Here is a 72,089-nt window from a genome sequence, read left to right as displayed (position 1 = left end):
TCTGCACAATGTGGAATCCATGTTTTCTTGTATTGGTAGTTGGTAGAGATTTACTAACTTTCCATTCAATAATAAAGAAGTAGGAACATAGCTTGAAATGAGAGGGGAAATTGATATTTCAGATCCTAGAGTGCATTCTTCTTTATGTTCCTGTAACTAAGCCTATATATCACTTCCCTTCTATTAGCTTAGTTTCTTTTTTATTCCTTATAGTTGAGCGTGGCCTTCAAAGAGTTTTTTCTGTCATGGACTTTGTATTAAAGAAGATTCACATTTCTTTCCTAATTCTCTCCTCCCTAAGAAGTTAGGCTCCATGATTCATTAAAGGCAAAATTTTCTATGTTCAGTTCCCTGACCCAAGCAGTCTTGTTCTGTAACTTTGGAGCCTTGATCAACTGATGGGATTTTAAAAGTGTCTATTATAAAAAAAAAAAAAAAAAAAAAAAAAAAAAAAAAAAAAACTGTGCCAGAGTTGAATTAGTTGGTGTGGTTGCATCCTGTGAGCAGGTGGCCATAATGAAATAATACAATATTTGATCAGAATGCCTTAAAGATTAAAAACTTTCATCCTATGCAATAGTAACTAGCATAAGATTTCTCTGAATAATAAATAATAAGACCTTGAACATAGTACAAGGATCATAACTGTCATTCTAAAAAAGGTTACTATGAGAATTTTAAAAATTCTCATACCTGTTTATTAGCGTTATAGCCATGACATTGCTGAATTATCACAAAAATTTCAAATTATATTTTCATTTGACAACTTTCCCATATTCATAACATTTATACCACATACATGGGGGAAGAGACTTAAAAGTGTATATGTGTTGGATCTAATTATAAAACATACAGACAGATGTTTCTGTCCCACTGGGTTCTGCAACCACTTAGTCCCAAATAAACACAGAGAGGCTTATATTAATTATAAACTGTTTTACCTATTGCTCAGGCTTATTGTTTATTACTACCAAACTCTTAACAACTTTAATTAACCTATAATTTTATCTATATTTAGCCACTTGTCTTGGTATTTTTTCTCAGTAAGGCATTCTCATATTGTTTCCTCTGTGTCCAGCTGAAGACTATATTTCTTCCTTTCCTCTTCTAAGACTACTCCTAGACTGCTAGCCAGTCCTCTACTTCCTTCCTGGCTACTTGACAATCAACATTTTATTAAGCCAATATGAGTGGCATATTTTTACAGTGAACAAGAATGTATCCCACATCATTAATGTTACTAAAGAGGGTGTTTGGACACAAAAGGACTTTGCAAACATATCCCCCATGGAGGGATAACTGCCTTATTCTAGAGATAGGAGAGAAGCCCTAGTCCCTACTTCACAGGACCTGTCAGATCTACATGACCCCAACTGGATGGCATTCCCCTACATATGGTATTGTGGTGGGGGTTTGGGAGGGGAGGGTGTTTAGAGTGCATGCGAGAGGGTAGAGAGGGCAAAAGGGAGGGAAGGAGGGAGGGAGGGCTGGAGGGGAGGGAGGGAGGGAGTGAGAGGGAACTGGGATTGACATGTAAAATAATAAATTAAAAAAAAAAAAAAAAAAAAAAAAAAAACGCTTTGACTCCAAAATTTAAGTTGAAGAACAAGTTACTGGGGAAAAGTATTTCTATTTTTGTTTCCACAGAAAATGAAAAGATGTGGATTCCTTCCAGACTAATGTGGTTTGATCACACCAGACCGCCTGAAACAGAGTACAAGCTGATCCTACATTCCAAACAGCTGGACAAAACAGCCCTACAGACTACAGCTAGGATATCTGAATCTTCTTCAAATCCCCCAAGACAGCGCCCCTTACCAGCAGGAAGTAGTTTGGAAAGAACGACGCCCAAATTCCCAAATATTGTGTATAAATGTTTGTTTTCATTTAATTGGACTTTGTTATATAAAATTAAATAAAAAAATAAAGAAAAAAAAAGAGGGTGTTTGGATTATTACCTTAGGTAGTCATATCCAATTATACAAAAGGAAAAAAACTCCTTGGCAATAAACCACCCCTGCTTAAAAGACACTGAAAATAAAGGTGGTCTCTTTGGGATATTTTCTTCTAGACACTTTACTTACAAATGAAAGATATGGACATTCTTTGATATGGGCTCTTTGCATCAAACTGTTTTCATTACATTGTCCCATCACCTGAAATTTCATGAAATTGATATTCTTCATAGGTTTCTAGTATCTCTATATTAACATCTGATTTACTTACTCCTGATGCTCTGATACCCCACCTCAAGAACCTGCCCTCCCCAAACCCTGTGCCATATCTGCCCACTGTACCACTGCTCTGGTAGAGTACTGTGACGCAGAGCAGATTCCACAATGCTGCCGCCTTCCTGGAACTTCCTGGAGCTACTCAGAGCACACTAGACATGCCTGATCTCTGACCCCCACTCAGACACCTCCCAGAGATCCCATAATCCCCGCCGAACAATCATGAGTCCCTCCCTGCTGGAACGTTGACTCTCTGCTGGAGCCGGAACTTTGACCCCCAAGGTGGGCCCCTGCCTGATGAGAAACTTCCAAGAGAGCTTGGCTCAACCAAGCTCAACTTCTGACTCACCTAAGCCCACCAGGGGAGTACCGTAGAGACACCACGTGCACCTACTGGAAGAAGTGATGGGAAGAAAGCAATAAAAGAAAACACCTAACATTAGAAAGACAAGCATGACACCAACAGAATCTAGGGACTCTACAACAACTAGACCTGTACACCTCAAAGCAGATGAAGCAGAAGAGAACAACTTAATAAATGTTGCCATAAAAATTCAACACACTTTCATGATAAAGGTCTTGGAGAGATCATGGATAACAGGAACATACCAAAACATAATAAGAGCAATATACAGCAAACCAACTGCCAACATCAAACTGAATGGAGAGAAACTTAAGGTGATTCCTCAAAAATCAGGAACAAGAAAAGGCTGCCCTCTCTCTATATATCTCTTCAATATTGTACTTGAAGTTTAGCTAAAGCTATAAGACAACAAAAGGAGACCAAGGGGATCCAAATTGGAAAGGGAGAAGTCAAACTGTCTCTACTTGCAGATGATATGATAATTTACATAAGCAACCCAATAAACTCTACCAGGAATTGCCTACAGCTGATAAACACCTTCAGGAAACTAGCAGGATACAAGATAAACTCAAAAAAAATCAGTAGCCCTACTTTTTTCAGACAACAAAGAGACAGAGAAAGAAATCAGAGAAACATCACCCTTTACAATAGCCACAAGCAACATAAAGTAACTTGGGATAACACCAAACAAGTGAAAGACCTATATAATAAGAACATTGAGGTTCTAAAGAAAGAAATTAAAGAAGATAACAGAAAATTGAAAGATCTCCCATGTTTTTGGCTAGGTAGGATAAACATAATAAAAATTGCAGTCTTGCCAAAAGCAATCTACACATTGAATGCAATTCGCATTAAAATCCCAGCACAATTTTTCACATACCTTGAAAGGATAATAATCAACATTATATGGAAAAACAAAAGACCCAGGATCGCCAAAACAGCCCTATACAATAAAAGAACTTCAGGAGGCATCACCATTCCTGACTTTAAGCTCTACTACAGAGCTATAGTCCTGAAAACAGCCTGGTATTGGCACACAAGTAGACAGGTATACCAATGGAATCGAATTGAAAATCCTGATATTAACCCATATACCTATGAATACCTAATTTCCCTTAAAACAGCTAAAATAATGTAATAGGTCAAAGGCAGCATCTTCAACAAATAGTGCTGGCACAAATGCATGATGGCATGTAGGAGAGAGCAGACAGACCCATGTCTGTTACCATGCACAAAACTCAAGTCCAAATGGATTAAAGACCTAAACATCAATCCAGCCACACTGGAACTCTTAGAAGAGAAAGTAGGAGGTACCCTTGAACAAATTGGTACAGGAGACCACTTCCTGAACATAAATCCAGTAGCACAGACACTGAGAGTAACAATTAATAAATGGGACCTCTTCAAACTTAGAAGCTTCTGTAAGTCAAAGGAGACAGTGGACAAGACCAAACGAAAGCTCATAAACACGGAAAAGATTTCCCCCAATCCTATATCTGACAAAGTGCTGATTTCCAAAATATACAAAGAACTCAAGAAACTAGTCAAAAAAACACCAAACAACCCTATTGAAAAATGGGGTACAGAACTAAAGAAGGAAATCTCAATAGAGGAAATCAAAAAGGCTAAAAGACACTTAAGAAAGTGTTCCACATCCTTAGCTATCAGGGAAATGCTAATCAAAACAACTTTGAGATACCATCTTACTCCTGCCAGAATGGCTAAAATTAGAAACAGCAATGATGACTCATGTTGGAGAGGATGTGGAGAAAGGGGAACACTCCACTGCTGGTGGGAGTGCAAAATCGTACAGGAATTTTGGAGATCAGTATGGCGGTTCCTCTGGAAATGGAAATTAGTTTACCACATGACCCCGCAATCCCTATCTTAGGCATATACCCAAACGATCCATCCATGTAACAAAGACATCTGTTCAACTATGATCATAGCAGCATTATTTGTAATAGCAAGAACCTGGAAGTAACCTAGATGCTCCTCAATTGAAGAATGGATAAAGAAGATGTGTCACATTTACACAATGGAATACTACTCTGCAGAAAAAAATAATGGAAACTTGAAATTCGCAGGTAAGTTGATGGCACTTGAAGAAACCATCCTGAATGAGGTAACCCAGTCACAAAAAGAGGAACATGATATGTACTAGCTCATATATGGATTTTAGACCTAGATCAAAGGATCACCAGCCTATAATTCACACCACCAGAGGAACTAGGATCCAAGGTGTATTCTAAGAGATTCATATAAAGTCCCTCCCAGAAGGGGAAGGCACAAGTACCCCAGGGCACAGGGGAAGTAAGGTGGCAGTGAGTGGAGAGTAAACAAGTGCGACTAGGAAGATAGAATCAGGGTAGGAATGGAAGACAGAAAAGAGAGAGAGAGACAGAGAAAGAGACAGAGATAGTAACCATAAAAGGGGAGCCATTTTATGTTTGAAGAAAAAACTGAACCAAGAGAAATGTCCAGATATTTACTAGACTGACCTCAACTAACAATTTGAGCAACACTGGCTGTAAAGGCTACCATTAATGCCCTTCACTGATAATGAGATTGATGACTAACTTATCTACCATCATGGAGCCCTCATCTAGTAGCTGATGGTAACAGAAGAAATCACCCACAACTAAACACTGAGCCAATCTGGAATCCAGATGCAGGGAGGGAGAACAAATCCAGGCTGCAGAAACACATAGAGAAAGCTGACCTGAACAAGGAGGAGTTAATGGGCCCTTGGAGTGATAGCTGGGAATCCAGCATTGGCTGACTCAGATTCCCTGAACATGGTGCTCAGCTAGAAGGCCTGAGCTGTCTACGGGACCTCTGTCAGTGGAACCATGTGCAAAAAAGGCACAACCCCCATGGAGGAATACTCCCTTAATCTGGACATAGGAGAAAAGGCCTAGTCCCTATTCCATATGACTTGACAGATATAGATGACCCCTCCTGTAGGGCATCACCCTACATGTGGAGTGGGGGAGTGTGGGAGGGGATGGTGGTAGGGGGGGATGATAGAGTGGGAGAGAGGGAAAGAGGAAGGAGGGAGAGAGGGAGGGAGAGGGAACTAGAATTGATATGTAAAATGGAAATAAAAATATGTTACATATAAAATATTTCCTTATTACAAAAATTTTTTGAGAATCCATATATATGTGTGCATATATACATATATGAATATATACATATATGAATATACATGTGTGTATACATGTGTGTGTGTGCTCTTTGTTTAAACAAAACCTCATGGGTCCTCAACCCTCTACTAACAACCAGGTACAATTGATAATGGCTGAGAATAAGATAAATGGTCTTTCCCAGAAAATAGCTTCCCTATTTGATATCCTTTACAAGTGGTCAGCTTTGATATCATATTTATTTGCTGTGGTTTCCCTTGAGAAAAAACCCAATATCTTATTCAATAAAATTTCTAAAAGATTGAAGCTGTGTTGTGAAAAGTTGACCCTTACCTTATGTTATGATTACCATAGTCCAATTTCCTAATATATCACTTGAAAAAAATAGTTGTTTCATTGAATAACTGTCAATAGGTCTGCAGATATGGCACAGTTAGTAAAGTTTCTGTCACCAAACATGAGTTCAGATACCAAGCTCCATCCTTAAAAGCATACATGGTGGCACACTCCTGAACAACTAATGACAGAACTTCAGAGGGTGAAATTCATGTCAGCTATTCAAATGAGCACCAGATTCAATGACAATGTTTCTCCAAATGCAAGGTGGAAAGTAACAGAAGAAAGCGCAGAAAAGATGTTGACCTCTGGTGTCCATGTGTACACATATACACACAATTGTTTGTGCCAAATGTGCACACATGAACATGTGAACATATAAACATGAACACACACACATGCACACTCACACAATATGATGTGTCAAGAGATAATGAGAACATACTTCCCAAACTTCAGGTCATGTTTGGTGACCCTATGTAGAATGCTTGTGATAGGTTAGGACTGATAACAATGTTCTACTTCTTTTTAAAATTATTTTCCAGTATTTATTACATTCACTTATACACAGATATTTTATGCATCCAAATATGGCACCTAATTTTATAAGAATTATAGGTAAAATGTTGTAATTGATTATATCTTTCAGAGTTTATTGAAACATATACCTTAAACATGTGTTTGTGGTTATCTAATTATTTAGTGGAAATGTGGAATCTGAAAAGCTTGAGAAATGTAGCTTCCAAACAAAATTAAGTATTGCCATTTTGAAAAAAAAATTTGGGGCAATAGGATTAACATCATATTTAAACTTGCCAATTCAGTTTGCATGTGGTGTTTTACAACCATTCCCTTTATAAAATTGATTGTTAAATATTTCTATATTTAATTTTTATTTCTTTTAGATATCAAACCTTTTCCTTTGTGCTATCAGGAACAATTTTATATCACGGGATTTTTGTGTTCCCTTCAAGTGCCATTTGTTTGGCTTTGTTTGTGCTATTCCATGGGGTGTCAGAGCAATCTGAAGACTAGCGAGTAGTGAAGTCTACTGTGTGCAGTTATGATTTCTTCATTTTCAATGCTGCCAAGCCTGCTTCATTGTTTTTGCTTTCTGTTAGTGGTCTCCTGGTATTTCTAGTTTTGTATCAGTTCATCTCTCTTGGATGTTTATAAAAGAGTTAGACATTAAATTAAATGCTATATATTTCCTTCCACATAGAGTTCACAATGGGATCATTGCTATACTTTCATATTTTGTTTGATTTTAGTAGTAAATACTCTTAGAAACTGTACATTAAAATATTTTAGTCTTTATTAGAAAAGTTTAAAACTTATTACTATTTATATCTTATTCATTCTTAGGGAAGCAAATCTGATATTAAACACTATTAATGTGCTGGTTAGTCTTTTGTAAAATGTAAAATATACTTTGCATATCTCGCTTTAAAGGAGATAAAATTAAAATCATAGTAAAATTGGCAAAAGGATGTATTTCTTTCCATTCCTCTCCATCTACTCTTTAAAATCATCAGCTCTATTACAATTTGTTCATATTTCTAGACTTCTCAGGTTGATTTCTGAAGTCCCCTGGGCAAGCATATTTCTTGCAATCTTTCTTTTCCCCTCCCACTTCTCTTTCAATATCAAACATTTGGCTGTTTAAAAATGTAGACACATAGAGTAATCAAAAATTATGCAAAATACTTTCTCGGAAACCCTGGTGATCCCAAAGTCATATGATATTAATGTAAAACCAGCTTATGGGTCTATCTTATAGAGTTAAAAAAATGTACTCATCTGTAATTTTCCAGAGAAAATAGTTTGATCCCAGACTCTTTTGTAGCATCACATGAAATGATGCCTACATCAGACTGTGGAATATCTTCATAAAGAAGCAATTAATTTATCTAAGTCTATCTCTACCAGATTAATATTTTATACAATTGCTTCCACTGCTTTGTCTATGTGTCTTTATTAGTACAAAGATCAGTCTTAGTAATGAATAAGAGTGTTCACCTTTATTTGATAGAGCTAACTATATATCCCATCCCAGTTGATCACTGAGCAAAATCATGGAACAATCAAAATTACCAGAATAAATAAAAGAATGCAAGGAGAGTATTCCTAAATTATTCATAAAATTATAAAATACAAGGAATAATAGCTGCCACCTTTGATGAGAGAGAGAAAAAAAAAAAAAAACACAGAGGACCAAAACACAAATGATAGTAGTTACATTGTTTGATCTGTTTTCAGAATCTTGATTTTTCAGCTCATAAAATTATGTGTGCCTTGATATCCTAGAGGGACTTACAGGCACCACGGTGCCAAATAATGTTTCTTAATAAGCAATTGACAGTTATGTTCCTAAATATATGTAAACAAATTTTCAGCCTCTCAAGGATATCTTATAATCCTTTCAAATTTTTTCTAGCGCTCATCATGTATAGAATTTTTTTTCTGTATGAGGCAAAATGGAAAGATTTTATCCTTTTTAGCTACTTTCACACCCTTAACACAATCTGATACTATTTTGAAATGCGGCAGTATAAGTCCAGACGTTTTCTTCTGGAATAATAATTGAGGGTAGATTGCATGTAAATATGAAAATACTTACTAACATTAAGCTACTAAATGGAAGCAAAGTTCATCAGTTATGAAATACTAGTCTCTTTAAGGGTTGGCTTATTTATGCTCTAACAACAAGCCTTGTCTTAAAAAGTACTGAAAAATTTTAATTAATATGACAGGAGCTGTGATGCACCATTTTCATGAATGATGTCCCTAGGTCAGTAACATTTAAAATATTTTTCATTTTTTATGTGACTCAACAACTAGGTACATATGGATTCTAGCTATGCCATTAGCTTGTAATTCATAGCCAAGGTCCTCAGCTAATGATATATATTTATATGTATATAATTTTAATATATATGCATATATGCATATATTTAGAATTATATTGTTCAATATTTTCTCCACTAGGACCAGTTTAATGTATGTCTTAAGTAAGCAAATTAGTACAAAACATATTTTTTTTTTGTTTAAATCAAATTGCTTCTGGGTTTTAAGAATGAGTATTTTAAAAAATGAGTCAAAATTTCCTTTCCATAAACTTTAGAAATTTAGAATTCATCTACACACTCAGCATCTGCACATGAATGCCTATTCACCACTCAAGAGCAGTGGTACTTAGAAGAATGGAGTCAGTATTTAAGGCACACTTAAGTCTTATGCAATAGACAACTTTGTTCAAAGCATCTACAGACTGACACTCTGAGGGTTAAGAGGAGTCACAAATGTAAAGTGTATAATCACAAGGGAAAGCCACAATTGGTGGGCAAGAGACACATGGAAAAAACATGTTTTTCCATGGATGAATGTAAATATATAAAAATAGCCAGTTGTAATGAATAATCTGAAGTAAGCTCACCCCTATCTACTACATCTGGGAAGGCAGGAAGACACATTCCACACACAATGTCATAACACTCTTGTCTTGTTTTCACATGCACCCAGAACTCTTACATGACTCCATGTTCACTCATGGACCATGTTCCAACAAATGTCCTTTATAGTCCCCAACAATAAGAAAAGAAATACTAGAGCTCACGGCAGGAGAACAACATTGCTCCTTTTCCTATTACTCACAGATCAGTCAAAGCCACTGCTAATATATGTGTGTGTGTGTATGTACATATGTATATACATATATATGTGTGTATAATATATTCATATGTATATGTACATATAATTTCTAAAGTATGCACTTTTTTATTTATCACGTTTACATTAGTCTAAATCACCTAAATTCCACAAGAGAGCTATTATTCCAATATTAAAAACTGTTTCTTCCCTATCTTTTTGTTAAGCCATTCTATAAAATACAGCCAAATAAGCATCTAAAAGTTAACAGAAAATATCATTTCATGAGAATATTTGAAATGATGATAGCTATACATTTCACTTAAATAAAATCCAAACTCTTCAGTAAATTTAGCTTGAGTAGTCTGTGAAATGTTACATTTGTGTTTTGTTTTAAGGGATGATATTTGGTATTGGATAACCAATTCATGTGCTCTTCCCTCTGAATGACAATTTCTCCTATACTCAGGATTCCTTGTTTGCCTGCACTACTTTGTATAAGGTTGAGGCCTTCTGGCCTTTCTCTATAAATTTAACATGCCTATTAATGTTTGCCTTACCCAGCTTAGGTTTAGGCAGTCATGTTGCTGAGGCATTGTATATGTAACTATTGACATTCCTAGGAAACAGAGTATCACAGCAAACTCCCTTATTCTATGGCTCTTAAAATATTTGCAATACCCTCTGGTCCTCAATGTTCTCTGAGCCTTGGATTCAGATCATGTCTTGTAGATTAATCCATTAGGACTGAGCTTCATAATTTGGCATTTTATTGGCTATGGCTCTGTAATAGCTTCAGTTGCAAAAAGAACTTTCCTTTATGAATGGTTGAGGACTACACTTATCTGTGGATATAAGAATAGATATTTAGAATGTAGTTAGGTATTATTCAAGTTTAGTAGAATGGTTGTTCTAGGCTGTTTTCTAAGATCCAAAACTATGCTCTCAGTTTTTCCCTCTTTTTCTGAGTGGGCTTTAAGTACAATTAAAGAAATGTTGGTTACTCCAAAGATGTGTGAGTCACTAGCTATCCCAGACAGGAAGAACTATTTTGTTGTTGTTGTTGTTGTTGTTACCTGCCATTGGAACCTTAAATTTTTTTTATGTTTAAATTGGTCATTCAAGCAACATAAGCTATTTAAGGGTCTCCATCTAACCACCACCGACACCAATTTTTCTCCTTGGACACTTGCATGGGACAAGTCAAGTTGCTCAAGTTCATTGACACACTTTGATATTACCTCCTATGCCACAAAGATTATTGATTTCTTATGATTCTTAAGTTCTTCTTTTCGTGTTCTTAATTCCTACATTTTGTAAAGTTCTTTTTGTATGCAAAATTGTTTAGTTCATTAAAACCCTAATGATTATCTTTCCCTGAATGAACCTTTACTTACATGGTCATTTAATGATTCCAGAAAATAAAACCATGTGAATGGAAGTTTGTAATGTATTTATCTAATTTGATTGAATGATTATTGGCTTTGTTGATTATAATAACAAGATATTTAGTCTTCTATAACATGTAATTGAAAAACAGTTGCTTGAATGCTACAGCTAGTCAGTTTTCATCTAATATTCATCAAAGATGACACTTATTGTAAAAAAAATTACCATTATTTTGGACTTGATTGCATATAAAATGTAATAAATTGTTTGTTACTAATTGCATAATAGAAACTAAAGAAAATTATCAATTCATTAATATTAATATTTATCATATAGTATGGGTAGTAAGATAATACTTTCTGTAGTCTAAAGGGAAAATAAAAGAAACTACAGTTCATAGGGAGAGAAACAGGAATAGTTTTGAAATGCCACAAATTGTGGAAAGTCAAAAGTCTCATCATAAAGATAAGTCAGACAACATTGGTGAAGTTGGACAAGCTACAATATTGCAAGCTCTAAGCCAATTTTGGATCTTGTGATATAATGACTCTTTGTGGGATGGGTCATCAGTGGAGAAGAATTTCATTTTGGTACTCCCCTTATGTCAGAGTACTATGTCTCGTCACATCCTTAAGAGAAAATTTATTGTTTAAAATTGAGTAACCCTGAAAGTCTGAGAATGGAGAACAATAACAAATGAGAGAGTATATGTTTAGTTATTCAACAGCACCAAGGTCAGGGGAAGCAGTCATGGAGAACATTGGAGCCAGACACTAACATGCTAAACAGTGTAAAATGAGCAGTAGTAGGCACTGCTCAGGCAGTAGAAGCTACATGGAGATAGCTCCTTCCTTGATAATGTCATCTTCTGTAAATTTGAGCCTGATAGGACAAGCAAATGAATCAACCCCTGGGGCCACCTATGAAAGAGATCTACTGTAGGAGAGAAATTGTAGCTTTACTAAACTTCATGGCAACTGTAGCTACATCCATTCTTCAGGAAGACTCATACTTATTCTGCATTAGTGTTGCTATTGGTTTCCTCATTCCAATGCAAGTAACAAATATCCCCAGCTAGAAACAATATACCACACAAGAGAAACAACTGAATAGTCTCATAGAAATGAGAGAACTATAGCCAGGTATATAGATTAAGAGTGGTCTTCATGTATCTGATTTTTGTTTATTCTGTGATGGCTCAGTAAGTAAATGCATACAAAGATAACAATATAATTATACAATTGCAAGGATATAGACAGGCAGATACCTTGGCCTTCATAATTACCTATTCTAGGAAATCACTGTATATCAGTTCTCATGGGAGAGACTCCTTCAAAACATAAGATAGAAACAACAGAGAGGGACATATTTTACATAAACTCTTGTCTTCAAAATATAGGCATAGACGTACATTCTCATTCTCTCTCTCAGACACCCAAATACATGAACAAGAACATTAAAAATACAAATACCAAAACTCCCACTAATATTAATAACAACCTCTATGACCAAGAGGTTTCAATTTTAGAAATTTAATGAAGATTCAACATATGGAAATTGATTGACGTAATAGTAACAGATAGACTAAAGTATAATAATGACATAACATATGAACATGTGTTGGACAGGTCTCAGACGAAGTTCAACATATTAATGATGAAAAATTGAAGAGTATATGGATGTAAGGAATATGTACAAATATTACAAAGTCTTCATAGACATATATTATTCTAAATGTGGGTAAGCTTAAAACATTTCCCCTGTACCAATAATGAGAAAAAGTTTAGTTCTCTCTAGTATTATTCAAAATAGTCTTTAAAACCTTTTAGAGATTAATAAGGAAGATAAAGAAATGAGAAACTAATAGAAATAGAAATAAAGGAGTAAGATATCTCTACTTTCAAGAGAAAACTTCAATAAGATAAGATCCTAAGGATAACATACAAGTATTTCTTACGCTTGATTAAAAAAAAAACAAACAAACAAAAACCTTCCAGGAATAATAGTAGTTGCCCACAGAATCAACATATAAAATAAATTCTTTACTATGTAACAATCTGGAGGAAAAATCACATTCAGAATTGATTCAGAATAACAAAACAAATCTCTAAATCTAATGTAAACACAGCCAAAGAGATGAAAATATTCCACAGGGCAGGGAAGATGGCTCCCTAGGCAACGCAATCATTGTATAAGTAGAAGGACCTATGTTGAAATTGCCAAAAGTCATACAGAGGGAAAAATAATAGCACATGTGCTCAATCCCAGTGCCTCTATGGGGAGATGGAAGGCAAAGATAAGAAGATATCAAGAAGCTTGTGAAATATCTAGCCTGGCATAAATAGCATGAAAAAAAAAAAAAAAGCCAACAATGACCGAAGTAGAAAGAAACTACATCTCTAACAAGGTAATTAGTAAAGAAGTTGTCATTTCACCTACCTACCATGCCAAGCCACTTGGGCACCCACAGTCTCTTTCTTCGTCACCCTTCCTCCTTTCCTCCCTCTCTTCCTCCCCCCCCTCTCTCTCTCACTGAAACACACACACCTGTTGCATATGTTTTTTTTTTATTTACTTGTTTATTTGTATGTTATGAGCACTAGCCTTGAAGCTTTGTCTTAACTGGGTTTCTGACTAACTTTTATCACATGGGAAAGTACTACGTATGTATCTTAGTGTTTCTAGTGCTGTGAAGAGACACCATGGCAACATTTCGAAAGTAAAACATTTAATTAGGGTTGGCATATAGTTCTGAGATTTAATCCAATATCATCATGGTGGGATTTATGGCAGCATGAAGGCGGACATGGGGCTGGAGAGGTAGCATCTGAAACCTCAAAGGCCCATTAAGTGACTTTATTTCTCCAATAAGGCTCTCACCTCCAAGAGATGCGACTCCCTATGAGCCTTAAGGGGCCATTTTGATTCAAACTACAAAAGTAATCTACCAAAATTGAAAAGGGGTCGTCTCAACCAGCTGTGAATTCTGTAAGCTACAATGATGTAAGGTACAGTGGGCCTGACACACAGACCCACTGATGAAACATGGACACGAATTTTAGGGGAATAATTAAACACTTTCTGACTTTATTTAAGGCTTAATCCATAAGATGGAACCATTATATGCCACTGTTAATGAGAACAAGAACATGTGGCTATACAGGACACAGGACCTAAGGGAAAGCCTACTACTATTATTCTACTAAATGAGGAATTATATACATTCAACCACATATTTTTTCAAATACTATAATGGTACAGGGAAGAAAGAATTGCTGTCTATCACTTATTATAGAAGACCTGACACATTATCAAAAGGTTTCTTCATAATTATCAGAATGAAGGAAGATTTTTAGATAAGCTAAAGGCTTCTGTTTAATTTAGTAATTTGGTTATTTATTCCTTCTAAATTAATGCTGAGACAGCAGTTAAATCTATATCTACTCTTCTGTCATTGTTGGTGTTAAAGCAAGCAGACTGAGGTGATTGTGTACCCTCAGAGAAAGGTGAACACTTCCTGATATATAGATGACAACGGGAACTTGTGAGTTAATCTTCTAAAGACAAGAACACATCCTACTTCTCTTCTGTTAATGGTGTAGAAGAATATCCTTCCCCAAGACAATCTATACAAAGATAGTCTAGACCCATTATCTACTGAAAAACTTAACCTAAAGTTTGAGATCAACACTTCCCAGAAACGCTATATCCTGTCAACAGGCCAGTACCTCATTCTGACCTTAAAACCTCTGGGTTTTTTTTAATATACCCTTAATATATATATATATATATATATATATATATATATATATATATATATATATTCACTGCCTTTTTCCCAGTATAACAAGTTGAAAAATATACATTATTACATGTTAAATACTGTCAACATGATTTTATTCAACCTTTACAACATATCAGAGGTATTAGTTCTTTTCTCGTAAAATGAATACAAGCTCATAGATTTTTTAACAACATAATAAATAACCACATAATGTCAAATATTAGAGCAGAGCCTGGACCCAGATAAAGAATTAATATGGGACTGTGTGATGATGGATCTAATTTGTTAATGTAGTTTCCCTATTTTATTAGGTTGAAAGCATGCATCATGAGTCATAATGAGCATTCTATAGTAGGACACATAGCACAGACTTTAAGCTTTGTGAGCCAGATGGTCTTTGACAGAGTTACTGAAACTACTGCTAGAGAATGAAGGCACCAGCCATAAAGAAATGGGTGTAGCTTTACCATTAAAACTACTTTAAAAGCAAAAAGCTGCCTAGATTTTTTGACCTCTGTTGAGAGAGTTTGTTAAGCATTAGGTTACACCATTGCATAAAATATTTTATACTCTAAGGATTACTTCAGATTGCATGTATTCTGTAGAAGGTTCTAAAGCTATTTGGAGACCTTTCTTCAAAGGTATATCAGAACCAGTCTCATCAGTGGCAGTGTCAAAGACAGATGCTGTTCTCAGTGGATCCAAAGTGTAGTAGGCATGAATTTCTAGTTTTCTCTTCATTAATATAACTATGCTTACTTTTACAATTGAACTTAGATAATACAGTTCTGGAAGTCAAATATCTACCTTTAAAGATACCAAAGCAAAAGAGTAAGAAAAATATTAGCATTGAGTTTAGATACTAATAAATAGATTCACAATACACTTATGCTGTCTAGAAGGCAAGCATCATATAACTAATAGACCAACGACTAACTAGCTAAAAACAATTAATTTGATGATTTTTTTTTATCAAAGCAAAGTTTTGTCAAACCAGAGATGAATCTTTAGACATTTAATGAATTTAACACAACTTTGAATGCAAAACTGAAGTATTTTGTGAAAGAGATAATGGAATAAACCATTGTTCAATTGAAAGAAACTGACCACAGGCAGTGACCCCAATTTTTCCTGATTGCCTGAATTTATATTCATCTTTGTCCATGTATTAGCTGATTTACATATGTGTGTATAAAGAGAGATATTTGAAATAGCTACACATGTTCACCAATACCTTTAGAAGTGTAAATTCTGAATACAGTAACAAGAATAACATGATTTTATTTCATTGTTTTAGTATAAAATTTTTTCAGTATAGTTTTTATAAAATTATTACATTTTTAAACTTTCCAGCTAATCTTTCATGCATACTTTCTCTGAATTTAGAGACAGAATTGCAATGTTAAGGTAGAATCATTGTGCTTATAAATTTAAATCATTAAAGTTCAAAATGCCTATAATTGAGAATGCTTGTGTTTCTCTCTCTTGCCTCCTTTCACTGTTTTATACTGATTTGTGATACACTTAGTTACTTAATGACATAGAAAATGCTTAATTAAGTGCTTAATGCTATTCTTCTTTGATAGATTAGCAAACCTAGAAAGGTGGGAACAACATTTTGCCTGTCCCTTGGTGCATTCTCTGGCACTCCTGCAATATATGGGATACAAAACAACTTCATAAACAAAATGGCCAGGTTAATTAAGTAATCCACCCCCCTCCATTAGTTGAAGCATAGATGGAAGAAAAAAGTAAGCTAACAAACTATCTGAACGAATAATCTTCTATGAGTTGACATTTAATTCCTCGGATTATTTTGACATTTATCTCCTAAAGATGTCTGTATGATTTGCCATTTTTTTGAGGAAGTGCACCAATGAAAAGAATGTGTCTTGTTTTCTTTTTTCTTTTTCTTTTTTTTAATGTATCTGTGTAGAATTCACACTCTGTCAAAGACAGCCATCAGTCTTTCAGTGCTGCCAGCTGAAATTGTAGTGCTAAAAATGCTCAATTAAGCTTCTGATAGAGTATCAAGTAGATACCCACTCTGGGCTGCTAGATCAATAATATTTTTTTCATATTTGCATAGCAAAGCAATTGCAGTTCCAAAGGACACTTTCACACCTATCATCTGATTTTACCCTTACAAGAATAGAAATTGATGAAAAGTGTCAGGAACCTATTCCACTCAAACATGGCATTCAGGAGAGGGAACTGGGATCGACATGTAAAATAATAAATTAAATTAAAAAAAAAATGCTTTGACTCCAAAATTTAAGTTCAAGGACAAGTTACTGGGAAAAAGGATTTCTATTTTTGTTTCCACAGAAAATTAAAAGATGTGGATTCCTTGCAGACTAATGTGGTTTGATCATGCCAGACCACCTGAAACAGAGTACGAGGTGATCCTACATTCCAAACAGCTGGACAAAGCAGCCTTACAGACTACAGCCAGGATTTCTGAATCTTCTTCGTATCCACCATGACAGCGCCCCTTACCAGCAGGAAGTAGTTTGGAAAGAACAATGCCCAAATTCCCAAATATTGTCTATAAATGTTTGTTTTCATTTAAATGGACTTTGTTATATAATATAAATTTTAAACAATTAAAAAAAAGAAGAGTTGAGATGAGATCCTAGGTTGCACACATCAGATCTCCTTGTTCTGGTTATCAGATAACCTTGTTACATGCAATAACCAACTTGATAATATACACAAGTACTTAAGATGTATGCTTCAGCAGCATAAACATAGTTAATTAATCAATCAATCACTTATCACAGCTAAGGGACATAATGATGACAAATACAGCCGGTCTATGTTTTAGAGATTTTATTAATCATCAGAGTAGCATCATCTTTCTTAGGCAGACAGCTTGTAATACAAAATCACAGGCGATGAAGCTGGATAAGTGTTGACTATTTTTCCAGTACTGGATATATTAATCTTTATGGCTATATATGAAAATAGAACTGCAATATAAAAGATTTGAGAAATTACATTACATATTTGATAGAAGGCAATTCAGAACAAGTCCCATTTTCCTTTCTGTGGTGATATAATTTTTATGATCTAATAAAGACACTGAATATCAGAATGCAAATCAAGTCACATTAGTTAGCCATAGAGGTTGAACACTGGTGACAAACACCTTTAATCCCTGGACTCAGGAGACAGAGGCAGTTGGATCTCTGAGAGTTAAAGGCCTCCCAGGGCTACAAGAGAGTGAATCAGTCTAAAAGAGTAACAGAGCTCACACCATTAATCCAAGAACTAGACAGGTATATAAGATAGAAGCAGAGTCTAGTATTCTGACAATTAGTCTCCACCTATGTTGAGGACAGGATCCCCCTTCCAGCTTTGGCAAGGTAAGAGCTCTCTGGAGGCTTGGCTACTTTGCGTCTCTGGTTTTCGGCCTGAACTCCAATATCTGACTCTGGATATTTTGTTTGTTTTTTATTTTTTTTAATTATTTGTGCTACACCATTCTTTCACAGTATTATATAATATCAATTAGGTTTATGTAAGAAAATTCTTGTTCATATTATCAATTACAACTATGATGTGATTTGTTGGAAAGTATAAATTAAACTTTTTCTTATATTCTTGAAAAATAGGGGGTGACTAACAGGATTTTATTTTTTCAGTGATCTATAAGAAAAAGTTATTTGTAGGATTTCTTTATTTTTCAACACTTCCTGCCTGAGACTAGGACAGAAAGGTAGATCAGACATCTTAAAACTTTTAAGGGTACAGCTATATGCTAAGGGTGTCTAAGGAATAATGCAATATTTCCTTTTTGAATTTTGACAATATTTTTATTTAAATATGCAACAAGCTTGTTTCACATGACAATCTCAGTTCCCTCATGCTCCCCTCCTACCCTGACCCCCTCCCAAACACCATTTCAAATTCTTTCTGCTCCCCAGGGAGGGTAAGGCCTTCCACAGGAGATCTTCAGAGTCTGTCATATCATTTGGAGCAGGGTTTAGACACTCCCCCATGTGTCTAGGCTGACAGAGTATCCCTCTATATATAATGGGCTTCCAAAGTCCGTTCTTATACTAGGGATAAATAATGATCTACTACCAGAGGCCCCATAGGCTGCCTCTTAACTAACACACACATTCTAGGGTTCCTATGCTGGGTTCTCAGCTATGCCCCTCTGCCATTCACTTTCTTCACAAAATGTAATGAGGTAAGTCCTTTATTCATTCCAGTTTCACTTGTACCCAAGACAGAGATTTTATTTTAAAAAGTTGATCCAATTTATTCCATTTGTTTAAAAGATTTCTCCAACCTTCCTGAGTAATATTATTTGAGTAATGTTTGTATATGAAAAAAATAAATAATGTATTAAGTACTCAAGGTCAGTGACTTACCACTGATTCAGTTTGTGGTGTAACAAGGTTAATGTTTGGGTAGAGAGTAAATGGGCCCTGAATTTAAGAGGCTACCTTTTGCAGTTTGATTTGTAGTTGGTTTTGCCCAACATGGATGTAAAGGTATCTCACATTAGATAATTATTCTTTTACAATAAATACAATGGGAAGAGTTCTATTATCACACATTATAGATGAAGAGAGGCTTAGAGAGACACACAATTCGTAGTATTTGGTTTCAATCCACATTTGCAATTGTTCCATCATGCGGCCTTGATTTCACACTTAGAATCTACATTCACTGTTGTTTTTTTCACAAAAGTTTTAGTAATAACATCAGGAATGTTTTGAAAACATTTGGGATGCTTATGTGGATATTATTTATTCAAATGGACAGAGAAGGCTCTATTTTGAAAGACAAACCATCATGTTACTTATTCATACTGCAAGAAACTGATTCCATACACATATTTTTCTTTGACACCATTAATAATGGAACATATTCCAAATGTATTCTTTGACATATTCTTGATGACAGACTCTTTTTTTTAAAACCCTGGTTTCACCATGCTTTAACCTTAGGGATGACTGTTCTCTGGTCTTCGTTATAAATTACAAATTTATTACCTTTCTCAAGTCATTCTTTTAAAAACTCTTTCATAACCTAGAATGGTGGTGTATACTTTTCATCCCAGTATGTGGGAGTCAGAATCAAGTGAATCTCTGAGAGTTCAAAGTCAGCCTGGACTACATAGTGAAAACCAGGACACCTTGAGATATATAGTAAGACCATGTTTCAGAACAAATAATAAAAATAAAAATAAGCTAAAAAATTGAAAGAGTTTCATGTTAATTAATAGAACATACTTCTTTCTTTTTGTTTTTGTTTTTGTTTTTTCTTCTAGCATCTGGAATACCCAAGATCTAAGATGTATTTCTTTGGATTTAGAGTCTAAAATGTCACCACATGCTGAGGATAATAATAACACATAATAATAACTGCTGTGAAGGTTGTTACCCTGTCAGTCCTATTTTTATTCTATGTAAAAAATAATAATTTCAGTGCCCATTGCTGTACCTCTGAGGGTACATTTACAAATCAAAACCACATGCTACATTTCCAAAGGCAAAATAGCAACATCCAGATCATTCAGAACTCAAGAATCAGCCCAAATGATTGCCTGGGATGCTACCAAAGAATATCAGTGATTTGAAAGTCATTGATAAATGTTGTGGGATGTCAGTGGAGAGCTTATTTAGAAGCTCAATATTGTGGGTAGCTTTGGAGTTTATCCGATTCAAATTTAGTGATGTTGAATTAGTATTTCTTTCCTCACAACAATATAAATGCACATAAAATATGAATATGAAATAACTGTCTACCTAGTATTTACCTTTATTTACAGGAGTATTATTCTGAGACATTTCCATTTTTAAAAAGTTTTAAATCAGTAGAAGTTATATATAATTTTTATTTCTCTGATGCTTTATGCTCTAGTTAAATTGTGTTCACAAAATATCACATTTTGTTTATAAAATCTTTTATCTATGTTTCTAGTTTGTGGAACTGTCTTACTTTGAGTGTTATTGCAGTGAAGAGTCACTATGACTATGGTAACTCTTATGATGAAAACATTTCCTTGGGGTGGCTCACTTACAGATTCAGAATTTCAGTCCATTATTATCATGACATGGAGCATGGTGGCTTGTAGGCAGATGTCCTGCTGGAACAGAGATTGCTACATCTTGCAGATAACAGGAAGTCGACTGATACACTAGGCTTTCTTCTGAGAATGAAATATTTCAAAACCTGTCCCCAAAATGACACATTTTCTCCAATAAGGCCAAACCCACTATAACAAAGCCACATCTCCTAATATTGATACTCCTTATGAGTTTATGCGGGTTAATTAAATTCAAACTACTAAAAGAATTTTCTCTCCTCACCCCCTCTGTGTGTGTGTGTGTATTGTTTCTAAACTCCATGATGTGTATTTTTAACCAGCAGAACTTGGAATCTCACCCTCTCTTACTTGTGTATGTATATGGGATGTTTCAAGCAACCACACAAAAGATAGAACCTATTTAATGATAAAAAGAAAAATCTTCAAGGTTCAAAACTACCTATAATTCTACTGAACCAAGGGGGCAAGTGTAGTCCCTGTTATATTTTCTATTAAGTTTTCTTCCTATTGAGATTAGGAAGATATGAGTGTGTTTTTTATATTCAGTATCAATATCTTTGTTAATAGTCCCCATTCTGTTGTTTCATTATATCTGAGAGTATAGAAGACACTTTCCTTTAAGTCCTTTATCTCCTTCTCATATTTCACTTTCTTCCTGAAACTCTAATCAGTGGATCATTGTTATAATATTTTAGCATCACATCTTTTCCTCTTTAGAATACACTGAATACTGAAAATATTTCTTTCAATAATAGATTAATTTATTTCCCAAGTTTTCAGGTCAAATATAATATTATATAATTTCCAAACAGCATTGACTAATTCATCTGTAAGCCACATTGGTCATTTTTTGTTTTACATTTATTCAATAACTATTTGTCTGTCTATATAGATTATAACTAAATGGAGAAATATATTGTTTTTCTTATGTATGTTTTCAAACCACTGACTTCAAGGATGGTTCATGGAAGTGGTAAGTGAATATTATTAAATAAACGAATGATTGAGTAAAAGGGGAATTAAATTAATAAAAATTTCAGGGAGAGAATTTTGGTAAATTGCTGACAATATATTGGCTGAAAGTGTTCAATCCTAACCGTCTCTATATATGTTTACACATATGTACTTATACATACATTTATATATGTTTGTGAGTTAAGAAGATGTAGATAAGTGTTGACAGAAGTTAGCTATCAAATCTAAGTACTTAATCTGGTGCTTCTGGTGACACAATTAATAGCATATCAAATTAGATAATTTGGTTTATTCTTCTACTCCTGGCTCAAAGAATGAAGCCCTTCCAAGTTTGTGAATACATGGAGATGAAATGAGGAGATGAGGAGGTAATGGGAATATATATATATATATATATATATATATATATATATATATACACACACACACACACACACACACACACACACACACACACACACACTCAAGGGGAAAAAAAGGAATTAAACAATCTTACCTGTACAATTCCATGGGCCACAGAGGTAATTAGCATGGCAAAATTCACGTAAAGGTGAGGAAGAGGCATTCAAACAGCAGCAACCAACAGCTATCTAATTGGACTAAAGTCCTATCACAGAAAGATAGTCATGCCCGGTACTGTAAACTTAGACAATGTAAATGGGCAAGTGAGGCCATGGACCTTAAAAAAGAATCTACTATTGCTACTTTTCTAGACACCATATTTTCTTAGTAAATTCTAAAATTTTTATCCTTTATCCAGACAAGTATAGGAACCATCCCTCATAAAAGAAGTTCCTCTGCACAGGAAATGGAGACCATCATAGTAAACTCACAACCTTGAACAACACAGACATCAAGAGATCATAAGGCACCTAGAACTAAGAGATAGATACTTTTATAACACAACATTTGCCACTGGGACTCAGAGAATATTAATGAGAAAAGGGCCAGAAGATAAAGAATTTGGATAAATTACATTGTAAGGACTAGTGACAGACTTGAGGGAACAGGAACAATGTCACTCTAGGAACCACAATCATAAAGTAGGTATATAATATAGACCTAGACATTCAGCAAATGGATGCAAGGTTGAGTCTCTAGAATATTTATACTAAGAGGGGTTCAGCTTAATCCAAAACTCAACAGGAGCAAAATATGTTCTGTACATATACCAAAATAAAAGAGCTTTAACCTAGAATGAAATTGAATGCAATTTACATAAGTATATTAGCACATACTAATTATACAACCTCAGGGGTTTTATTAAGATTTTCATACTACTACATCCTGTTGTGTGACAGGATTTTTCCTAGGGAGATTCAACATATGTGTTTACTCACCCCAGCAGGGTAGCCCATGACAAACCAAAGTATGAAATCACCAAAGTCCAACTTGGTGGACTGAATGTGGATGTCATTCTGTATGCAGTGAATATACGTTTCTCTTTTAGGTTGATGAATAAATGCTGATGGTCCAGTAGCCAGGCAGGAAGTATATGTGAGGCTACCAGACTATGAAATTTGGGGGGAGAAAGAAGGCAGGAAGCAGTAACCAAAAGGAGAAGTCATGTAGCTTCCAAAGGAGTAACATATCAGAGCATTACAGGTAAGGATTCTAACCACAAAATAACAGAAGCAAGCATGGCTTCTTGGCAGCCGCAGTTTTCTTTAGTGGGCTGTGTTTGCTAGAGACAGTGGCTTGAGGGTCCTCTAAGAGATGCTTCTTAACTAAGTGTTAGCAGCAAAAACTGCAGTGCTCTTTGAAGGGACCCTGCTGCCAAAAAGTTAAATGGTGTTTATGAGCAGCAAGAAGCATGCTTCATGATGGTAGCATGGACCTAGGGTTGTGGCAATAAGCATAGCTCCCAACAGTACTCCACCATGAAGCCACTCTCAGAAAGCCAAAGTATAGGACTGGACCAGGCCCCTCCTTAATTTTAGCCATGCTGTTTAGCAGATTAAAGATTCATAGTCAGAAAAAGATAGAGAAAAACAGAAAGACAGATTTAGATGAAGAAAAATCTCTAAAGATTTTACAGTGTGATTAAAAATATATGTAAGCCAGGGAAAGAAAAAAAATGATGGAGAAAGTCCATAAAAAAATAGGTAGAATATCTGGGTGTAGTGGCCCTTTAATCCTACCACTTGGGAGGCAAAAGCCAGCAGATCTCTGTGATATCAAGGCCAGCCTGGTCTACAAAGTTTGTTCAAGGACAGTCAAAGTTACACAAAAAAACTTGTCTCAAAAAATCAAAAAATAAAAGTAAAAAATAGAGTAATAAAAAAGCCATGCAAAGATGGAAAATATACAGAGAGTCTAGCTACTCTATGCAATTGTATTGATTTTGAATTGTTTTGTAGCACCTGTTCTATGATCTGTTCCATGAATCAGATGAAGGCCTAGAGATTGAAATACAGAGACAAGACAGCAGGTCATTCGTTCAATGGCAATGTCAGAAAGCCAAATGCTGAATGCCATTTATTGAGGTGATGGAACGGGTTTAAATACTGACTTACAGCACCATAGAAATAACAGAAAATAAAATAGAAAAGTTTAGGCTTAGCTCCTCCCCAAGATGTATGTGTTTATAAGCAACAGAATTGCTTATAAATGGTGAATGATCACAGTCAATTTCTTTCTAAAAATATGATACAAAAATGATTACTTTAAATTGGTGTAGATTTTAGTTTATTGATACAAATTTAAAGTCAATTTTGTTATAGGGATATTCCCACTCTTGATATTGTGTTTATGCAGCTCTTTTAAAATGTAATGTATAATTAAATACAGATTATAGTCACCTTTAATAGTCAAAACATAATTATGTTAGGTTTTCTAGATGTATAAAATTTCTTTCAAATGATAGGTAGTCTTCAAAACCTACAGAATATGGCATTTAAATGGTTTATTAGGATTTTTCATGTCAATGAGACAAAACCTCTCCTGTTGGACCAGTAAGTTTTATTAGAGTTACTTAGAAAGTGGGTAGAAGGTAACTTACAAGAACAGTACCGATTCAACAACGGCTGTACCTCCAAAGCTTATCCAAACGTAGGTGATAGCTCACAAATGCTGGGATCCTGGAGAAGTTTACCATATTGGATAGTGTCATTTCCAAGGTACTCAGTTTATCTAAACCTCTTCAGGCATCTATGCTGGTTATGAGTCTTTCCTAGCAGCTAGCTGATTTGGCCTGAGTTTTCTTTGCATCTTGGGTTCTATGAGTGTGAGTCTCAGCAACCCTTATTGCTTATTCTGGGAAGGAAAGAATCCAGTGAATCTGGTGAATTTCAGAGACTTCCTGAAGGAATTTTAAGTTGTTAACCTTTTTTATTAGGAGCTTCCCTGGAAGGTGAAATATTTAATACTTCAATCTCAGGAAACTACTACACAACAAACCTATATTATATTTTTTTCTACTTCTCAATTTTGGTTTTCTTTCTTAAAACTTAAAATATCCCTTTTCATTTTCTTGTCCTTTTTCAATTTTATTATTTATTTTAATTTTGTTGAGATTATAATATATTACAAAATTGCCTTATGCCCTTTACCTATTCCCATAAACCTGCCTCTACTTGCTCTTTCAAATTCATTGTCACACTTTTTAAATTGTTGCACACACAATAATATATGTGTAATACCTATATGTGTAGTTTACACACACACATCCAAAATATAAAAATTCACACTTGTTCAGTGTGTGTTTTACCTGTATGTACATGTATATATTTTCAGAGCTGACCTTTTGATATTATTGAGTATATCTTTCTATAATGTATCATATTTACTATAAAGAGAAGCTTCTTTGATGGAGGATAGACTCTATATTTATGTGTAGGCTAAATGTTAAATATTTAAATACAGTAAGGGATGGTGCTGCTTTAGTAAACTAAAATGGTAGGTTATCCTCCAGGATCTGTGGTTCTCTTCTAAGATCTGTGACTTAACCACAGGTTGGTGACTGGGTTTCATGTACTATACATTAGTATCCTCTTGTTGAGAAAGCCTTAAGTGTAATTAGAAGTAGTTGGTTACTGCTAAATTATGCATGACAGTATTGCTCCCTTAGAGTTATTATGCCAATCATCAGAGAAGCTATAGTCATGAAGTTCCTTCTCTTTTAAAGATTTGTATGTGAGATAGAATACTATTTTATGGTGTGTGGCTTTTCTTTATGCTACATTTGTTTAACTTTAAAACACCTGATGGTGCTAATAAAGAGCTGGATAGCCAATAGAAAGGCAGGAGCAAGGAAAGAGGGGCTGGCAGGCAGAGAGTATAAATGAAGGAGAAACACAAAAGGGAGGATCAAGAGGACAAGAAGAGGAGAATTTCTGGGGCCAGCCACCCAGCCACTCATCCAGTCATGGAGGAAGAGTGAAACTGAGATACATACATACATACATACATACATACATACATACATACATACATACGTATGTATGTATGAAAGATAAAAACTCAGAGAGAAACAGTAGACAGAATAATTGAAGTTAGGAAAATCTGGGGAGTGAGACAGAAAGAGAGAGAGAGGGTGGAAGGGAGGTACAGGGAACTGGGACCGATATGTAAAGCAAAAATTAAAATTAAAATTAAGCATAAATAAAAGTTAAAAAAACAAGAAAGAAAGAAAGAAAGAAAGAAAGAAAGAAAGAAAGAAAGAAAGAAAGAAAGAAAAGCTGGCTACCAACTGTAAGGAGTAAGGTTTTTCCACCCACCGCCTGGTCTTGTCCCCCTAGCCAGCCCCAATTAATACACTAAGACTCTGTATTAGATATAATTCTGTTGGCCCATTACTTGTTTCTTATTGGCTAGCTCTGTCTTAAGTATTAACCCATTTCTGTTAATCTAATATTTCCACGTGGTCTTCTTACCGGAGAAAGGCTCCAGACTCTCCATGTTGACTCCTCCTTCCTACTTCCTCTTTCCTCCTTGTCTCCTAGTCCCTCCTGTCTTCCTTTCCTAATGGCCAACAGTGCTTTATTCATTAACCAGTATGAGAAACATATATACATAATGGCATCTCCCATCAACTAACAAACCAAGCTAAAGATGGGTATTCATAACTAAGAATATGACTGTGTGCAGGAATTACTTGGGAGCTGGGTGGCCCCCCTGGCTCAAAAAAAAAAAAAAAGAGCAAAAGAGCAAAAGCATTTAACATTACATATATGGGAAGAAAAAACTCAAGATACTGATCTTTCTGTGTTTGCTAATTTAATTTATCAATATGATCTTCAGCTGTACTCATTTTCCTGCCAGTGTCAAAATTTGATCTGAATAGAAAAACATTAGTTATCTTTCTATACTATAGTTTTATTCCTTCATCTGATCATGAACGTCTGTGTGTATTCCATGATGTATGTATTATTTGTAATGCAATCACTTATGTAATTTTACTAATACACATGGTATTTTAGATTTACAATTGAAAGCAAATTAAAATAAAATGCAACTAATTTACATACTTTGAAATTAATATATTTCATTTCTCTTTTTAATCAATTTATGAGTTCTATGTATTTTATTTACTTATTGCAATTATTTTTCCATGCATTTTCTAAAGTGTTGACCCCTACATATCTCAATAAAAGGTTGGCTATTTTGTTTGTTGCATTTGGTTGGTTGAATTTTTGTTCTTTTTCTTTGTGAAGAGATCAAGTTACTTAATAAAATAAAGCTGAGAAAGCCACACTAAAAACGAATAAGTACCCATACAATCCAGAAGGTCAGTGGTCAATATTAGTCTGTACTTATGCAAGAAAGAGAAGCCTAAGTTTACACAGAGGATATTGATATGTGTTTAATCTAAATTTATTGTTAAGCATTCTCTTGGAGAAATACTAGCTATTAAATCTTTAATGATACTTTGCAGCTGAGCAAGACTTGAGGTGAATGAGTCCAAGAACACAAGAATTATATTTCCTTTCCTTCTGAGAATGTAATTGCCTCCAGTTTGCTATATTTTGCACAGTGCACAGTCACACTATGGGTAAAGAATGACTAGATGTATATCAAACTTTGGATATTGTTATGTATCAGTTTTCAATATTAATTCATGCTTCTGTTTTTAGCCATTTTCTGAAGCTTAAATTACAGCTACAATAAATTTTTCACACCAACATTGCAAAAAATACCCTTTAAAAGTCATAATGATACTCCAACTATGTGGTGGAGAATGATGGGAACACCAGAGGAGGGATATGTGAAAAGATAGTATGGCCTTTATTTTCCATTCAGAAGCTTCTTTCACAAATACTTTTATATGTATTCAAGTGTCTAAATGTTTAACAATCTTTAGAATAAAAGAAATCAAAACCAATGACACAGATGTAAAAGCATAGTTTAAATAAATAATGATAGATACATTAAAACCATATATATATATATATATATATATATATATATATATATATATATATATATAGTTTTCCTGGGAACTTTGATTCTTATTATTCCCATACAATGATTTTACCAGGAGGTAAGTCTCACATTGCAATGTGTGATAATAATATTGTATTTTTGTATTTTTCAAATTCTGTCCCTTGGCCCGTCTCACAGATGGGTTGCCTGTTTGATTTTTTAGTTTTTTTCCCACCTAGCAGGTTCTATTATCCTCTTAAGTATTCTCTGCTCTCTTCTTTTTAAAGAAAATTGAAAATGTTACCATTCTGTCTAACATGCTTTCTTTTTGATAAAATTAACTAAAATATTCTGTTAATAGACTTGAGAGACAAAAAAAAAAAAAAAAGTGTGTCATTAGCAATATAGAATGAGCATGCAGAGTGCATATGGACAGAAAATAGGATGAATAGGTTAAAGTTTGTAATTGCAAAGCTCAGTCTCCCTCATGGTTTCAAATGATTATTTGAAAGAGAGGCTTATATATATGAATCCCACATTAAACCATAATAGTTTGTGTGGGAATAGAGAAAGCAAAAATGACAAATTTTCCTTCAATAGAACCAGAAAAAAAATTTATTAAGAGCAGTAAAGAAGGGAATCTTTATTATATTTTGTAACAATCGTATTCCAGATAGTAAACATCAATAAAGATGTAAAAAGTTTTAGCTTATTGTAATTCATATATGGTAAGTGCTTTAAGTTTTGATCTAAATATTTATTAAGCAATTTCATTATATTAAAAATTGTTTGTTTCTCTAGCTGTTAATAGCTTTGAATTGTTGGCAAAATTAAATAGGACCTAAGGGTATTATTACATTCTAATAAGGAGTATCCAATGAGAGAAGGAACGGAAATGAAGCAGCAAAGCAAATGTAATACTAAAACTTGACATGACATTTTAAAATGTTCCCTCTAAAGCCAAAAGAGCTCACACAATTTTCATTAAAAGTAAGAAATGATTTTTCTCTCACAATTACTCCATTTTATAAGTATATAGTCTATCTAACAAATACTTTTGAAATCAAAATGCTTTAGCAAAAGCAATAAATAATGAATTTTCAAAATAGAATGCAATTAAATCCTGAAAATCCACTTGGACTCAATTTTAATATATTATAACTTGGTTCAATATACATCCTTATTTTGAAATTTTTGTTTCATTTAATTAATTAATTAATGGAGTAAAGAGACTATGTTTATCTTAGCACTCTTACAGAAGTTCAAGGAAAATGGGAGGGGGTGGCTTCTAAAGCTGGAATTAGGTCATCAGTTTTATCAACATTTGCCTTTGCCTAATAGGTCATCTTATCTTCAGAATACATTCTAATAACAAATACTAACTGCTTTCAGGATCTTAGATTATGGTACTTAGTTCTAATGATCTTTCTTAGTGTCTTAGGGGTAGGAAAGCAAATCTAGTAGTAGAGTATGTGCCTGGCATACACAAAGACTATATCATTTGACTTTCAGAACTACATAACCCCAGCATGATGGTATAGGCTTATATGTAATTCAAGAATTGAAGAGGTTGAGACCGGAGATCAGAAGCCCCAGGCCATCCTCAGCTACATAATGAGTTGCAGGCAAACAGACCCATCATGATAGCCCTGATATATATATTAATAAAATTAATAAAATATTAATAAATAAAATATTAATAAAATAAAATTAATAAAATATTAATTTAAAATTTAAAGTTTGTCTAGGTGTTTCTTGATTATTTACTTACAAACTTTATTTGGGGGAATCGTACCTAGTCTCCCTAAGTATACAAGAAATAGCCTTATCTATTTAACTTTTAATATATATGTTACAAATGCATGAATCATGAGAAGAAAGAAATGTTTAGCAGTTTTATGAAGGAGTCATTTTAATAAATATAGTTCTACACAACTAGCTATATTCCATTCTAGAAAGTAAAATATCTAAAACTTTGATATAGGAAAATAAATTTTACTAAACAGTATTGAGGGTAATGTACAAATTCAGTGCACTATCTGATTATCTAGGGTAACTACGAGATTGACAGTACTGCTGCCATCTGTCTTAGTTAGGGTTTCTATTGCTGTGAAGAAAAACCATGACTATGGCAATTCTTATAAAGAAAAATGTTTAAATGGGCTGGATCTCATAGAGTCTAGAGGTTCAGTCCATTATAATGGTTAGATACGGCAGTGTGCAGAAGGCAGGGTTCAGGAGAAATACCTAGAGTCCTATATCTTGGGGACAAGAGGAAATGGTCCTCAAAGCCCCCCACTCACCAGTGACACACTTCCTTCAACAAGGCCATATCTATTTCCATAAAGACAAACCTCTGACTAGTGCAACTCCTGATAGGCTTATGGGGCCAATTACATTCCAATTACCAAACCAGTCATTTAACTATTTTATACTGAGTCATAAAGATTAATTGTCGGAAAATGATATTGATGCATAAGTTTTTTTATCTAGAAAACCTTATTTCAGAGTATTCAAAATGACCCATCTGCAAGAAAATACAAGTGAAATTGCCAGAAACCAACACTACCCAAAGCTCTCTAGTTGTTTTTAGTAACCATTACCAATTAGCAAATGTATACAAATATTTTTGACAAAAACTAAACAAGAATCTTACTTCTTTTAATTATTTTTAACCCCAGGTTTAACATTTTCCCAAATTTTCCATTAATGTTAAATTAAAATGCACATATATTATTAATTTTATATAGACATATGAATCATATTTTAAACTTTTGGAGGATAATATTTTAATATTGTAACAAGTTTTAACAAAAATAAAAAGCCTTTCCATGATGAGAATAGAAACAGAACCCTTATCAAAGACATACAAATATTCCAGCAATCCCAAAATTAGAAAAGCAAGAAAATAGTTTTTGTGAACAATATGAAGCAATATTCCACTGAAAATACAGATGGTAAGAAAGTGACAATCTGAAATATATTAGCACTGTCAACATTAAGTTGTTCCTTGTAAGTAGCCATGATAGTTAAGTTGAATCAATGAAATGCCATTGATAGAGAGAGAGAGAGAGAGAGAGAGAGAGAGAGAGAGAGAGAGAGAAAGAGACAGAAAGAGAACTTATTTTACTTCAGTTTGCTTCAATAAATGTTAATTTCTTGATACTCAACACTTTCCAGACACTGCTGCTTTTGGGAAATTCCACATGCTTTTATCAACACAATGACCTAAAATTGGCCTCTATACATAAAATTCAATATGATCAACACTAACAGGAATTCTCACAATCCTAGAATGGATTTTAATCTTGAACATGTAGTTCTAAACAACCTGTGATCTTATTTTTTAAAAAGGTGGGGAAAATATTATGAGAAGGAATTCTAATTCACTTGCATCAGAAGATAGAAAAGAACAATGCAAGTGTATTGTCCTCTCTGTGATTGGACAAGGACAGTGATTCCAGTTCTATAAGAATAGGATACTATTTTTTAAAATATATAAGCTTTATAAAATAATAATAGTCAAATAAGAGTGAATATAATTCAAAAATTTATTTCAGAAGTTAATATGTGGGAACAACAGATTTAAACAAAGACAAAAACAAAACAAAACAAACAAACAACAACAACAAAAAACACCACTGTTTCATGGGTTGGAGAAATGTCTCACTGGTTAAGAGCACTGGCTGCTTTTCCCAGAGGAACTAGGTTAAATTCTCAGAGTCCATATGTCTGCTTACAATATTGTCTGTAACTCCAGTTCCAGCAGATCCATCAACCTCTCTCAGACATACATGTAGACAAATGGACATAAAGTTTTTTTTAAAAAAGCTGTTTCACAAACTATCATAAGTAAACATAACTGTCATCTATTTATCTGCTATGTATATTTAATCAGAACTATCATATATCTACCTACCATTTATCTTTCTATGTGTAAATAAAAGTAGACAAAACTTACAAGGGAATGAAATAATATGCATAGATATATTTTGTCATATATTTAGTTGTGGATGTTTATATTATAAACACTGATTAGATGTGTATCTTTCATCTTGTTTATATTCATTCCCACATGAAGATTCTTCTACTCTGTAAATACTGTCCTTTCTCTGCTCATATGACTTCACCTCCTCATTCATATCAAACAAGTTTATATGAACGATTATATATGACTATATATAATTTAGTTTTAACTGAAACCTGATATCAAGAAGATTATGAGTAGGTAAACTATCATTTACAAGTTACTGAAAGTTAGAATAAAAATTAATAAAAATCTCTAAATTTTATTGGTGTGGTGCCCTTAATATTGTTCTGCTCATTTTGTAACAAGAATCAGGTTCCACAAAATTCACTCATTTAAGATCTGTCATCCCCTAAATGAAAACATACTCTGTTCTTCCTAAGCACTCAATTCATAGCTAATGGAAATAACAATAAACTTACTTGAGTCATCCTCTGACTTTGATTATATTGCTCAAATAAAAAAAAAATGAAATAGCAGAAAATTTCTTTTGCAACATGCAGAACTTAAACAAGCAAACTTAAAATTCATATTGCAATTCAACTGAAGTGCCAGGCATCAATTTGGCATAATGGAATCTCCATGAAAAGAAAGCACATAGGGAGTCTTCTATGGGATTTCTTTCCAAGCTCCTTAAGCATGAAGGATAGGGGGAATGGATGATGTCTATCTCCCACATGGGAAAGCTGGAAGTTGCTATCAGGCTGTCTTATTAAATAGTATCTCAACCTATGTTTCAAGACAGGCTATCAATTAATGTGGAGCTTAGTATTTTTGCTCCACCATCTCAAATGTTGAGACTGGAATCATGCTGTTTCTGCACCTTTGGCGCTGGGAATACAAATTTTCACAGTTTCACCTTACTTTGTGTGGGTCCTGGTTCTCTAAATCCATCTTGCTATTTCTCCACCTTACTTCATTTAATTTTTTAGGCATGGTGTTGTAGTAATTGCAGAGCCTATCAATTTATTTGTTTATTTATTTTCTTATTTTATATATCGATCCCAGTTCCCACTCCCTTCCTTTCTCCCATGACCCCACCCACATATCCACAAGTGTCCCCACCCCCATCCCATCCCCATCACCTCCTCAGGGAGGGTGAGGACATCCATGAGAGAATATCAAAATCTTTCAAGTAATTTAGGTTAGGGACTAGGCCGTCCACTACGTTTCCAGACTAAGGGACTATCCCTCCATGGGGAATTGGCTCCTGAAGTCCATTTGTGCACTAAGGATACAGCCTGGTTCCACTGTCAGAAGACCCATAGACTGTCCAGGCATCCTAACTGAGACTAATATTCATGGGTCTTGGTTGGTCTTATGCTGTTTTCCCAGGTTATCAGTCTGGGGTCCATAAACTCCTCCTTGTTCAGGTCAGCTGTTTCTATGGATTTCTCTAGCCTGTTCTAGAAACCTATGCTCATTACTTCTCTCCCCCCCCCCTCTCTCTCTCTCTCTCTCTCTCTCTGTGTAACTGAATTCCAGGAGTTTGAGAACCCATCAAGTTTATGACACTAGCTTACCAAAAATACCTTGATTCTCACTTAACTCCCAACAACCATACCATGCAAGAAAAGATACAAGCTGCCCTGTCCATCTTTGTGTGTGGGTAATGATAAGCTTAATGCTTGTCCAGCAATTATTTTCCCTGAGTCATCTTCCATTTCTTTATCTTAAATACTTCTACATGAAAATGAGAATGGATGTATTACTGGAGGAGGGTAAAAAGAATGTTAAGAAAAGTGGTCTCAGATGGCATATCTCCTGATCCAGACATTAACCTGAATTGGTGGAGGACACAGATAGCTCTCCTGCCCAGACATTTTGGTCTGTGGGAAGGGCATTCACAATGTGGGTCCCATCATACTAACACTACCTAAGGGTTCTAGGCCAAGGCATGAGAAAGAGGAAAGACAGCAATTCCATTGCTGTTCTTGGTGACTGGGACAGCCTTTGCCCAACTGGGTGCCACTGTGACCTAATAAAGAGCCCTGGTGCTGGATGCACCATTGTGGGGAGAGAGGCAGAAAAGAGAAAGACATAGTGGTTCATAATCTAGAGAGAATTAAATCTAGAACAGTAGGGTGGCAAGGAAGTGGCTGACATGAATGTGAAGCAGGCCACAGGCCAGCACAAGAGACAGGTCTAGGGCCCTAAAATAACTGAGGGCCCTGGGTTGATGTCTTTTCCTCCTATTGCCACTGGTAACCATTTAGGGACTTGTGGTCTGGGCCTCTGCCTGGGGCCATATTGCTGTCTAAGAACCATGTTGCCATGGCACCTATGGCAAATTGGGTAGCTTATATGCCACCTGGGGCCATGGTGGCATCCTGGCCAGAGTTGCTGTGGAAAACCATGTCTGGGTCCCTGGACCTACCACAGTAATGGTCTGCATTGATGTCCATGGCCCACATTGCCAAAAAAGGCCATATAGATGACCAGGGTCTGGGCCATAATCAATTTTTCTGTTGGCATGAGAGAGTCTGAGGTCCTTGCTATCACCAAAACATCCTGATCTGCACAACTTACTCTGTCACCTAGGCCCAGGGATGCTGCCAAGGGTCATGTTTGGGTTTCCTGCCCTACAGCAACTACAGTCTGAAATGATTCCAAGGGCTACTAAGGCCATCATAGGCCCAGAGGATGACCCAGGTATGGTCAGTCATCTTGAATCATGTTTGTGTCATAGGATCTTGTTGTGCCAGGGGCTATGCAGATCTAGGTGGCTGGTGCTACCACCTGGTGACTGAGGTGATGCCCATTGCCCATGTTAGCATGGGAGTCATTGGAACCATTCTGTGCTGACTGGCCTCTCCCTTTACTGGCCTTGGGATGGCTAGCCCTGCCTCATGGAAGACACTGAGACAGGCAAGCTGGTCATACCAATCAGGGGAGAGTTAGCTCCTGCACTAAAAAAATATAGACACACTACTCATCAGATACATGCATCTCCTAATGGGCAGTGCACTAGATTTTACCCTATGGTGATGAACAGTCATGAGCAAGCCCTGAGGCTAATAGAGTGGAGAGTTGACCCTGCCCCCCTAGTCTGCCATGGGGTGGCATGGGTGAGCAAAAGATGCCGTCCCATCTTCACCCATTGCCACCTGTCACAAGGGTCAGAAGAGGAAGGGAAATAACACCAGATGCAAGACACAGGAGATCAAACCCTATACCCTAACTGGGCAACACACTATAGCTGTTGTTGGGGATACAAATGAGCCAGCCATGAGAACATGAGATCAGGAGAGCTGGCCCTGTGCCCCCTGTATTCCCCATATAGCAATCAGGGCAGAGGTCCCTGTACCTTGCCTGGGAAAAACAGTAGAGCTGGTCCTGGCAATGTGACTATGGGGCACCTAGAACTGAGGGACTGAGAGCAGGGTAACTAGCTCCATCCCTTCCTATAAGCTTCATTGGTTGAACTAGCTGAGGTGGTGCAAGAGAGCTTCTCCTATAGTGAAGATGAGGTAAGCTAGCAGGCTGACCAACCCAGCTACCATGTGCACTCATGTAGGAACTGTTGGAACATGTGAATGGGATAAACCTACAAATCTAATATCTCCAGGACAACAACATGATATCGAAGAGGAGCTCCAGTGAGAGCCCATTTTCATGGTATATGTAGCAGAAGCCATAGGCCTCTAGCCAGTCCAATGACTCATAGAAATTAATGCTTCCAAGTAAAGGTGAATTGACTAATGGCTAAACTGTGGGACACAACTAGCCACATTACAGGGTACATGACATGTTTCTTAATTTTGTTTTTCTCTTTGTTATTCTTGTGGAAGGGGGTTTATGAGTTGGATGGTGGTTTTGTGTTTTCTTTCAACTTTGGTTTTGATTTTGAGGGGGAAGTTGCAAGGGCAGAGGTTAGATGCAACGAGATGAGGAGATAGAATCAGAATGCATGATGTAAAATCCACAAAGAATGAATAAAAGTTAATAAAAAAAGAAAATGGTCTCTATTAACATTATAACTTTTCAAAAGAATTAAAAACTGTTAATCAAAACTGCACATCACATTTGCAATATCTATATTTCTAATCCCAGGAAACTCTTCAAGAAATACATAAAAAATACAATCACTTAAAGATAAAATGAATAATAACCAAAAATAATCAGACTTCTATGAAAGATCAGAATAACATAGTATAAGTATGTTGATACTTCGTTTTAATATGACTCTTTTTATAATGGAAAATCTATACACAAGGAATAAAAGCAGCTCAATTAATACACATATAAGTTCATGTATGTGACAAAAGTTAATAGGGAAAAATAGGGTATGAACTTGAAAGAGAGCAAGATAATTTGAAAGAGGTATATGAGAGGGTTCAGGGGAAGTAAAGGAAAGGGGGGAATGATTCAATTATATTATACTCTGGAAAATTAAAATACATACAACAAAACTATTCTTATTTTGGATAGAGATATATCTCAGTGATTAAGAGGACTGGAAGTTTTCTGGAGGACCAGAATTTAATTCCCAACACCTACAAGGCAGCTCACAAGTGCATACATACAGTTCTAATTTCAGAATCCCTAATATCCTCTTCAGGATTCTACAGGAACGAGTCATGCTCATGGTATACAGATATGGAAGCAGGCAAAACACCATTACATAAGAAAATAGTTCTCATATAAAAACAGTTGCCTACAAAATATTTTGAAAATATTTTTAATAGGTAAGGCCACCAGCCACAATTAACTGGGAAAGTTACTGCACTTTCTGTCAGCTTCTAATCATGTCTTTAATTATCAGACCTGAAAGTCACAGAGTTAAGTGAAATGTTCAAGTTCTCTGTTTTATGTTACCGCCTCTGCTCCCCCACCCAGACTCAGTTATAATATCTTCAGCTGTTGGTGAGTAGATGAGTTTGATTTTGTTCTCTTAATGTTTGTATTGAGTTTTCTTAACAGGATAACAAAAAAAAATCAAAGATTATAGGAGGTGAAAAAAAAAGAAGAAAAATAAAGTCTAACATATAGACAGTAGCTGCAGACCATAATGGATGAAGTAATTTTTTTTCAGTTTTAATCACATAAACTAGATAAATAATTAAAAAGTTTAAATATATAATGCTTTCAAAGAAGGGAAATGGGCCAGGTTTCCAAAGATATTGACTTCCAAAGTGCTATATGGAGAGGCAAAGTATTAAATTTTTAAATATTCTGATCTTAATCTTTACATTACAGGCTATCTGTGTATTGATTGGTACAGTGTGTTTTCTTTCTTCTACCAAAAGCCATTTACAGACATCACTGGCTGTCATTCTGGGAAATGCATTATTGTAAGATCATTATCTCTCCACATAATCAGAGTATTTCCTGAGTTTGTTGTCTATGGTGTTTGAGCATAAAATGTAAACAACACTCTTAAATTCAGGATAAAACTATACTTTTCTTTTTTATTGAAACATTATGACAACCAAATTTCGACTTCAGATATACAAACTGCAAATCTGTGCTGGCTAAGACCTTAAAAACACAGAGCAGTGAAAACGAAGATAAGCAAGCTCATAGTAATCTCTCTATAGCACTATTAGAAAGTGGAAGCTTCTTATTCATATAATGAGTACTGTATACACATCTACCTTAAGTTATTCAGAGACTTCACTCTTAGGATGGCTTCTACTGAATTCATCTTGCTACCACTGATAACAATAGTAACTACTTCAGATATAAGCCAGTATCTGCCTATAGCAGCTTCTCCTTTTCTTCATATGCACAAAATACAAGTGACACCTAACACATTATTATATATTTAATTTATGGCATACTAATCAATCTAAAATAGAAGGACTGCTTTGTCCACAACCAGTGTAAAAGCATGTGGTGTTTTGATGAACATTCATACCTTTAGTGTGCTAAAACAGGAGCAAAAGCAAGAGTAAATTTTAACTTATATGCAAATTTAAATAATTCCAGAAGCAGGTTTAGGCCCAAAAAGACAGAAAAGTCCTCAAATTTCAATGATAAATCATTTCTTTCTTTCATTAAATCAAATTGTTTCTACAAAAATTGGTTGTTTCCCCCTTTTAGTTCTTCCCTCAGCCTTCTTACATCATTAAATGTTCCCTTTGTCATTTTTAGTTTGATCACACACACACACACACACACACACACACAAAAAAAAAAAAAAAAAAAAAAAAAGTTGACAAGATTAGAAACACTTCTGACTCCCTAGAACCCCTTCAGTACTACAGTCATTATAGGTGTGAGCCATGTTTCCTTTAGTATTTTATTAGCATCATCTGTACTCACAAGTTCCTAAGCTAATAAAAGATGGAAAATGCATCCTTCATCTCTTACTTCATTCTTGTACCATTGGTCCCTAGTAGTGAGGACACTATTTGACTATAATAAGATAAAATTTCTTACCTATAATGAATAAAGCAATGTAACTGAGAATTTCAAAGACAAGTAATGAATAATTACTACCTTATACAGGACTTCTAAAGACAGACTGACAAAATACTTAAAAAGAAATGATACTTTTTGCACTACTTATATTCATAGGGATTGTGATGCTGAGACTTGGAAAGTTGAAACCCATTTCATGCCAAAGATTTTTTTTATGTTGTTTTACATGTTTACACCATGGTTTAATTTAAAGTTTATGAATACATGATTAATGAATTGACAAAATATAACATGCATATATGCTCCCAATTACTGAAAAGAACTGTTTTTTGAAGGAGCATTTAAGCAAACTTATCTCCCAAATGTTTAATTAGTATTGATGATGTCAGAGATATGTATATTATACTGTAGCACTTGCTTGCAAATTAATCATTATGATACTCTTACTATTGCCCACAATTTATATTATTTTTTAAATGTAAATGAATATATTTATTCATTAGAGTCATAATACACGTCTGCATGTTCTATTTTCTTTGAAATTGTCTTTCCTCTAATTCGTATTGACATTTGAGCAAGAGCAAAGAATTACCCTGACAAGTCTACATTCTGTATAATTTAATACATGCTGATAACAGGTGCTTTGCCATCATATGTGTTTTAAGTAAATGGTTCACCTTCTCTCAGAGTGAGTAGGTGCTTTTTCCCTGAAGGGCACAATTTTATGAACTAAGCAGTGAATACATTGGTAGACCTAGATGAAGCCTTTAGGGCTATTATTTTAAAATCCACTTTTGAGTCTTCAAGTAGAATATGAGACACATTATATAAACAAGTAGTGAATGGTGCATGAGCTGACACCTTAATGAATTCAGGATGGAGCTAATGAGAATTAAGAGCTAAAACATTAAAGTTTAATCATCTCTAAGCCTTTAGTTCCTTGCCATCTGAGTTTTTATGGATGCTGAATATTGCAGAATGCTCAGGCAGTCATTAGAGGTATAGAGAACAATACAAGGAAACATCAAAGCCAACATTCTTGACCCCTCATCAACCTTTATGTACTTGGGGAGGAGAAACCTTGTAAGCCTATTGCAGGAAACACTTCACTTTCCAAGCTCTAAAAAAGAAAACAAACAAACAAAAAATAAGCCCAAAAAACCCAAAACTTAAACTATAATATATATTTCCCAAGTACAAATGATGTATACACATGAGCTACATGCCCAATCAGAATCTCAAATTACATTTTAGGATCATTTCCCTCTGGATGGATATTTTCCTCTCTGAACATTTAACATCTGTATTGATTTTTGTTTAATTTTGGGTGTTTCTGTAAAAATGTGGCAATGGATTTTAGACAACATATTCTTTTTTTTTTTTTTTTTTGTTGCACACAAATCTCATATTTGCTGTCACTCTCTTAAGGGTGACAGTTCACCTGCCTGTATTCTTACATTATTACCAAAGGAAAAAAAATGATGATTTTGTTTGTTTGTTTGTTTTTACAGAACAGTGTGACCGAGTCATCTCTTAGGTTATGGACATTTCCTTTAAATACATTTAAATGTGAACTTAGAAATTATCAATTAATTTCTTATGAGTACACTAAAAATGAAACTAGCCTCACAACCAAACAAAGAAAAATATCTTAGCACTTGGAAAGGTCTCCTCGATGAGCTGCTGCTTAGTGGAGTTATGGAAATAAATCGTGATGGAAATGAAATAATAAAAGTATCATAAAATATATAAACATAATCTAAATTGAGAATTCTAGTGAAAATGAAACATTAGGGGCACATATTCAATAATTATAAGTTTTAACAACGCCAAAAGACAAAATTTAAACAATACAGAAGGTTTTCCAGATATAAATCAGTGTTTACCTAACTGACCTATCATGAAGAAACATAAGTGGCCATATTTATAGATTCTATTTTATGTGAAGTACTATGGGTTATTTCCTTGTTTCTTGAAGTGGTAGTATAAAAATGAACTGAGAGGACTTAATTTTTGTAAATTGGCCTCCATCTTTTTGGCTTTTAATCTTTCTAATTGACAGATTTTTATTAAAGATAATATCTCATTGACAAACTGATCACTAAATGAAAACAAATAATACACCAAAATTATCAAAATGAATATAGTTAAGGTTTCTCAAACAGAAGTGGTATAAAAGCTAGGAACTTTGAAGCTTTATATATTTAAAAATGTCTTTTATTACAGATTAAAATATTAAAGGACTTAAGTGGCATGGTTTAAATGAAATCAGTGTCTGGACCTAAATTATGAATTTAGTGAAAGCTGAAATGTTGAATCAGCAAAGATTTGTGGGCTGGAGAATTGACTCAGTGGCTATAAGTAATTGCTTGGAGATCTGGGACAAATTCCTTCCAGTGTCAGGGAATCTGATGTCCTCTTCTGGTCTTTTGGGACATAAAAAACAAATATGACACACATGCGCACACTCTAGGAGATGAAACCTACATCCAGCACTGCTTTGGTGACCAAGCACCTGAAGCAAGATAGCCCAGTGATTAAAACGGTTTCTGTCCAATTCTATTCTGCAATGGTTCAGTTCCAAGTAAATACACAGGGGCTTATAATAATATTAAACTGTTTTGACTATTGCTCAGATTTATTACTACCTAGGTCTTTCAACTTAAATTAATCCAAAATTTTTATCTATGTTTAGCCACATTGCTTGGTGCCTTTTCTTAGTAAGCCATTTTCATCTTGCTTTATCTGCATCTGGCTGGCAACTCCCTCTCTGCCGTTTGTCTTCCCAGAATTCTTAGTCTGGTAGTCCTTCCTGTACATCCTGCTTGGCTACTGGACAATAGTGTTTTAGTAAACCAATGTGAGTGACAAATCTTTAGCATGTACAAGTGCTTTATCCCACAGAACTAGGATAAAATCAAATACCACTGGAGATATATATATATATATATATATATATATATATATATTCCCACACTTAAAGCTCAGTATAGCCCACAGAAGGGAAGAAAGACAAAAAGCGTATAAGAGCTAAAATCAACTGAACTCACAGAGACTGAAGCAGCTAGCACAGGGCCTGCACGGGTCTGCACCATGTCCTCTTTGTGTATATTATAGCCTGACGTTTAATGTTTTTCTGCGACTCCCTAGTATGTGAACAAGTATGTCTGTCTGTTCTTCCTTTTCTTGTTCTCCTTTCTTTCTTTTGTTAATTCCAGTGTGATGAATTTTGTTTTATCTTACTATATTTTATTTTTTTATGTTTGTGTGGCTATCTCTTAGCAGCCTGTTCTTTTTTGATGGGAGATAGAAAAGTAGTGTAACTAAGTTTAAGGAAAGGTAGGGAGCAACTGGGAGGAGTAGAGGGAGAGGGAAATATAATAAGGATACATTGTGTGAGAAAAGGAACTATTTTCATTTTTTCTTTTATTTATCCTCTCATATAATATGCCCTACACTCTCCCCTCTACTCTTTTCAGCTCCTGCAATCTCCTTTCTATCCAAGATCCACTATTCCTCCTCCATTTCCCTAGAGCAGGCCTCCCACTGATCTAAACAAAACAAGGCATAACAAGATGTGACATAAGACTGGGCACAAATGTTTATATTAAAGCTGGACAAGGCAACCCAGTAGGAGGAAAAGGGTCCAAAAAAGCAGGAAAAAATGTCAGAGATACCCCAACCTTCACTGTTAGAAGTCCCCCAAATGCTGAAAGGAATTTATTTTCAATAAAGGGGAGACATAAGTTAGAAGCAATGAGACATGTAGTTATTTTTTTCTGTATTATTTAGGTATGAGATATTCAGTTACAATTAACATAAAGATGGTGTGAGGTTATAGCATGCATTTTCTTTGAGTCCCTACAAGTAGCACTGTAACATACTTGAGGAGAAAAGAAATGTTAGTTCAACCAGGAAAGCTGTGTGAGCAACCATTCGTGAAAAGAGGACTTCATGTACAATTCAGGAATACTCATCATGGCAGAGATGCTTATGAGATAGCATAAAAGAGTGTTTAAGAGTTAAGTTTTTAAAGTCTTAAAAGTTTAATTTTAGAGACTATCCACATTCATTGAAGATTTTGAAAATCAATCTAGCATTCTGGCATTTAATCAGCAATACTTCAGAGTTAAATAGGAAGTCTATAATGGAAAACAGTCTTTAAAATAGTTTCAGTTCGTGAAACTATTATGAAGTAAATCAAAAAAACGAATCAGTTTACTGACACATTTCTAGGAAAACCATATTTAGGAAGGTAGAAATGGGAAGGATGTCTTGCACATTTTAAAGACTCCTTAAAAATGTTGAGCCTGATAAGCAATTATGTGAAAAATTAAAAAGTTAAAAAGATAGATAAGGATTTCATGCTTAAAGCCTTAAAAATCTGTCAGTACAAGGCCATTTGATAATTGTTGAGATTTCATGATATTTAGTGAAGTTTGTCTAGGTAGTGTCTCTACAATTGTGTCTTCTTAGTGGATGCATGATTCCTATTAGATTAAGAAATACGAGATCTCATCTAAACATAACTGATTATTCAAAGTCCCTTCCCAAACACAACCATCCACATGCCGGGTTGATCAATTCACAACACAGGAACTATATCAGGACCTGTAGAGCTGTTGGCTTTTGTGTGTGTCTCAAAATATTTAAGTTATTGTTCAATACATCTTACTATTTTCATTAAGAGTCTCTTTCTCTCTATCTCTCTCTCTCTCATTCTCTCTCTCTCTCTCTGTGCGTGTGTGTGTCTGTGTCTATGTGTGTGTTATGGGTAATTTACATTCATGTTATCCTTTTCTTTTTTTAAAATTTTATTTATTTATTTTATATAACCAAGTCCATTTAAATGAAAACAAACATTTATAGACAATATTTGTCTATATTTATAGACAATATTTATAGACAATATTTATAGACAAATATTTATAGACAATATTTCTGGTATTCAATGTTTATTTTAGAATTAATTTATGAAACCATGTGGATTAGATTTTTGGAAATGATTGAGATTTCCTTTACTGTTCAACACATATATTTTATTTATTAATTTACTTTATTTTATATAACAAAGTCCAATTAAATGAAAACAAACATATATACACAATATTTGGGAATTTGGGCATTGTTCTTTCCAAACTACTTCCTGCTGGTAAGGGGCGCTGTCATGGGGGATTCGAAGAAGATTCAGAAATCTTGGCTGTAGTCTGTAAGGCTGCTTTGTCCAGATGTTTTGAATTTAGGATCAGCTTGTACTCTGTTTCAGGCTGTCTGGTGTGATCAAACCACATTAGTCTGGAAGGAATCCACATCTTTTTATTTTCTGTGGAAACAAAAATAGAAATCCTTTTCCCCAGTAACTTGTCCTTGAACTTAAATTTTGGAGTCAAAGCATTTTTTTAAATTTAATTTATTATTTTACATGTCGATCCCAGTTCCCTCTCCCTCCCTCCCTTCCTCCTTCCCTCCCTTTTATCCTCTCTGCCCTCTCATATGCACTCTAACCACCCTCCCCTCCCATCCCCCCACCCCAATTCCACATGTAGGGGAATGCCATCCAGTTGGGGTCATGTAGATCTGACAGGTCATGTGAAGTAGGGACTAGGGCTTCTCTCCTGTCTCTAGATTAAGGCAGTTATCCCTCCATGGGGGATGTGTTTGCAAAGTCCTTTTGTGCACCAGGTATACATCCTGGCTCCAATGTCTGAGGTCCCTTAGACTGCTCAGTCCTTCTGGCTGAGACCCATATTTAGGGGGGCCTGAGTCAGTCCCATGCTGGCTTCTCAGCTATCTGTCTGGTGGCCCATTAGCTCCTCCTTGTTCAGGTAAGCTGTCTCTATGTGTTTCTGCCGCCTGGTCTTGTCCTCTCCATCGGCATCTGAGTTCTAGTTCAACTCAGTCATATCTTTTGCCAGTGTCATCAAATATTGCACACACAAACAGGAACACACTATACAAATATTCCATATATATATATATATATATATATATATATATATATATATATCTGTAAAAATCTTATGACCACTTTGAAAGCCTGTGAAAACTCCAGGGGAGGAGAGCAGAAAACCAGTGATATTGAAGTTGAGATTATATAATTTTCACAAGTTTATATAGGAAGTCTGTAGTAAGTTGGTGAATTAAAATTCAATATTCTGACTGCTAGTCTAGCAATATACTCATTAAACCTCTCACTACTAAATATAATAATGCCCTGCCAACATTAGATCAATTCTCCAATAGATTTTAATAAATATAGTTTTAGAACTTCAACATATAGCTTAACATTCCAACAGCTGCTGCTGCTGTGTGCAGGTAATAATTCCTTTCTGAGCTCATGTTCTACATCTATCACTATTTTCTAATAATGATATTTTCATTTAAGTTCAGCTTATTTGCATTCTGTGTGCTTTGCATTTACTGTTAATTCTGTCTGTAATGATTTATTTTTCCTTCAGTGGCTAGTCACAAATCACTTTTAATATAAAATGCCATGTCCTCAGGAGAGGCTCTGCTGACCCAGTCAGTTTTATACACACACACACACACACACACACACACACACACACACACACACACACACCTCTTTACAGTGGAAAAAAAGAAGAGGTTAGCATATTACCATGGATCTATTGCCCTAAGTACATGCGTTCAAGTTCAGTCTGTATTTATTCTATTTTTAAATTTGTTAAAGAATGTATTGTCTGTTTCTCCATTCCTTAAAATACGGAAGTTCTGTTTTGTATTGCTATGGGACTGGAACACAGATAATTCTAGTTACACATTTCTAGAATATATATTAAACCCTATCAACATTCATAGAGACATATTGATTTTAGATGAGAAACTGAGTTTCAGAGGAACTCAGAATTTCCCCCTAAGTCATAACAATGACTAGTGCTTGAGCCATATGTCAGAGCCTTACTACATTAAGTATCTTCAGTATTTTCTGTCTTACTGCAAATTGTATTTTAGCTTCCTGTATTCGTTGCTATTATTCTTTTTTTTTTTTTTTTTTTTTGGACTGAGACAGTGAGTCAGAACTGGAAGCCTTTGAGTTCCCCAGAAAGATCCCATCATCATTGACACCAGGGTTGAGGAATGTACTGAGTCAAAGAGAAGAGTTATGCTCTCACATTCAGAGTAGATAATTTTTGAGTGGAGAGTTAGCTTTTTCTGCACTTGATAAAATACCATTTTTTTCATTAGTTTCAGTGTTTATCATAGTATGGTTTTTCCTTCTAGAATGGTGTAATTACCCACAATAGAAAACAATTAACACCTGTCCTAGAAAAAAAAATTGACCACCAAATTTAAGTCAAATTAAGGATTATCAGCAAGGCATCAGGCCTATATTGCTCACAGCTCAGTAAGTACATGACTCAATGTACTCATTGCATGCCCATTCTAAAAAGTGTCATGACTGAAATAATAAAAAATAAAATTACAGTTTATGCAGCAACAGCCAAACAGTCTAGGCAAGGTTTGTGGTCACTCTTTAGCAGTTTCTTACCCAAATGTCTAGTCTTGCTATATCAAAAGCAAACTCCATAACAAGTTTTTTCTTCGATGCCCATCTTCCTCTCAGACATAATTGTTATTACCAGGAGCAGTTGTGTTTCATAGTCATGAAAAACTCTAGACCATTTTAAATTCCACTTTCTGAAGGTCTTTGAAAGGTTCAAAGACTATCCATTTCAAATGTATCTCTGTATATTTAGAAAACCTAATTGACCTAACTATAAGTTTTTACTATTACAGATGACTTAGATGACAATCTGTATATAGTTATGCATTACATTTTAAAAGATCTGTATAAACAATACTTAAACAAGAGGATAAATATACATATAACAAAATTGACCTTAAATTTGTATCCATAAATGAAAATCCATACCAATGCAAGTATCCATTTCTATATCATTTCTGCTTTTTTCCCTTAAAAAGAGATTGAATGTGATCATTGCCCATTTATAACCAATCCCATTTAAATGAAAACAAACAGTTATAAACAATATTTGGGAATGTGGGTGGTGTTCTCTCCAAACTGCTTCCTGCTGTTTGGGGGCGCTGAAATACCATGGGGACCAAATCCTAGTTGTAGTATTCTGCAAGGCTATGTCTTCCCAAGTGTCTGGAAAGTTGAATCAAATAGGCCATTGCTTCAGGGGGTCTTGCTTCATCAAACCATATTAGTCTGGAAGGAATCCACAGCTTTTCATTTTCTCTTATGCACTGCCATTCTGTCTGATGTGTCTTCCTTTCAGGTTTGAGATACCACAAGTACCATGAACTTCCTGTCATCTCTATCCATGTCCTGTGTCCATGGTGCTGTCAGGTTACATTGTCTTTTGATGGGTTGTCTTTCAGATCACCTCTGCCAGTTCTCAAACTCTCAAAGGACACATTCTCTGCAGGACCACTATGAAAGACTCATCTACATATTGCTTGACCTGAGTGGATGGCTTAATAGTGGACTTGGCCAGTTTTTCCTCATGCTTTGGAGACAAGGCAATAGTCATGAAGTGCCTTGGTACCAAATGGAAGAGTACATTTCTTTGTTGTCACTTGAACAGCTTTTACAATAAATTTCATAAGTTAATGGCTCATTTGTCTGTATTATTCTTTTTCTTCTTGGCTTATTTATGGGGTTCTTTTCTATCTCTATGTTGAGTGCTTCTCAGGACAATATTTGTTATTTGATGCTATTGACTCAGCTGCTAACCACCTCTACTTATTCATTTACTTATTTGGACTGAGGACTGTTGCTGCATAAACTGGACATGCAGGACCCACAGTAAAGTGACTGCTGAACTTATAAAACAAGATGGGCAGTCCAGAAGAGTTCCTGCTTCATGAAAGAGTCTGCCAGACATTCTACAGGACACAGAAAAATGATTAACAAACTGCCAAAACAGGTGGACAGTTTATAATTTCCTCCTTCACGAGAAGTCAGCCATATACACTGTGGCCTATGGGCTGAAGATGGATGCCCCAACATTACAGGAGAACTTCAGGCGATTGTGCAGGTAGCAAATGTCTCTGTCAATTCTACAGTTTATATACTATCCTTCTGTGGTCTTTGATAGAGTTGAAGATAGATGATAGTTATGGTTATAGTTTTCCTTAGTTAAGATTAAAGATAAGTTATATATAAGACTTTAGACTCACAAAGATATGATAGATGATAGAATATTTTCTGTAATTCCTGATGTTAATAGACTAGATATTATAATTATAGTTCTTGCTTAATAACTGTTTTGTTATATGTAATTTTACTATGTTAAAGTTAAAACCCTTTTTATTTAGAAAGAAAAGAGATGATGGGGAATGTTCTTCTGTAGATATGTTTGTCTTATTGATTGATGAATAAAACACTGATTGGCCAAGAAAAAAAATAAAATAAATAAAATTACAAAAGACTTGAATTATGAAATGGGTCTTTAATTTAGACACTGTAAGTAATACAAAGCTTGGGGATTTATATTAAGTAGGCGTCATAGGGGCTTATTACTGACACAGTTTGAAACTTCATGGCAAAGAGTTATTGAGAAGGATTGTGGTGGCTGACCTTGGTTATAAACTCAACTACTGTTGGGGTGGGATTGAGAAAGGTCCCCTCAGCTCATATGTATGAACAATTGGTCCCCAGTTGAAGGAACTGTTTTGGGAAGGGTAGCAGTGTATGGCTTTGTTGGAGGAGCTATGTCAGTGAGGATGTGCTTTGTGGTTTCCAAAAACATGTACAATCTGGAATCTTTGCCTCTGCTTCCTACTTGTTGTGGATTAAGATGTTAGTTCATAGTTCTTCCAGCACCATGCCTTGCTCTGCCATAATGAACTCTAATATTTTCAAATCATAAATAAAAGTAAATGTTTTTTTATAAGTTACCAGGGTGGTTGTGTTTCATAATAGCAATATAAAAGTGACTCACACAGCTATATTTGGGATAAACTAAAACCAAGATTCCGAGCATTCCTGTGAGGAATTTTCTTAATTAGATTATTTGAAACTGAAAAACCTGTCCTAAATCTGTGCCAACAAATTTGATGGCAACACAGAGAAAAGGATACAGAAATTTTGCTTTTTGCCTGATTGCCCTCATGCTCACTTCATGTACAACAATCCTAAAAGTAAAACATTCCTTAACTAGTATTATAAACAAATTCTTAGGTATTCAAAAAAAGACTAAATATCATTAGCTCCAGGAATCACCTGTTAGTTTGAGAATGCTTAGGCATTCAGCCTCATAGACTGAATAAATATTGTATTATCAGCCATTTTATTCCAAGAAAGCCACTGTTGAACTACACAGACAGAGCCTGTAAACCAGTGTAATAAAACACCACACACACACACACACACACACACACACACACACACACACACACACACCATCAATTCTGTTCTTTTAGAGAATACTCATACAAATCCTACAAAATTTTTAAGTCGATGCAAAATCACAGATGTGTGACAATAGTGGGCTGTTATGGTGTTTCCCTAATATTAGTTCAAAAAAAATAAATGATACCTACCACTTACTGTATAGTCTTCTAGAATAATAATATAAGCCGTTATATCTACTTAGGAGTAATGCTGGCATAAACAGAAATTTTGTGCTGCCAACCTTACAAAGTATTTTGTATGGTCTTCAGCAATAGAGAATCACCTAAGGACATACTTCTCTGTATGTCTCTCCATAATAAAGTGATGGGTATATAACTATTCTTCACTGCCCAAACCTTAGGGAAACAATGGCAGTTGGTGATCACAAAATTAATGATCTCAAAAGCATATTTCTTAAGAAATATCATAGTTCATGTTTTATTCTTGCTTTTCATGACCCAACCAAAAGACTGTGAAATGCCTGGCTAAAGGTGTTATTTTTAATTAATAGTTAAAGTTTTGAATATTACATCTATGTATAACCAGTAAAGAAAAGATAACATTACTTTCAGAGAAAATAAAACTAAAGAAAGAAAATAATCAACATCAACCAAATGGTACATATTTTTATTACTGCACAGGCAGGCTATGGCATAATACATTATAGTTTCCCAAACAATCAATACAAATTGTTGGATATAAAATTACTCTTTGATGATCACTGAGAAAATACAAGCTGTTCAAGTCATTTCTCACACTATTATTGATTTTATTCTATTCTTTTTCTATTGCATTTTAAAGCACTTGATGTCAATTTTCAAGTCTCTAGTCTACAGTAAAACACTAAGCAAATCCATGTACACTGGAATTGTCTAAGTGATATCTAGGAAGCAGGACTTCTTCAGAAAGTTTTCTTTGAATACCTCTTGCCTATAAAAGTTTCTTTCTTAGTAATATAAAAAGGTGTGCTATACTTACTAACACCATTTGAAATCATCTTGGCTATATTAAAATAATAGCAAGAATGTTCCTGGCAAATAAGTGAACAGAAATGTACTGCTAACTATCAAACCTTGAAATCATACAGTGCCATATTATTTCACATTAATCAAACTTATTTCAAACATATACAAGTGTCCTTCCTAGAAAACATGGCTGATGGCTATTTCACAAAGTCTAAATAAGTAGGTCATGAAAAATTGATTCTTCATTTTTTATCAGGCAGAACATGTCTTAAAATGCTTAGGAGTTTGAAAAATCATAAAAACAGAAAAAAGACTAAGTAGGATAAGCTTCCATGGAGTAAATATTCTAGTATGTAACTGATGGAAGTGAGAGCCATGAAGGTAAAATGATCCCTTCTATTCCTGAAGACATTGGTGCAGATATATCTTTGGATCATGGCATTAGTTATCTTCAGTCAAAAGCAGTTTTCTAGATTGGCAGTTGAAAAATGACTGAGGCACCCTGAAAATATGGTGTGTGTGTGTGTGTGTGTGTGTGTGTGTGTGTGTTCATATAAATGGTTTGTGATATTGTTAAGATGATGTAGCTAGAATCCTCTCCATTTCAAAGTTTCTCAACTCTAAAGGCCTTCCTCCCTATTGTGACTCGAGCCACTTAGTTATTGCAAAAAATTATTTTTTTTATTCCTCTCAATCATGATTTCTCACTACTTCTTTAACATAACCTTCATTTGTTTTTTCCCCTATTTCTCACATATCTTCATATTACCATATGATTAATAAATAAAACTACATCAAATGTAATACAATGTTTTATGAGTTTATTTGCTTAGATAAATGCTAAAATATATGCCAATAACACAATATAAAGTTGAAATTCATCATGGTTTCATAAGATTTTAATATATCCTGTCTTAAAATGTATTTTATTGAGCAAAATTGTTATGTGAATTCTTAATTCTGTTACTAGTGTACAGTATATAAAATGACATTAAATCATCTTAATACATACTTTGAAACAAATAGCAAAGTGCATTTAAATTGTCTTTCTGTGTTGGGGAGATGGGACAGCAGTTAAGAATGCCTGCTCTGGTAAAGGAAAGACCTGAGTTGTAATAGTCAGCATCCATGTAAAAGGCTGAACATGGCTCTGCCTGTCTGTAACCTCACTACTCAATGGTGGAGGCAAGTAGACCCTTAGAACTTCCTGAGCCAGACAGCCTTAATTGAACTGTGAGCTGTGGGTTCAGTGAAAGACCTTATTTTAAGACAGTAAGATTGAACACAATATAGAAATGTACCCAAATGTTCTATTAATTTTATATATGACTGCAGCACTATCTCTCTAGGGATAAACCCCCAAAATAAACTGTAACAGTTTTAGAACAGAAACAAATTTTTTTCTCATAAATTTAAATAAATCTCACATTTCATGATTATAAACATTGCATCTATGAACTCTCAAACTCTTATCTCTCTAAATAGTTTCAAAATGAAAGCAGTATAGTTTGATATTTAAGAGAAAACATTTAAAACAAATATCAAATATTTCAGGCTAGTGGTTAAATATTAAAATCAGTAATAACTTTTTTGTTACCTAGACAGTTTTAAATATTTATAGCAGTTGCGCACTATGCAGGCTAGTGTTATGTCTACTTGCCACAAGCTAGAGTTACCTGAAAGGACAGAACCTAAATTCAAAATGACTTGATAATAATCCAACTGTAGGCCATTTTATTAAGTAGTGATCTAGTGGGAAGTCTAACCCATTGTGGTTAGGGTCATCCCTGTGCAGGTGTTCCTGTGTTCTATAAATGGTCAGGGTGAGCATACCATGTGGAGCAAGTCAGTAAACAGATCCTGTCCATGGCCCTGCATCAGCTCCGTTTCCAGGTTCCTGCTCAGTTTGAGTTCCTGTTCTTATTTCCTTCAATGATGACTATGATGTGGAAATATAAGCCAATTAATCCTCTCTTCTGTAACTTGCTTTTTGTCATGGTCTTTTATCCCAGTAACAGACACCTTAACTAATATACCACTATAAACAAGTATAACAAAGTATAAGCATAAAATATCAGTTACAAGAATTGTTATTCTCTTTATATACTATTGCCAAATCTACTAACACAGAAATCACAACAATAGAAACTCTAAGACATCCACATTAAGATTTTAAAAGATTATGAAGTTACCTTGTTTTTGTACTCTCTCCATAAAATATAAATACATTACATTGTTGTTTGATTGAAGTGTCCAAATGTTTTACCAAGTTGTCAGAATGGCCCTAGACTTCAAGTGCTTTAGAATAATAACTGAATTTTTAATAGTTGATTGAAACATTTTACTGTTGACAGGTCCTGAAAATAATTTGGGTGGATTATTGTTTCTCTGGAATTAAGATATCAGAAGATTCATATTATTTCTTGAAAAATGCAATAAAATGTCTCATACAGCTGTTACTTATCAAAACTCTATGATCTTTATAGATATAAAAATTTAATGCATAGACTCACAACATGAACACTTGAATCCTTACATTTCTTACTAGTTAGCTGAGTGACCATGAACTAGTTTTAACTATAAAATACATGTATTGTCTAGGTGATGATCAAAGGACATTTAATGCCCTAATTGACTATCACAATAAAATTTTAAATTCCATAAAAAGAAGCAGTATCATGATCTGCATAATGCTAAACATCTCTTAAAATGCACAACATGGCCTTTCATGGCTACTTGGATTCTTCACTTGTAAACTGACCACTGGCTGAATTCTAAGCCTCCTCCGTTATGAAGAACAGTATAACCTATTCTGATGTACTTTGTCTGTGTTTTTTTCTGTGGCATCTAAAATAGCATTGAGGTGAACTATGTATATCAATGTCTTTATCTATCTAAAGCATAACCAATATCATTGCCTCTCTAGTATGACTGGTAACCAGAATGTAGTCACAATTATTCCAGCTACACTTCTATGATGTTTCTCAAGAGTTGGTTGTAGGAATTACACTGCACATGTACTAATATGGCCTGGGGACCCTATTGCCAAATTTTTCTCTATATTTTTTTTCAGTCCACTGTAGTAGCCCCAATCTGCTGGATTCGATGAGGAATGGCAGCGGTACTTGCATGTATATATAAGAATAGGTAGTTAGAATGCAATTGGGAATTACACAATTTAGGAAATTGTCAACAGTAGGCACTCCTCTAGGATCTCTAACCTCACTAACCACAGGTTTGCAGTACCATGAATGGATTTTTCTACTATTTGGTGGACCTTAAGTACAATTTGATGCCTGCTGGTAACCCACAAGACATTGGCATCCTTGGATGTATCTTACACCACAGGGGTAATCTTTCAGAGCCATTCAGTTTTGTAGCAGACTTCCAGGTCAGTTGCCACTCATTTTTTCCAAGTTTTTGGTCTGACATGTTTGGTATCATCTGCTGTAAGATCTTTTTATTTTATTTTATTTTATTTACAAAATATCCTCAAGTTCTGGCATGTATCCAAATGCAATACCAATAATCCATATTTGTTAGAAAGTTTATTAAACCTTGTGACTAATGACAACTCAGAAATTATCCATGATCAGCAATGGAGTTTTTGTTATATAGTATACTGCTTTTTCAATTGATTCTTATTACCACGCTGTGTGTCTGTGTGATGTAAAACATACATACATACATATTCGAGGTTATAAAATAATGATTTCCTATGATCTTTTAAAATATCCTTAGTATTGGGCTGGAGAGATGGCTCAATGTTTAGGAGCACTGACTGCTCTTCCAGAGAGCTTGAGTTCAATTCACAGCACCTACATGGTGTTTCACAACCATATGTAGTGACATCTGGTACTCTCCTCTAGCCTACAGTAGTACATGTATGCAGAATTCAGCACATAATCAATATTTAAAAAGCAGATACCCTTTTTATTATCTCTCCTTCCTTCTTTTTTTCCTATAGTACCTCCCTCCTTTCACCAGTCACAAGTCTTCCCATTTTCCTCCTTGTCCTCATTAATATAATACATGTAGTAACACACACACACACACAGAGAGAGAGAGAGAGAGAGAGAGAGAGAGAGAGAGAGAGAGATGCAGAGAGAGAGACTAAGAGAAAGCTTTCTATTCTTGGCTTCTATGGTTACTTAAATTTATAAACACCAAGAAGAAAAGCTAGCAACAGGATGTCTGCATTCAAATACTATCTTCTAGCAACATGGCTGTCAAAACAAGATGTGAATAATGACAACACCAGTTGATATAACGAGGTGAATGGGATAAATTTCACAAGGCTTATCCCTAGATGAAAAACTGTACTTACTCAGTAGCTACTGAGAAAAACTGAATACCCACAAAGGAGCTTCCTTATAGGTTTTTCATTCCAAAATGGTAACTTGAAACACATGTAGGTCAGAGAAATACTACGTGGGTTCAATAGATTACATGTGTGTAAAAATAATATAGAAGTAGTCATGAGTTAGATAAGGACCTGGATTGGCAGAGTGAGGGATGAAAATTATATAAATGCATATATGACATTCTGAATAATGTGATAACTTATAGATATAGGTAAATAATTGCTGGCCTTTGTGGAACAATGACATTTTATAGTAAAATAAACCTATAGAATATTATTTCCATTTTTGTTGATGAACCATCTAATTCCCGAAGTGCCCTTGTGTTACTATAGGAAATACATTCAATATTAGAAATCATTAAAAGACTTCTGAGTACATTTGGAACTCTACTTTATAAAGAACAAAGCCAGATATTAATGGACCTATGTTTCCAAACACGTTTTCTGGATTTAAAGAAACTACTTAAATAGAAGCCATCAAAACAAAATCCTCCCACAAACCAACTGTTTCTTTGTTATAGTCAATACACATTTTGTCTGTACTATTCACCTTAGTTACTAAATCTACACCCTGTATTTAGAGACTAACACTTTATTTAGTTGGAAATGTGAGAAAAATAGAAGGAAGATCAGGGATTTGGAAGTTCTATCACAATATCCATTGTAAGAGCAATAATGTTTCATCTCACATCTCTTGCAATCTTATTAAGAACATATTTTAATTTTGTGAAACTTAATGTATTGATACGTGTGAAATGTCTTAGATATTATATTTCCTAGGGAATGTTATATTCTCTGGCACAATTCTGTGGTAATCTTTGTAGGATGGCACTCCCAAAGTGGGACAAGAAATAGACAACATTAGATTATGGACTGGTCTTCAATATGTTGTTGAAACAAATCACAGCAGAGTATTACAATCACCTGTAGTTAATGTCAGAACCTTGTGAAAGCTAGAATGAGACAGTTCCTTAGGTTAAATAGCATACTTTTGTGATAGAAATAATGTTTCATTTTCATAACATCATTTATAGAGAGAAACTCTGCCAAATGAGTGGATAGTAACCTACTTAAATGGATAAAACAATAAATGATTATTTCAAGATTAGGGCAAGGATTGGGGCATGTGCCTATTTTTTAAAGGTTTTTTTAAATAAGATGTTAGTTTACTTTAAGGTAAACTGTACCATTGAAATACTGCTCAATATTTCCTGTATTTCACAACTTTAACTTGAAGACAAATACAAATATCCTGTGATTTCTCACAGATTCCTTTTTGACTGAATAGACATGGCTCACTGAGACAGTATAAAAACACAGGGATCATTAATGCAAAGGCTAACTTTAATGTGATAAGAACCCTGGCATCTCAGTTTTGGAGATTCTGATGGGTTCATCCTCCAAATACAATTTACTAAGGTCATCTTGTGATCAGAAAGAAAGTTGTGAGAGAACAGAAACTGCAGCTTAAGCTGTTAGGGTGTACATTGCCTATTGGGATGGATGTTTTTTAAGGCATTTTGACTTTAAATTAGCACACACATGCTGACATGTTCCAAGTATTATTGAACCTTATTTTTTATTACTCATCAATTTCTAAATATAAAAGTAAAGAAGAATGGTGTGGATGTAAATAATGTATCATGTTGAGGTTGTTAGAAATTAAGAATGACGGAAGGAAAATGTTGTGAGGCATAAATGAAAACAAAGATGGACATAGTCTATGTAACAGAAAGCATCAAGAGAAAATTACATGATAGGAAGTGTGTATTTTCAGGTTAGTAAAGGACTACAAAATGTTAAAGAATATTTTTGTTTTATTAAATATGATGAAAATTTAACTTCAACTTCTAAACTATATTAGGGAATAGACAAAGCAATATTAAATCTCTTAACTATGACTCTATTTCTGTAATATCAAGAATATTTCTGTTTTTATTAGTGATACATTGGAATATTCTATGTACTTTTAATTATAAGTTAAAAACCTTTTCTATTGTACACATAACCAATTTTTACAGAGGTATAAAAGCAATGCATGTAAGATATTCAGAAACCATTGTACATTACCAGTAGCTATATATCTTTCTGAAGTTTAATTAATAATACTTTATAGTTATGCATTACTGATTAAAGTAAATAAGAAGCATAGCCTCATTCAACTACCTAAAGCATTTACTTTGATAAAGGCCCATCTCCTTACTTGTGTAAAGTGCAAAGAGCTATCTTTCTTGTTTTTGCTACCTGTTTCATTTCATGTAGAAGCTTGATGTTTGCATCCTAATTTTCTAACCTTGAGTGCTGGGGTTTCTCATATATTTAATGAAGTCTGATAATAAATCTTCAGTTCTTCTCGAGTAAGCAATCCTACTGCAGACTCAGCTCTCTCTTCCTTGACTTTCCTGGAGACCAAATAAGATTTGTGCTCTGACAGAGTGAGCATTTACTTTATCAGAAAGCATATTAGGGTAGGCATGTCTCAGCATAATGTGCACCAGAATCAGAGAGGATGACTAATTTGTTCTGCCATTAAGAGGATAATAAAATGATTTAGGCATGTGGATATGAAACAGCCAGCACTTTGTGAATTATATGTAGCATATTTCATCCTAATTCTGGCCAAGTCCAAGAACCTTTTATGCATTACATGACATTTACAGGAAAGACAATGCTCTACCCAGAAATTAGAAATGTTTACCTAAGATGATGTAGGAATATAAGTAAGAATTATTTAAAGTCATGTCATTTATAGACATCTTATAAATTTCGTTTTATACTTGCCTAGCTTTTACCAAATTTTACATGCTTAAAAGGTTTTAAGGATGTTACACATTTAAGGAACTTATATAAACCAAAATAATTTCAATTTGTTTCTTAGAATTTTATTCTGGGTTATGATTATCCAGAATTATTGTTATTATCCAGATTATTGTATTTATCCAGATTATTGTAATTGTCATAAAATAATTACAAATGTATCTGAACACACATAGGTTTGATTCAAGAAAACACTAACTGTCCTCAAGATCCTATCAGATCTTTTCGGAACAATCTGTGCTAGAAGTGTACACTGCTAAATTTTCAACATCATTAGAAAACATATATTAAAGTTCTAGGGATAGGTATGTGGGTCAGTGGGTCATATTGCTAGCTGCTCAGGCATGGGGACCTGAGTTTGGATCCCTGTCACTGAAATAAAAAGCTGTATGTGGCCAATTATAACTGTAAATCAAGCAACAGTTAGAGGAGTGGCAAGAGGTTCATTGCCACCAGCCTCACCCCACACAACAGCAAGCTTCAGGTTCAGTGAGAGACCCTTTAAGGAACATAGTGTAAATCAATAAAAGATGTGTATTGCCACAGTTTTGCCTAATATGCATATACCCATCACACATACTCACAAAACAAGTGCAAAGAATATATGAAATGAAAAATCTATATAAAATCAAAGTAGACACACTGCAAAGTAAAACATGATCGGAGTAAAAAAGTGACTACAACATCATTTTTAATAAGAACATAAATCTGGGGGCTGAGGAAATGTCTCAGGAGGTAATGTGCTAGGCTTAGACAAGAATGAAGATATGACCTCAGTCTTCATTATCCATGTAAAAAGGTAGCTGTAGTTGCAGCCACTCACTCCAGTGCTAAGTTAGTACAGACAGGATAATCACTAGAACTCATTGCTGAGGGGTTGCAGACAAGAGGATCACTGCACACTAAGCTACTGGAAGTTCTCAATTAAGTGAGAGACACTGTTTCAAAAGACAGATCAGAGAAGACACTCAGAAAGACACTTGATGATCTCTTGCTTCTACATGCATATGCATATGTGGAAACACACCAAGAATATTAATGTTAATTCAGGAAATATGCCAGTTATATAACACTCCATTGCTAATATTTCACTACATCAAATAATTTTAATTTCTTCCAATTTTGAAAATTGTTTCTCTAAGTGTTGATGTGATATCTTTAAAAATACATTGAAAATATAGGCATTTTTAGGTTTCCTTAAAATCTATCTATGTCTTTTTTGCATATTCTAATAAGAGACTTTATAAGAAATTGACATTTTCTAGAAGAGAAATATTTCAATTTTGAAAGCAAATTTCCTAATGATTATTTTAATATTTAGGTTCAATATGGTTGTTTGTCAATGTGTAGGTTGAGAAGCTCTTTTTGTATAAAACAAGAAATATATTAAATGAAATAAAAAATCAAATGACCTAAAGAATTATGGGCTACGTCTAAATGCCATATATGAGTGAATGCATACTGTGTCTTTTTGTGACTGGGTTACCCCATTCAGGATGGTTTCTTATTGTTCCATCCATTTGTTAAGGTTGCTTCTAGGTTCTGGCTTTTACAAATAATGCTGCTATGAACATAGCTGAACAGATATTCTTGTTGTGTGAATGTGCATCTTTTGGGTTTATGCCTAAGAGTGGAATTACTGGATCTTAAGATAGACTGATTTCCATTTTCTGAGGATCCCACATACTTATTTCCAAAGTGGCTATACAAGTTTGCATTCCCACCAATAGTGGAGGAGTGCACCTGTTTCTCCACATCCTCTCTAGCATAAACTGTCCTTGGTGGTTTTGATTTTAGCCATTCTGACAGGAATAAGATGGTATCTCAGAGTTGTTTTGATTCGCATTTTCCTGATAGCTAAGGATGTTGAGCACTTTCTTAAGTTCTTTCAGCCATTTTATTTCCTCAATTGAGAATTCTCTAGTTCTGTACCCCACTTTTTAATTGATTATTTGGTGTTTTGGTAACCAGCTTCTTGAGGTCTTTGCATATTTTAGAAATCAGCCCTGTATCAGATGTTGGGTTACTGAATATTTTTTGTAATTCTGTGGGTTGGAATGTTGTCTTGTTGACTGTGTCCTTTGCCTTACAGAAGCTTTTCAATTTCAGGAGGTCCCATTATTAATTATTAATGCCAGTGTCTGTGCTACTAGTGTATGCTCTGGATACTCTTAGAACTTAAATTAACATTTCATATTAGAAATGGTATTGTGGTTTGATACCTCATATCTTGCTTCCCTAAAGGCTACTGGCATCTCACAGACTCCCATACCTTCTTCTTCCCTTTATTTTTTGCTTGGAATTCCTAGCTGGCTGCATTTTGCCTGGCTATTGGCTAAATCAGCTTCTTTGTTCACTAGTAATATTAAAAACACATTTATAGCATACAGAAGGACTTCCCACATCAGAGGAATATTCATTTATTTAGTGATAAAACAGAGAACTCATTTAGCAACTATGGAAAACATTGTGTAGGAATAGATCAGCTACATAACTCAGCTATATTAATTCTTGCATATACCCAAAGGATTCAACATCCTATGCTACAGGATATTACCATTCATTTCACAACAGCAAAAAAATGGAAACAACTAAAATGTTTTTTTTATAAAAGTAAAACAGGTAAATGAATGATGGAAACATGATATGTATACACAATGGTATTCTGTGTATCTTTAAACAAAAATAAAATAAAATGTTTATGTATAAATGCAAAACCTAAAAAAATAATATATTATGTGAGCTACCATGGCTGAGAGAAAACAAATGCTTCATGATAGCTACTTGTGGATACTAAATCCCAGCCTTTAGATTTGAATATATAACTTCTATAATCTGTAAATATGGAAAGTAAAATGGGATAATTAGTGGAAAAAAGAACTATAGAGAGAGATAGGACACAGGTGTTATGAAAGGGGAAATGGAGAAAATAATGCTGAAGCTATCTGGAGAGGAAAGTGTGCTTAAAATCACTAAAGTTGGTTGAAAAAGTCTTAAAAACTATTTTTGCTTCACTTCAAAAAAAAATATATATATATATATATATAGATAGATATAGATATAGATATATAGATATATATATAGTGTGTGTGTGTGTGTATATGAGAGAGAGAGATTATGTAATTGAAGTTATACAACTTAGAATATTATTTCCACAAGAGATAATGTATTTTCAATGAGGAAAAAACATGCTTCCAAATAATTAGGAAATTTTTTTACCTAAAATTTAAACTGATATTTTCTTAAGATGTAGTAGAACAAATGATGTACTCTCTTTAAAATTAGTATGTTTTACTACAATATCATGTAAATATTTTAACAGAATATATAAATATTTTTATAAATATTGTTTTCTTTCTTTTTGTTCTTTTGGTTTGATTTTTGAAACAGTGTTTCTCTGTATATCTTTGAACCATGTCCTGGAACTCGTTTTGTAGACCAGGATGGTCTCGAAGTCAAGAGTTAAGCCTGTTTCTGCTTCCCAGGTGCTGGGATTAAAGGTGTGCACCACCAGTGCCATGCAATACTTTTTCTTTAAATAAGACATTTTGTATTCTGAAATAGAAATTATCACTGAAAAATTATTTGTAATGAAAAGATGTTAGCCATAATACCAAGACACTATATATTAAATTCATTTAACATGCAAGCAGAATCTTTGCCTCCACTGACAGCACTATGTAGGTGGAAAGTATTCTGAATGTCACTCTAGGATAAAGTAAATCATCAATATCACCCACCTATAAGCACTATACATATTGTAAGGAACATATTGGTGTAATAGTAGCATGAAAGTTACAGAAATAACCAGCTCTTTAAATTAGATTTAAGGCTTACTTCATGAGATAGAACCCATGCATTACATGGCTTCATTGGCCAAGAACCTGAGGGGGATATATATATATAATTCCTATATAAAACTCTAAAACTATTATTCTGCTAAAGTAACAAAACAATAAAATGACTGTTAGTGGCATATTTCTATTTCTCCAGATCAGTGCCAGAGAAGCTTATTTATAAATTATATAGAACTAACACATAGATGCACACCAGACATTGTACACTTGGTCTTTATCAAACCGTTCCTCTTGGGCTTAGGAACTCTGTGGAAGAGGAGGTGAGAAGATTGAAAGATCCAGTCATGACAAATGACTCTAAAGAAACTCATCAAGACATAGCAAGGCTGATACACATTTGTACTCCGAAACAGTGTCATCAACATAAGACCTCTCCATATTCAAGTCAGAATGTATCCAAGCTCTGAATAGGGAAAGTAGACATGGGGTTCCAGTCCTAAACAAGAAACTATTTGAAATTGATATCAGCAAATGAAAAATCCATATTTTTAGTGGAGTGTCACTGTGTATACCTAAAGCAATCCTTTATATCCCATAAATAAGTGTGGTTGGACAACACAAAACAAGCTCCATGATTTTAAGTAGAGTTTTATTTTTAGTTTAGAATTTTTGTTCTTATTAGTTTCATTTTCTTGCTTTGTTTCCATTTTTTTAATTTGTGTTTCTTTTTGAAAGATAGAGAAAAATGACAAAGTAGGGTGGATAGAAAGATGGGAAGTATATATGGAAGAATTAGGCGAAAAAAATTGTTTCCTTGTTTCAAATAATTTTAAGTGAAATGGAATTAAAAGGTAACACAACACATTTTGTTTCTATTGAATTGTCTGTTAGGGACTAAAATATGCTTTATTAATTATTAGAGCACTTAAATATATAAAACATTTAGATTGTTTGATGTGATCTACTTATTAACAATAGGCTAGCAACGACTAGGGAAGTCATTTCATTTTGTAGTTTGTGGCAGAAATATAAAACCTTACTTATACAAAAGAACAGACCCAGATCAGGCAATAAAGAAAAAGTTTTACAACTCTGGAATATATTACTTAGCATTCACCTTTATATAACTATATTTTCTACTAATGACTACTAATTTCCACTAATGACTAAGGTATTCTATTCTCCTTCATATTTGAATTCTGAATGATATTGGTCTATGATGTTAAATAACCAGAGTAGACATGTGGTTTATGATGACACACAACAGGCCCAGATGTCTCCTTGTCAAAGATTATCTATTGGGAAATATGCAGAAATACAAATTTAATTTCCTTCATATTACAACAATGTAAAAATATAATTTTATCATGTGTTCAAATAAACCTATGAATCTAGACACCAAGCTCTCTGGTGGTAGTCTCATGTGTCTCTTATTACTTTCTGAACAGTGGCTTTTTTGTTACTCATCCAATTGAACATAGCAAAAAGTATAATGCATTTTTATATTTTATACAAAAATGAATTATCTGTGCTTATAATGTATTTAGTAGCAGTCTAATGATTTACAATTGCTTTATACTTTCTGTCTGCTTTGTATTGCATTGTATTACTTGAATTTATTTTAGACACAGATACAATTAAAATTGCAATTGACCCCAGGCTGGAAAGATGGCCTTACATGCATACATATATTGTCCATACTAAATGGACAAAGTGGGTTTAAATGAAAAAAGAAGCCATGATCTTTGAAAGGCCTTGTGGTGCTAGGAGACAAAGGATTAACTCAAGGCAGATAATGGGACTGGTCTTGATCATTTTTTGAAAAATTAAAACTAAATAAATCAAAACACAAATAAATATATATACTTAAAATTATGGCACAATCATTCAGCTTGTGTCATTTACACTACTGATTCTTTTAGTGGAGTTTATGCTTTAGTGAATAATAATGATATCACTTGCAGTGAACATATGATAAGGTTAAGCAATCATTAACTTATAATTAAATTACTTGATATTATCTTGCACAGTTTCACACTTCCACCTGTAGGTAATAAAGTAGGGAAAATTGGAAGTAACATCTTAATTTTAATAAATACACATACATACACACATAACATAAATTGAAGTTCATATCAGTTGTCCCTCTTCTTATGACATACAGTATAGTCAATGGATCATCTGGAAATTGAATCCATGTATATACAACATCAACATTTGCATGAATATTTCTGCCAAGTTTGAACAATTTTCATTTTTAAATACCATAAAGAAATAACTAATGTGCAAATGAAGGTTTACAGTATATGTTTACTACACATACTAAAGAAAACTGAAATGAAGACATACTAATCTTGATGAATAAACAATGAGATACTCTTTAGCTGTATAATATGGAATTATGCCTCACTGATTAAATGCGTGACCTTAGTGGTAAATAATATGAATCCTGAGTGGATGAAAGAAAAGGTACGGGGTATTTTTGCTTTGCTCTTTTACACTGAAAAAAGAAAAGAAAATGAAAATAGTACATTAAAATTAAAATGTTTAACCCTCTGATATACTGGCTGACATGTAAGAAGAAATAAAAATTGAACAAACATTTTTTTAAAAAGTGCGAAAAGCCACTGGTTTGTGGATCCAAACTATAACAGTAAAGTCTTGTTTGTGCTGGATATTTTAGAAGGATTTTGTAATGATGATTATGCAGCTTGACATTGTACAGCAGCCTGCAGCTTTCTGTGAGGCAAGGATTCTGAGCTCTGGTGGTGAGGTGGTTGTAGATATCTGAGCTGTGGTGATTTGTTTGTAGACATTGTGATTTTTGATGGGGGGTGGTGGTTGTAGGCATATAATCTGTGGTGATGATTCCCTTGTAGATACTGCAATCTGTGGTGGTGAGGTGGTTCTAGACATTGTGAGCTATGGCGGTGGGGTGGTTGTAGGGATTCTGAGCTGTGTTGCAGAGGAGGTTGTAAGGATTCTGAGTTTCACATTACAACATTAAGAAGATTCAAAGCAAAAGTCCGTGTTTACTACTCCTGATGCACTTTAGCAAGCCTGAATAAATCATTGCTCCTTCGGGTATATTTTGGAATGAATTTAATGCAGCTTAAACCCTCCTTATGGAACCAATCAGAGGGAAAGAAACAGAATGTGCTTCTAAACAGTGCAATTATAAAATGGGACCAGTTAAAACACTAGGGTGTTTACATGCCACATTCTGAAAACATAAAACAAAATGCATAATGTAGACTTTGATTCATAAGATGTGTCTTTTTATATTTTTCTCCACCACAAGTCACTGTAGTATGCATTTACTAATACATAAGGATTAATGTACTTAATTTGATTCTGAATTTTGAACAGAAAAATCTGTCCTCCTAAGTTTAGTGGATTGTGATTATTTCACCTCCTCTACCTGCTCTGTTCAGCTTTAATACACAAATATATGTCAATCTTTTGTTTGCTGTTATCACCTGCTTTCAAAGTTCAGAGTTCTAAAAGTGATTTATTTAGCAATTTCTCCATTTTTTACTTAATTGTTAGGTGCTCTATGGTGTAGCAATTATTAGATGCTACTTCATTTTTAAGGATATGAGCAATAGTTATCCAGTTTTACTTTGTCTATCCAGTTTTACTTTTCATTATAATTATATCTCTAAATATCATCTATTCTCTAAGATTATCACTCACTCCATGTGTGTGCTTCTGCTCATGCATGTGTTTAGAAAGTTATCATATACAGAAATGATCTTCCTTTTTGATTGTAGTTAAATTTTCATGCAGAGTAGTGATGTTGAAGTTAAAACTCACTTATTCTCTCTTCCCCAAACACTTCCACCTACTATTCATTTATGTTTATGTTTTACCGCAAATCAGTATATCAGTGTCACACAACATTTCATCATTGCCACATATTATACTTCCTAGAATGTAATCATTAAGTATAAATATATAAGAACAATGTTCTTTTACTCCAAAAATATCATTATATCCATTTAAATTGTTTTGTAAGTTATAGTCCCACACTTGATCCAATCACCTGCTACGCACATTTGCATAGGGATATTGTAAGTGTTCATGTGCAGGCTTCTGCTTATCTAACTTCTCATTTCTCTTTGATACTCAATAAATGGATTGCTGCATTGATATGTTCAGAGAAGTCATTGTGTACTGAAGTCTGTATCTACTTTTCTAAGCAGGAATTACAGTTGCTGGACACACTCACCAACAGTTAATGAGGTTAGTACTTTTTAATTCCAATTATTCTCAGATGTGTCAAATGCTATATTTTAGATCCTATTCTGTTCCTTGAGGTAATTGTTTCTCTCCTTACCAAAGCTATCCTCTTAACTAGTTCAATTATATAATTCTTACAGGTGGATTGTGTCTCTCCAATATTTGTTCTTTTTACAGTAGTGATTTCTTTAAAATATGTTGTTTATTATTTGAAAAAGTCTCACAAGTATAAAAATTATATTCATCATATCTGCCCCATGAGCCTTTCCCTCTGCAGCACTCCTACTGAGGTTTGGTATAGATTTATATGATTAAATATATAGATCAATCAAAGCAGCATTAACTTATATTCTACATTGAATTTTTTTCTAATTCCTAAAATGATGCAACATTACAAATGATTTGATATTCCTTTGTAATTTTACTATCATTTATATTACTTAGCAGAGATAGTGACATTTCTATGCAAATAGTCTATTTTTTATTAATGCATTGTATTTGATTGGAGTTTAATTGCTTTTATATGTGAAGATTACATTTTCAATTGCATGCAATAATTCTACCAAACTGAATTATTTGTCCATTTTACCTTTTTTATTGGTGTATATGCAGCATTTTGGTGTATGTCTATGTAGGAATGTGTGAATTTTCTTGGTTTGTGTGAATGCTATTACATGTGTGAAGGGCAGGTGACACTATTATCAGTATGTTTCCCATTAGATACGGTTTTTGTGGTTGTTGTTGTTTTTATAAGGTTTACATACACTAGACTTGGATGTACTTGGAGCTTCTATATCTATTATCTCTCTGTAAGAGTATCATGATCACTAATGTTCTCACTTGAGATCTGGGGGTCTGAACTCATATATGTACATTTGCATGGCAAGCACTTTTATACAATGAACCATATTCCTGAAACCCCTTTTTCAAATTTCTTTAACAATGTTCCTTGGCCAGTGATTGTAAGAAATTATATCTTTAGCTTTATTTTTCTACCTACTTACATATCTTCTATATATCTGATATCTATCTATTCCTTAGATATACTTAGTGTTATCTATAATACTATAACAATAGTGTACAATTTTCTAAAATTTTATTTTTGTTCATTTAACTAGTAAAACAGTAAAGATGGGATCAATTAATATATATGCCTTTTCATTGTTCACAGTTTATATTATCTCTTTTATTTACTATCATTTACTACCAAAGTGTTTTTGGATGATTAGTTCCCTGAATTTTCATATGAATTCATTTTTCAGACAATTGAATGAATGTGTTACAGCAAACATATGAGTAGCAGATTTCATGTGAGGCCGTGTTAAGTATCAAGCTTCAGCTAAAAGGCAAAATGCAATTTTGGGTGCCAATTAAGCTACTGCTTACACAATACAGTCCCAAAATATCAAAGGTAGGAACAGATTACCTAGATTACCTAAACAATCTTTGTGTATCATAACAGTAATCTAAACTATTCTGCCACATGAAAAATTCTAGGAATGTGTCTGCCAGTTGTAACTATGATTGTCATCTCTGTTGGGATCTTGATGAAAGGCTGCCAAAAAGGATGTTTCTTCAAATAACTGCTCTGAGATGGACATTAATGGGAGGGCAAACAATGCTCTATTTTTGCTGACATAGACGTAACATACATCATCTATGACTCTAGGAAAGCAAGGATGATTTTTCCCAACAGAAAATTGTTCATATTGAGAAAGAAAAATTAAGCATACCTATAGGGAGATTAAATATTTTTCTGTATTTGGTTGCACAAAAATGTCCCATTTTTATTTTTATCATCTCGAAGGAGTTTGACACTATTACAGAAGAAGGGGGAAGAAGAGGAAAAGGAGACCAAACTACAGAATATACTACACAGTAATAGCACACTGAGATTTCCCAAACCTGTGTGATAGATAACTAACATTAACCAGTATATAAATATCAAATTAGTATGAAGAACAGGATTTTAGTAATTAAATCATGAATTGCAAAACATTTACAAAAATCTGGTTTGCTCTCTCTTATAGTCAGATTTTCTAGTGATCTGTAGTATACACTTTGTAATGTGCATTAGAAATTAATTTTAAATTAATAATTAAATAATTAACATAAAATAGCTAAATACTACATTTATAAAACAATTAATTACTAAATACCATACTTATGGTACTAACACCATGCTAAAAGATTTATTCACATAGTTCTATTTCATCCCTGAATATTGATTTGCTTAAAAAGGAATATGTCATAGTAGTTGGTGATGAAATTTTTATTAAACCATTTTATATCCACATATATGCACAGGTAGATATAAAGGAAAGGGAGAAATATTTTTATGTTTGGTGTCAATATCTAATAATTATAACCACTATCTATTGAGTACTTGAACCAGGAATTCCAATGCCTGACGTGGATGCCTGACCAAAAGTTTATTGTGGACATAGAATCATTACATTTATTTATAAAATGAGGAAATTAAAATCAAGATATCTTTCTGAGTGTGCTGTCTGAAATGATACTCATTTTAGATATGAAAATCAATGTGCAAATGACTGACAAAAAGAATGACAATAGTTTTATACCTCCTAGTGATAACCACAATATTTTCCCATTTCTAAATTATACTATAATCATTGAAATCATCACAGTAAAAAATCAAAACCCTTAGGAAGTTATTAAATTTTAGCACTCCACTCATGTGGGAGTGTAGATTCCATTTGTTGAAGAGATTATTATAGATGTGCCTAGAATAAAATGCAAATATCACACAGAATGGACTGTATCTCTCAGCTGGGTTTTCCAAAATATTATCACCTTAAAATCTTAAATATTAGAGTAATTATATAGCCAAGAAAGTGTCCTACTTAAAGTAACATATAAAAATGAGTTAGGCAAATTGGAAAATATAATCATAGCTGTACATGTGAAACCAAACTGGAGCTGATGAGTGTGAACTGTGATTTAGTGGCAGGGTCTAGAACAATACATGAAATTTACTGGAAGCATTATTTATTATAAAGTAAATAACTACAGAATGTTCCCAGCTTAATTATATTGTTTATTTAACAACATATATGTATAGCACATATCATTTTAAATTTCAACTATGTTAGCATTAATGTCAATTATGTTTCATCAAGTATAACTGATAAAAAGGAAATATAGAACCAAATAAATCAAGATACAACAAAATCAGTATTTGTGGATAATAAACCCTTGAATATGTTTTTATTTTGTCATAACAAGTAAACTCCTAAAGTTAAAACTTAAAAATCATGATTATAAATAATAAATAAGCAAATAATTTTCAATTGAAAATAAAATTGATTTAAATAAGTAAAAGTAAAAACATGGATAGATAATTTTTTCTTTTAACAAAGTTACTATACTTCTAAGAATACATGTTTTTTCTTTGGTACTATCTAGAGGATCTATGATTATTCTGTCATGTTTGTATAACTAATGGAAGCATATTTAAACATATTTTGGAATATATTATGAAAGTATAGTTTAGAAAAAACAAATATATTGATACTCAAGTTTTTACAGAAATGGACACATTTACCTGAATAAGTTTTTTTTTTTTATTTTATTTATCTATTTTACATCCTGCATGCAGTTTCTCCTTCCTCCTCTCTTCTCTCCTCCTCAATCCAGTTTCTGCTTCTGTTCAGAAAGGGGAAAGCCTTCTATGATACAACAAAGCATGACTTATCAATTGAGGTAACACTAGACACTTCCCCTAGTATTAAGGCTGAGCACGGCATTCCAGTACAAGGAGTAGGTTCCCAAAAGCATTCCAAAAGTATTACGGACAGTCCATGCTTCCATTGTTAGGAATCCCACAAGTAGAACAAGCTATCCATGCATGTAGAGGACCTAAGTCACGTTCAGTCATGCTCTCTGGTTGTTGGATCAAACTCTCTGAGTTCCTATGATCCAGGTGAGTTGTCTGTGGGTAATTTTTTGAGATGTTCTTTACCCCTCTGGCTCATAAATCGTTCTTCCCTCTCCTCAGCAGTATTCCTGCAGCTTGGCCTAATGTTTGGCTATGGGTCAGTTTCTGGATGAAGCTCTCTGATGACAATTGGGGTAATCACCAATCTGATCACAGAAGGTCTCCAGTTCAGGTTACACATTCACTCTTTCTAGGAGTCTTAGCTGTGGTCATCCTTGTTGATCCTTGGGAATTTCTACAGGACCCGGAAAAGCACTCTCTTTCCAGCCCTGTCTTTTAGTACTCTCCCACTCCATCCACTGCCCAACTAGATCCTTCAAATTCTCATTTCCATCCCACCCACCCCCATCCACAAATAAGATCTTTGTTGCCCCTTCCCAGGGAGAGCTGTGCAGTTCCTTGTTACTAAGCCTCTTGGGGTCTGTGAATTGTAGAATGGTTACCCTCTACCATACAGATAATATACACTACTTAAGAATGAGTATATACCATGTTTGTCTTTCTGGGTCTGGGTACCTCACTCAGAATAATTTTTTTCCTGTGCCTTCAAATTTTTATGATGACATTTTTTTTTAACAACTGAGTATTATTTCCTTTTGTAAATGTACCACATTTCCTTATCCATTCTTCAGTTGAAGGTCATCTAGGTTTCCTGATTAAAGGCATGAGACACTGTAGCCTAGCTACTATATTTTTAAGGAATTTTTCTATCTTTTTTATCTTCTCTCCCAAGCCTACATATATTTTTAAACACACTGTCAATTGTTTAGAGGTTTTTCTTCATCTGAATTAGTCTTTAATGTATATCACTGTCTTCTTTTGACCACATGCATCTTTATTCTGTTAAACTGCATTGCTCAGATAAAAGCTGGGGGCGGGGGCAGCTTACTATGTCCCAATCCTTGTCTTCATTGGAATCGAATTTCATGGTGGAGTTACTGGCTGGAACATGCTTATTGCCACAACTCTGTGGAGTGTCTTGGTCCATGCCACCACCATGAAGATTCCTCTGGCTGCTCATAAATACCATTTAAGTATTGTAGCAGGGCCTCTTAAAAGAGCTATGCATTTTTTGCTGCTAAAGATAAGTCAAGAAGTCTCTCTTAAACGAAACATACCTCAGCTTGCATATAGCAAACTGAGCCCACTTGAGAAAATGCTGCTACCAAAAATCAGTATTTGCCTCTGTTCTTCTGTGTTTAGAATCTTTTTTCTAAGCTCTCTTAGGTGATGAAAGTTGGGCACCATTTGTGAACTGAAGTTTCTGTTCTTCCCAGTCTAGAAGAAATTTAGTTCTGAATAACATATAGGCTAATTTTAATTATATACTCTTTGACTAAAGGCTCAGGATTCTTAATGGATAGCTCTCTTTCAATTATTAACACAACTGTATTAATCTTTGTATCTCAATATGGTCTTGGCTGACCAATGATGTCCCTGTCTTTTAATTCTCATCAGAAAAAGGCCTTTTATTGACTCTATCCAATACCTTTCTTAAATCCTGTTTGGATTTCCTGCCTGGCTAAATCCTGCCTGTCCATTCACTGAAACAGGTTTACTCATCAACCAACTACTTAACCATATATTCACAGCTTTATAGAAAGATAGCCCCCATCACATGGATTTGAGCTCATTTTCATAGACTAGTGTCCTTAAAGGGCTATATTAAATTAACACTTAAAATTAATACTTTTGATGAAGCACTTTTAATTGTTGAAAATACTTACATACTACTATATATAAATACAAGTAAATGTTAACTAATATTAAATTATGGTGTTTCCTGCTTACTCAATTACTTGGAAAATACTTTCAACAAGATTGAGTCAGGAGAGAGAGAGAGAGAGAGAGAGAGAGAGAGAGAGAGAGAGAGAGAGAGAGAGAACATAAAAGATGGAGCCATTATAGGATTGAACAGAAAACGGAACCTAAAGAAATGTCCAGAGACCTACAAGAATGACTCCAACTAACATTTGAACAACAGTGGAAAGGCTACCATAAATGTCCTTCCCTGATAATGAGATCAACATAACTTATCCACTATCATGGAGCCCTCATCAAGTAACTGTTGGAAACAGAAGCAAACACCCACAACTAAACACTGATTAGAACTAGAATCCAGATGCAGAGAGGGAGGAGAAGACCATGCTGCAGAAAAACAGAGACTGCTGACCTGAACAAGAAGGAGCTAATGTACCCCCAGAATGTTAGCTGGGAATCCAGCATGGGACTGACTCATACCCCCTGAACATGGGTCTCGGATAGAAGCCCTGAGCAGACTAAGAGACCTAAGACAATGGAACCAAGATGTATTCCTGGTGCACAAAAGGACCTTGCAGGCACATCCCCCATGGAGGGATACTCCCTTAACCTAGAGACAGGAGAGAGGTCCCAGTCCCTACTTCAAATGACTTGACAGATCTAGATGAACCCCTCCTGGAGGGCATCAACCTACATGTGGAGTGGCGGGGTAGGAGAGTCTTTTGGGTACATGGGAGGGGGATAGAGAGGGAAAAAGAGATTGAGGGAGGGAAGGAAGGAGGGAGGGGGAAATGGGATCGATATGTTAAAGAAAAAAAATACAAACATAAAAGATGATTTTTTGTTAATTTTATTTTACATGTTAAGTAATTAAAGCATTCCTACTAGGTATAAAAGCTTAAAATCCCTTGTTATCAGCATCAAGACCTTATAAAGCAGTATGAATAAATAAGGAGCACATGATGTCATTCTTTAAGAACATTTTGCCAACCTTAAATATATATTTGGTAAATTATTTGTACATTGTTTACTATTTATTATATATTTAAAAGTTCTTTTAAAATTATTTTATGTATTTTCTAATACAGTACATCTCA

The sequence above is a fragment of the Phodopus roborovskii genome, unplaced genomic scaffold (assembly GCF_943737965.1).
Source record: "Phodopus roborovskii unplaced genomic scaffold, PHOROB, whole genome shotgun sequence".
Lineage (NCBI taxonomy): Eukaryota > Metazoa > Chordata > Mammalia > Rodentia > Cricetidae > Phodopus > Phodopus roborovskii.
Note: the sequence above shows the minus strand (reverse complement) of the source record.